Genomic DNA, 72,089 nt, shown 5'->3' with positions numbered 1-72,089 from the left:
AACAGTCTACTAGCTAAATTTAAAGATCTGTTTGTCCATTTCCTGACCTTGTCTTGCATTTTAGTTATTAATGGATCCCATATACTCTTCTGTCGGGGTTAGCTGTAAGTGGAACTCCAAAATACTTGGAGGGAAGAGATTCTCTTTGAAAGCCTAAAATTCTGGAGACATTTCTCTGGATGGCAATATGAGTGTTAAAGAAAAAGACTTTTGATTTGGTAAGGTTAACTTCCATAACCTGTGGCTTCCGCGAAGTCGTCCAAATCTGTTTTTAAGCAAGTGCTTCTTTGACTGTAGGAATTCCCTATAACATGGTATCATCTACAAACTGTTGATGAGTTAGAACTTGCCCATTCTATGTAAGTTGGAGACCTCGAATTCTTCCCGTTACTCTTGCATGCTTGATGGACCGCCCCAACCTTCCATCATGAGGATGAAGAGAGGAGAGAGCGGATCTCCCTGTGTTAGACCCCTGGAAGGAAGAAAAAGCTCAAAGGAAAGCCATTCACCAAAATTGAAAAGCTAGACGAAGTTACAAGGGCCATGACCCATCTGACCCAATTATGATCAAAACCAAATGTTGTGAGCACTTTTTTGATGTATATCCAATTCACTTTGTCATATGCTTTGGCTATATCCAGTTGCATGATCATTCCCTCTCTCTTGTTGCCAGTTAATGAGTGAACCACCTCGTGAGCTTGAATTATGTTGTCCAGAATTTGTCTTCCTTCAACATACCCTGTTTGTTCCCCGAAGATAAGCGTGGGCAGCAGGGGTTTGAGTCTATTGGCCACCACCTTGGAGATTATTTTGTAGACAACATTGCATAAGGCGATGGGTCCTAAATTTCTCTGGTGTTTGAGCATTATCCTGTTTTGGAATAAGGGCAATAAAGGAAGTATTGAGAGCTTTCAAAATGGTCTTGTTCTGCCTGGAGTCTTCTACTATCTCTACAATATCCTTTTTAACAATATTCCAGCAGGCTTTGAAGAAATCCACATTAAATCCATCCGGGCCTAGTGCCTTGCCATTTTGCATTTCCTTGAGGACCTCCTTGATCTCCATTTCAGTTACAGGTCTGTTGAGGTTACCATTATCCTCTCTGGTTACCAATTTAGGTATGTGTTTAGTTAAATTCTTAATGAAAGGTTCTCTTCCTGAAAGGTTTTCCTTGGCAATGTCCCGAAAATGCTTTACTAACACTGCTTCTATCTCCTCAAAATGCCAAAATGCTTTACTAAAAATGCCAAAAAATTTCTTCTTGTTTGCACAGCCTTTCCCATTCTTGGTGGTATTTCTCTGCTTGATCATTTTTGTCTTTGTCAAAGTTATTTTTTATCAAAGCTTGATTGAGCTCTAGGATTTTGATTTCCATGATTTTTTTACTTGTGAAAATATTTCCAAATTCCTTCTGGTTCCATTCCTTTAGCTTCTGCTTGATGTGTTTTAATATTTTATGTAGCAAGAACATAGATGATCCCTGAATCTGCAGGTATTCAGCCCACCATTTTCCAATGTTGCCGATGAAATCCGGGTGTGAAAGCCACATTTATTCAAACCTAAAAGGTTTGTTTCTTGGGGTGCCAATTTCCTTGATCTCCATTTGAATAGGCCAGTGATCTGAGCCTCCAAAAGGAAGAAATCAGCTACTATTTTCTTGTCTAGAAGTAGGAGCTCTTCAGAGATCATGAATTTGTCTAGCTTGGAAGCTACCTGGGAATCCCCTCCTCTTTTGTTGTTCCATGTGCACAAACCATTTTTTGTCTCAATGTCCACTAGCTTCATGTTTTTTGAAAAACAATGGAAAGCTGAGGAATCTTTGTTTAGTGCTCTTGTCCCTCCTTTTTTCTCCGAGAGAGATCTGATCATGTTGAAATCTCCTCTTATAACCCACAGTAACCCTGCGAATCTGCTCTGAAGGTCCACTAAGGAATCAATAAACTTGATTTTGTCATCTAACCTTTGAGGGCCATAAACATTTGTTACAAGATATGTGTCATTGTCTCCTACAAGTTGTATAACAACTGATAAATAATTTCTTGATTCCTCCACATCAATAATACCTATTTTTTGGGGGTTCCAAAGGATGAGGATACCCCCTGCTGTATTTTCTGCTTTGACTTCTATAAACTCATATCTGCTGAGCCACCTACTATGGATTTGTCTTATCTTTTGAATAGAGCATTTTGTTTCTTGGACAAAAATTATATCCGGAGCTACCTGTTTCATTCTATTATTCAACATTCTCTGTTTTCTTTTGCTTCCTAGACCTCTTACGTTCCAAGTTGTAAACTTCATAATTACATATTGGTAAAGGAGTAATTGGTTAGATCTTTCATCTTACCTGAGTCTATCATGAGCTTTCCACATTCCATTAAAAGCTTGTTCTGCTTTTTTCTGCCCCTTTTTCTCCTCGGGTTTCTTGGAGTTAATTGTAGGGTTGATTTTACTGCTTTCCTTCCATGATTACCTAGTCTTTCAACGTTTTTATTTTCTACCAAGCTCTTTGCCTGTGTTTTCCATAAGAATAACTGCTTTATTCGATTGCATTCTTCTTGTGGTAGATATTTTACCCCACCCGTTGTTCCCTTACTCAAGAAACCTTCTAGATATAGGTTTTCTCTGTCCAGAATCTCTTTTAACTCATTGTCTTCCAGTTCCATCTCGCTCTGAGTCATTTCCTGATCCATGTCCATCTCTGATTCATTCATCATTATCCCTTTCTGTTTTTCCTTTACCTGTCCTAATCATGTTCTTCTTCCTTTTCCTGCTTATGATATCCCTCCTTCATTACTTGATTTTCACCTACTGTATCTTCCTCCTCTTCAAGAACATGGAACTGATTCAGCCTTCCTTTTGGTCATCTCTTGGGTGATGATTGGCCTTTTTTTTCCATTTTTTCCTTTGTGAGCTACCTTGTGAAATCCATCTATTTCTTTCATTATGTTAGGTTTGCTTTTGTTCCCTACCTTACTGAGAGGGAAGTCTTTAAGAAGGTGTCCGTGTTTGTGACATTTTCGGCATCTAAATGGAATATGCTCTTAGTTGACAATCTGTGCCCATTCCTCATCATGAACCTCCAGTATGACCTCGTTCGGAAGTGCTCCAAATAGGTCCATCTCTACCAATCCTAGCAAAGGAGGTGTATTTACCCCTTCTTGTAGCTTCAGAAGTTTTGCCATACCTCCCTAGTTTATTGCCTATGGATGTTAGTGATTCTATTTGCCAGTAATCCAGGGTTAGCGAATAGAGTCTTACCCAAACCGGGACTGGAGTAAAGGTTTCCCACTCCGGCACGAAGTTCATCATCCATGGCCGCATGTAGAGCCCCACTGCTGCATAGAAGTAGGGCCCACCTTCAAACACTCTGTCTTTGTCCTCAATGTTTGCAAACACCACAGTGAAAAAACCCTTGGATCCTAGATGAAGATCGATGCTTCCTTTAGGCTTCCAGTGGCATCTGATCCATGTTTGTAAGCCTTTTTGGTGGGCCATAGTCCTATGAATTTTCATATGATTACATAAGTCTGGATGTGATCCCTGTGGGCCTGCAGCTGTGGATTATTTGTGCCTTCATTCTCCTTCTTCTTGTTACATTCTATATCCTCTTCCCTATTTTTTCCTCCTTCCATCTTGCTACCTCTGCCTGATTCTGGGGGAGTCTTGCCCTTGTTAACCACTACCTCTTTGAAGGAGGGAGTGGAGTCCCTCCTCGATCACCGTCCATGGAGAAAAATGCGCGCAGAAACCCTCAACCATGTTTTTCCGATCTTCCGCTCTTCCTCCTCCCCAGTCTCTCCATTCGAAAACAATAACATGTAAATTCATCTAATATTAATATAATCATTATAATATGCTAAACATGTCTTAGGTTAATCTAGTCCTTCCTCTCTCTTTCTCTCTCTTCACCCTCCAACTCTATTACTATATCCCTCCCTCTCTCCTCTCTCCTTCTCTTGCCCATTCTCTCTATCTCTCCTTCTTTGTCTATTTATCTCACCCAAAACATACACACTCTCTCTATTTCTCCCTTATCACTCCCTCTCTCCCCACTTCTCACTCTCTATGTATTTCTTCTGTCCTCCCCCTCTCCCCCTCTAACTCGATCTCCCTATCCCTCCCTCCCTCCTCTCTCGCTCCTTCACTCCTCATCTCTCTCAAGTCTACTCTCTCGTACTTACTCTCTCTCCCTTTGCTCCTATCTCCCTCTCTCTTCCCCATCACTCTCTCTCTCTCTCTCTCTCTCTTCCCCCATCAATCGACTCCTCTCTCTAAAGTCCTGCATCTCGTTCTTCTTCTCTCTCCCTTTCTCTCCTACCTCCCTCTCTCTTCCCCGATCACTATCTCTCTCTCTTTCTCTCTCTATTGCCCCATCACTCTCTCTCTCTCTCTATCCAATCCTCTCTTGCTTGCCCATCACCCTCTTTCTCTCTCTCTAACTATGTTACTATAACCCTTCCTCTATCCCTCTCTCTATCTCTCTTTTTTTGTCTCTTTATCTCATCCCTAAAAATACACTCTCTCTCTCCATCTCTCCCTTGTCACTCCCTCTCTGTCTCTCCTCTCACTCTCTCACTCTCTATGTCGTTCTTCTTCCCTTCCTCTCTCCCCCTCCAACTCCATCTCTCTATCCCTTCATCTCTCCTCCTCTCTCTCCCTTTGTCTCCTACCCTCCTCTCTCTTCCCCCTCTCTCTCTGCCCTCCAATCGTCTCACTATTTCCCTCCCTTTCTCCTTTTCTCTCTCCCCCCTCCATCTTTGTGTCTTCTTCTCCCTCTCTTACTCTTCTCTACCTATCTCACTCCTCTCCCTCTCTCTCGCTCTTCATTCCTCCTCCCCCTCTCCTTTAGTTATCTCCATCTCTCTCTTGTCACTCCCCCTATCTCTCCATCTCTATCACTCTATGTCTTTGTTCTTCCCTCCCATATATAGCTAGAGTTAATATATATCATGATATATTAATATATATTATAATATAATAAATTTAATATTGTATTAAACCAAAGTTATTAAATATAATAATATTAATATTATAATATATTAATATGAATGTTAGATTTAATCACAATAATATTATTATTAATCCTCTAATATTAATATCGGGTTAATAATAGTTTTTTGCATGGTATTAATAATAATTTGGCCCATGGTATTTGACCCATAGCTTTTACCAAAATAAAACCTCATTTTTGAGTGTGAGTAAGTATAAAGAGGTTTATGGAGTAAATATAAAAAGGTTTTATTTATTTACCATACCTCTGGTTTATTTATATTTATATTTAATTATCATTTCTCTTTTATTTACCATGGTATTTGGCCCATAGACTTGGTATATAATTATATTAATCTTATTTGATATATTTTTATTTATTTACCATGCCACTTTTATAAATATGGTATTTGGACCATGGTATTAATAATTATTTGTCCCATGGTATTTGGCCCATAGGTTTTACCTAAATGAAACCTCTTTTTTGAGTTTTGGTAAATATAAGAGGTTTATGGAGTAAAAATAAAAAGAGGTTTTTATTTATTTACCATACCTCTAGTTTATTTATATTTATATTTATTTACCATACATTTTTTTGAATGTTTGTAAACCCTTTATATTTAAATTTATATTGTGTTTATACATAATAATAATTAAATTGATTTTTAAATAGGGCCGACATTATGTTAAAAATGTTAAATATTAAATCTTAAACATTATGTTTACATTTAAGTTTACATGTTTACTTTTTATGTGAGATCTACCCCTATACCAACGCCTCTCAGGAAATCAAATTATTCTACCATTCTCACGTACTTCCCTTCCTACTTCCTACGACTACAGATGAATTTTTATGCTCTTCCTGACTATATTTCTTGTCTATTCGTATTCTTCTAATTGTAGGTTGTTCTCCCACATTTCATGCTAGTTACTCCAATGTAGGGCCAGTATGGTCACCTCTCATTAGTGTTCTACAAGACTCTTCTTATACTATCACTTGCATGTGCTATGTAGTCTCTACCGACTTGTACATAACACAGTATTGATTTCCACATCTAGATACAGGTTCCCCTTCATATTCTTGATCAAATTCAATTCACTTTCATGGTCAATATGCCCTAAATGGAGTGTATATAGTTTGAGTAGCGTGTCGATCTTTTAATGCATTAAATCTATTTACACATTCAAAATTTCACTTTAAACAACAAGAAATTGCAATTTCACCCAAATTATTATTACTAAGATAGGTGCCTCCCCCATTTTATATTTATCAAATTTTCCTTCATGTGTGCTCCTAGATTGGTCAAATAATGGACCACCAACTTATGTGTCCTTCAAACATGAAAAAAGAGTGGTGCATACAAATTGTGTTGCCAAATCCATGAATACATGAATTAGTATTTTTGAATGCCATTTTAGGAGTATATCGTGAAAAGAGATATCAAATAATGATGGACACTCCTTAACAACTACTATGTGATGTTGTATTAAAAAAATTTACAACTTTGACATTTTTGGGATATTCAAAGTAATCCAAAGCGACACAAAAATTTTGCTTCAAATGTAGGAAGAATCATTTGAGATTCATGGAGTTGCATACATCGAATGTTGCAATAGGACAATTTGGTTTTGAAAGCTAGATTTACAATTACTATTGAAAGAACAACTTCATCAAGTCAAATTTACATTCTTGGTCAAAATTGTTTGACAAATGGAAAACTAAAAATCTTGAATTTATTAGAATGTTTATCCATGGTTTTATATGATTTATCATTATTTTTGTTGCACTTTCAATACCATGATACACCACCACTGAGATTTCAAAATTATTAATGATAATGGTTCCCAACCATTGCATAACATTTATGGAAGACTTCATTGGAGTTAAATTAGATGCTTCATACATTTGCTAACTTTTATTTATTTTTTCTTAATTGTAAGTATCAAAATAAATTTAAAACTTCCAATTATATGATATTTAATTATGAATATATTTTAAATAGTATCTAATATATTTTCATATTTCATTCATAAAATTTATTAATTCCAAATTTAATAAACACCTTTAATTATTTGGAAAATGAACATTAACAATAAAAATCACATTTACTATAAGAATGAGAAATCCAAATAAAAAAGTCTTTGAAACCACAAAGAAATTTGGTAAATAAATGCCTTTATACCAAGCTAATTAGTAATATTTATGGAAGTTTTCTTTGGAATTAAACTATCTCTAGACATTTGCTACCTTTTACTCCTTTAAAAAAAAATTACGAGTATGAAAATATATTTAATATTTCCATTTATATTATATTGAATTATAAATATATTTTGAATAATATTTGATATATTTTTATAGTTCATTCATAAAATTTATTAATTCAGTATTTAATAATTTTTTTTAATTATTTAGACAACAAGTAAAAAATTTAAAAATAAATTGTGATTATATTTTCTAAAATGATTTAGAAAATAAAAAAATTATATATGTGTTTGAAAATAATAAATTATATATATATAATTAATTAATTAAAAACATTTATTGTTAATTCTTTAAATATTATTCATAAATTTTCAAGTGAAATTAAACCATCAAAATTTCCCTCACATAATTAAAACTGAATTCTATATAAAATATGAATCCTAGAAATAATATAATTAAATATTATAATAATATAAAATATTTTAAATATAATTAAAATAACAAAATAAATAAATATTGGCATTGATAGGAATAGAAAATAAAATAAATAAATATTACCATAAAATTATCTCTTTCAAGAAAAGCATTGCTTTAAAACTGGGAATCCAATACGCTTTTCCTACATCTTTCTAATAAGCAAAAGCATGACCGTTGAATCCAATTGTGAGATATTCACAATTTGTGTGCAGCAGAAGTAAATTTCTTTGTGTGTTTCTATTTTTCTGGTTAGATATTCACATTAATCCCTCATTCCTGGTATGAGAATTAATTTCATTCGGGATCAGTATGAGGATCGTTCGGCTCTTTTCAAACTGTTAACAACGTGGTGGTCCAAAAGCTATGGCAATGGAACACAGAGACTACCGATTAAATATGTGGTGGTCCAAAAGCTATGGCAATGGAACACAGAGACTATCCTTGCATCCCAGCTATTGCAAACTTCAAAAACTCTGATTATTGCAAACTTCAAAAACTCTGATTAGGCATTTAAGGTGTGTTATTCAATCCGGTCAAATTTTGTATAATTTCTGTCTTTCTCTCTATATTCTTTTGTTGTTATTCATTAGTTGAATTTTGTTAAATTCATACAAGTATCCATTAGATCCGTTTACAATGATTCAATAAAATAAGCTTTCATCCCTCATTACTCGCTTTCTCCATTCTCACTTAGCGCCTTCCTCAAGGACGCGACCTTGTCCTTGATAACCTTTTCCGTAGCCATAGAGAATCAATTACAGAAACCCTTATTCTGACTCACAAAGAATACGATCTTCTAACGTCAAGCTCTCCATCTAGAAGCGCAATCTGAGAGGCTGAATTTCCTTAAAAAAATTCAAGACTTATGCTGGGAACTCACGCCAATCCACACTATATTCAAGATCGTGTACACTGGTTTCAAGATATTCAAGATGTTCTGAAGTGGAGGTTCTCTATCACTGGCTTCCGTAAAATCTTTAGGGTTCGTGGATTCACATATGCAGTACTCTGCTCCATTCTGGAGCTCAATTAGCTCATGACCATCCATTTGTGATCTCACTCTTATAACATTTCTTTCACTAAGTTTTTTGAGATCCCAATCAGAAACTAGTGCCCAGAAAAATGCCATAAATCCATCGCTAGACCTGCAGAGCAAAGATTTCACCAGAAGTTTTGAATTCTCCCAATCGACTTGGGCACCACTTTTGACTTCAAACGTAACACCCTAATCAACACCATTGCGACCTGCTCACATGCTGACATAGTTGAATGACACAAGTTTCTTTGTTTTTGCCACCTGGAATTATTTCTCATTTTCTGCAGGGCTTCTCAGTAAGGTTTCTTTGTTTTTGCAACCTGGAATTAAGTCTCATTTTCTGCAGGGCTTCTCATTAAGGTGCCGCTTCTCTAAAAGGTGCCAACAGGTCCTTTCTGCAGAGCCTGAATTGGGTATTAAGGTAATTATATGGATTTCAATAAGGCTCATCCACCTTGTTGATAAGAATGCAATTTTATATGGATTTCAATAAGGCTCATCCACCTTGTTGATAAGAATGCAATTATCTGGGACCTGAATTGGGTATACATATCTAACGGATGTGTATAGTTGAATAACACAAGTTTCTTTGTTTTTGCAACTTGGAATTACTTCTGATTTTTTGCAGGGCTTCTCCGTAAGGTGCCAACAGGTCCTCTCTACAGAGCCTGAATTTGCTATTAAGGTAATTGTATGGATTTGACTGAGCCTCATCCACCTTGTTAATTGTTAAGAATAAGGGTTAATTTCTTGAGTTCATAATTACCATGGCGCCTCATCCACCTTGTTAATTGTTAAGAATAAGGGTTAATTTCTTGAGTTCATAATTACCATGGCCCTGCAACTTCCACACTAGGCAAAAAAAAAATTACTAGGCAAAAAAAAAATAGAGAACAAACGTTAAAACGTATAAGGACTGATATTTACTAATTACACTTGTTGATAGAACGTCTTATTGTAAGCGGTGTAATCTTTTGTATTTAAGTTTTAAATATGGAGCCAGAGTATCTAAATTTGTGTTGGCTAGGATTGTGGAAAAGAAAAAAGAAATTGCAAATTTCTACTCTTATAATTTAACACAGGACCAATATCAATATGGTTTAGTTTTGACTATGTAATAATTTTACTGAATATCAAAAATATCAAAAAAAAAAAATAGTGAGGGAAGAATGGTGATTTTTTGTTGATTTCTTTTGCTGGGAGTAATTCATTATTTTTATATTTCGTTGTGTTCATTCCATTTATGTATTTAGTGTATTTGTGGTCGTAGTTTATTTGCCTATAAGTTTATATTGCATGTGTAGTTTTGTTTTTAACGGAGTTGCCTGCCAATTTTTCTTGGCAATTTTTTACCTGTGTAGTTGGGTGCCCAATTTTCTTACAATTTTTTTACCTGTGTAGTTGAGTGTCAATTTTCTGACACTGCCTTTATAGTTTAGTTTTTTTACCTCTCTGTAGTTGGGTGGAATTTATTTACCTCTGTAATTGGGTGTCAATTTTATGAGATTGCCTTTGTAGTTTATTTTTTTACCTTTATTGTTGGGTGTCAATTTTCTCTAGCAATTATGAATATTACTTAGGTAAGCTGTGGCTTTGAAAATCAATTTTCCATGACTGTCTCACTAATAAAAAAATATTTTTTCTAACAACTTAATAAAAAATATTTTTTCTAGTTCATATTAAGTGGCTCTCTCCAAATAATTTTGAACTATGCTTTTATCTTGATTGGAAAAAGCAACATTAGGCTAAATGATCTGTCCTTACTATCACCTCCATCGATATATTCATTGAGAAGAATATTTCGAGAATTTACTTTTAGTGAAGGGAATTTCATTTTTTCTTTTAGTTTTATGAGAGTATTTTTTGTTGATTTCTTCAGCCATTACTGTAGTTTCTCTCTATCCAATCACCCATTTCATTTCGATTATTCCATTTATACATTTAGTCCATTTGTTGTAGTAGGCTAGGTTAGACTAGGCAAGGTTAAGCTGGGCTAGGTTAGGCTAGGTTAAGTCGGGCTAGGTTAGGTTACGCTAGGCTAGGAAAGGATAAGTTAGGTAAGGTTAGGTTAGGTTACACTTGCTTAGGCTAGGCTAGGTTAGATTAGGCTAGGCTAGGTTAGGCTAGGTTAGACAAGGTTAGGCTAGATTAGGTTAGGCTAGATTATGCTAGGCTAGGCTAGGCTACATTAGCTTAGGTTAGGTTAGGCTTTGTTAGATTAGACTATGTTAGGCTAGGCTAGGCTAGGTTATGCTATGCTAGGCTAGGCTAGGTTAGGTTAGGTTAGGCTAGGCTAGGTTGACTTAGGTTAGCTTAGTTTAGGCTAGGTTAGGTTAGGGTATGTTAGGTTAGGCTAGGCTAGGGTAGAGTAGGTTAGGCTAGGGTGGGCTAGAGTAGGCTAGTCTAGAGTAGGGAAGGTTAGGCTAAGCCACGTTAGGCTAGAGTAGGTTAGGCTAGGATAGGCTAGGATAGAGTAGGCTAGGCTAGAGTAGGCTATGCTAGGTTAGGCTAGAGTATGATCGCCTAGAGTAGGCTAGGCTAAACTAGATTAGGCTAGGCTAGAGTAGACTAGGCTAGGCCAGACTAGGCTAGGCTAGGGCAGGGTAAGGTAAAGTAGGCTATAGTAAACTAGGATAGGCTAGGCTAGGCTAGGCGAGAGTAGGGTAGGCTAGGGTAGGGTAGGCTAGGGTAGGCTAGGCTAGAGAACGCTGGGCTAGGCGAGTGTAATATCCCTAAATAAACTCGGTGTAAAACTACACAGTTGAGTAAATAGTAATTATTTTAAAGATTACGAATTAGTTTAAAAAACTAATTCTTGTTGTTGATAAAAGTAATTGAGGAGAATATGTTGGCTAAATGTGCGTGGAGCCCATTGGTCCTCTACGCGGTAATAACTAATTCTTGATATTGGAAACCAGATGAGAACGTATGGTTCCAGGTTCTTCTCCTCACGGTTATTAGCCATGACGACTGTTACACCTTCATTCTTTCAACGGAAGATAAGTGTGTTCTTATGGTAACCACTGTCACACTCCAAACAGTACATAAAAAAAATAAATTTAAACGACTATAATTACCCTACTCCTTTTACATTTACGCATACACTACCTTACTATGTTCATTAATAAATAATGCAAACAACAATGTTTATTTACACAATGGGTACGCATAACATTCGACCCACACTTTTCATAACGTTTATGGTGCCTACCTTTGGTCAATCAATACATTGGTTACGTGTACAAGGTTGGTGATACGTTACATAGGTGTCACTGTACAAATTTAATGAAATATTTATGGTAACTTCTCCCGAGACATCTCGAGTCTGCGATGTAATGTCCGGCTCTGTCGTTGTTCCAAATGTTGATGCATCGCCGTCCATCTGGAGGGTTTAATGGTTGGATGGCACCATGCCATGTGACATCCGGTGCTTTGTACACTTACAGCCTGGCCGCTTGGCTTGTCAAACTTCGCGCCATTGCAACCTGGAGGTCCACCGGCTATCAGACGGTAAACATCTTCCTGCTGCAGATCAAAGGTTCCTGTGATGCCACGAAACGGTAACATGTTTCAAGTTATATAAATGGTGAATCTGTCTTCGGCTTTTGTTTATGTTTCATTTCCTTAATCTTCTGAGCGGTAGCAAGGCTATAACCCTTAGCGCTCCTCCGCAACTACGCAGGTTTCTCCATGGTTTAAGGCATGCTACCACAGTATTTGACTCGGCCTTTCTCTGCCATGAAGGTATTTGCTCTGCGACATATACCGTGTCAAATCGTTACTGGTATCGTCGATTTCCTATTGTGCTTAAGTTGCAGACTCTGTGATTTTCCTTAGGGACTTTCCATTATTGTATTAACGTTTTTCTACGGATTCTGTTTGCAACAGGTTATCTAACATTGGGGTTATTATTCTCTCGCAGGTGGTTGTCTGTCATCTGCTCCAAGGATGCGGAATCGCCCTTACAACTGGTTAAACTATCATCGGTAAGGGTTCGAGCACATAGGTACTTATAAACGTTTTAGTCTCAGGCCTGTACTGAATGTTACTCCCTTGGCAGGGATGGCGGATTTGCTCAGTTCCCTTTTGTTCAAGCTAGGAACTCCTCTGCCAAGAGGCTTAATAGACTCAGTTTGATATTTCCATAACTTATAGACTGTTATTCTATTACATAGATGAATGCTGGTTCTCTTGAACGCAGCCAATACTTTATTAATAAGTTTGTAATCCCGACCCGTAAGGGTTTGACTTAGATGTTTGACAAGGGTATTCATCATACAGTTGCACAGATATTTATATGGATTCAGTTTTATTACACAATGCATCTCTGTGGTTGTTCACCCGTTTCATTTGTGGACTATTGATGTTTTCCAATATTGAAATACATATGTATATTTATGCTCAAGGTTTCCTGTTCTAGTTTCTCCTTACGTTAAGAAATGGTGTTGTTTATCGTATTATTTTGGCTTGGTGCCTCGGCCAGCCAAGCGTAAGCCACGGCTCGGCTCGAGGGGTTCACCATAGCGGAGACTTGCTTGTTAAGTCCGGCCGGAGGGTCGCATGTCATTACAGTTACCATGCTCTGGCTTCGACATTCATTCTTTTCTTTTAAGATCTCATTTATTAACAGGAAATGAGTAATGCTATCTTCTATCATACAATGCCATTTATATATGCGTATTTTCTACAGGTTATTTCGTAAACATAATTCTTATAACTGTCTCTGAGAATTTTCATGGTTCGGCTGTTCGGAAATGAGATATTGCAATTCTGTAATTTATTTATTTGCTCCTTTAGTTGTAATGATAGCACTATTAACATTTCATTTCGCTTAGCCGTGAGTCTCTCGGGTCTTATTTCTGGAGAATGTATGTTAGAGTATCGGGGTTTACTATTCCCGCTACCACGGAGAGCGGCTGTACATTTCTTACTCTTCTAAGTGTTTATTTATATACATATAGGTTCTTGCCTGTTGCTAATGCTTGTATACATGCCTTTTTCACATACAAGAGGGTTTCTTTCTATCCATTTCTGAATATGCTATCGAACCTGCTACAGGGGTTATTATAAACCCTGTTATCGTGTTTTCTACGTTTTGTTGTTGTTCTCATACGAACTTAGAGTTCTTTCCGCAGATTAAATATTCAGTCCAACTATTACATTCGAGTCTGCTTCTATAGTTCACACAGAATGCTATATCTGCTTTCATAATACCATTAAAGGGAGAATAGGCTGGTAACTGTTAACTTAGTTCACTTTTCTTAGTACAGTACAGTAAACATTTTAACAGATGAGTAAGTGATAAACCATACCTGTTTATCTGCCAAACCTATTTGTGATGCTTGTCAATCCACCCGTCCGTAGGAAGTTCTTCACTGAGCTTCCACCCCCAAGCACTTGCAGGTCCTACTCGACCGCAATTACACTGGTCTTGCCAGTAAACGCTATCTGATCCTAACCAGACATAGCGTACACAGGAAATTCTTTCCTCTTATGCCATCTGATCCTAACCAGACATAGCATGAATGTTTTTCTCTATTTTCTACCATCTGATCCTAGCCAGACTTGGCATTTTCCCCTTTTTCCTCTGGGATCTCAACTACCTCAAGGTAGTTAGGGTTCCAATGTAACTGATTCCTCAGTTACTAACCATTATTAATCATAAAATTAATAGCAAGATTATACATATTTTAAATAAAGTCTTTGTTCCATAATTACTTTCACTATTTACTAGCATTAACTTTTCACAAGGGGTGTTACATCTCCCCTTCCTGAAAGTCTACATCGTCCCGATGTTGTTGTTCATCCAAAAAACAGTATGGGATAAGTATCCCTCATCATTTGTTCATCTTCCCAGGTGGCCTCTTCAGGCCCAAAGTGCTGCCACTGCACTTTAACCTGGCCGATGACCTTTTTCCGCAGCTCGACTCTTCTCCGATCTAATATGTTCACTGGTTCGATCAGGAACTCTCCTTCCGGTTCCACCTGAAACATATAACAATTAAATCAGTGATTTACTAGTATTCTATTTCAGTTTTACATTATACATCAGTCTTCCTTACCTGAATGTCCTGCCAACATATTATATGTCTAGGGTCATACACATATTTCTTTAGAACTGATACATGGAAGACATTGTGAACCCGAATATGGCTGGGTAGGGCGAGCTGATAAGCTACCGGCCCTACTCGTGCCAGGATTTGGAATGGTCCACAAAAACGCGGTGCCAATTTGGCACAGGTATTCCATTGAAGGGTGCTTTTCCTAGCTCGAATTCTGATGTACACATGTTCTCCCACTTGGTACTCTTTAAATGTCCTCTTCCGATCTGCAAAATTCTTCTGTCTGTCTTGTGCCATCTTTAGATTAGCTCGAACTTTTTTCACCATAGCTTCCATTTCTTCCAACATTTCAGGACCTAACAAGAATTTATCCTCTGGTCCACCCCAACTGGAGGGTGTGCGGCACTTCCGGCCGTAGAGTACTTCGAATGGACTCATCTTCAAGGATGAGTGATAACCATTGTTATAGGTGAATTCCACTAGGTGTAGATACTCCTCCCAACGCGTAGGTTGCTGCATCACATAAGATCTCATCATGTCCTCCAGTACTTGATTCACGCGCTCAGTCTGTCCGTCAGTTTGCGGATGATATGCGGTGCTGAAGTTTAATTGAGTTCCTAGACCTTCAAATAAGGTCCTCCAAAAGGCTGAGGTAAACTTAACATCACGATCAGATATTATTATTTTCGGCAGCCCATGAAGTTTAAATATATTTTGCATAAAAATGTTTGCGATTTGAGCTGCACGATAAGTGGATTGAACCGGTATAAAGTGAGCTGACTTGCTGAGTTTATCCACTACCACCATTATAGAATCATTATTCTTTTTGGATTTCGGTAAACCGGTAATAAAGTCCATGGTTATGGTCTCCCATTTCCATTCTGGTATGGGTATTGGCTGTAGCAGTCCTGCAGGATGCTGATGTTCAGCTTTCACCTGTTGACACTCCAAACAACGCGCCAAGTATTCTACAACATCGCTCTTCATGCCTGGCCAGTAATACTCCTTCCTTAGTGAGGTGATTAATTTCTGGTAACCAGGATGCCCTGCATAAGGACTTCTATGATTTTCATCCAGAATCTTTTCTTTAATACTGCTCTGATTGGGTATGTAAATCTTCTTCTGAAAGCACAACATGTCGGCTGTATTCAAGGTATAACCTTGTTGTATAGAACGGGTGTCTGAATTTTGCACCAAATGCTTCTTTTGCAAATAAATCTGATCTTGCGCCGCAACCTCCTCAATCTCTTGGTCAAGAGTGGATCATCCTTGACTGATACCAATCTCATAAATGCAATGCACTTTTCGGCTTAGTGCATCAGCTACTCTGTTCTCCTTTCCCTTTAGGTGTTTAATTTCGAAATCGAAATTTCCCAAAAAGTCCACCCATCTTGCTTGTCTTGCGTTTAAAGTGGGTTGACTAAAGTAACTAGTCAAGCTGTGGTGATCCGTCATTAGCAGAAATTTCCTCCCTACTAAATAATGGCGCCACATTTTCAGAGCATGGATCACAGCGGTTAATTCCAGATCATAGGCAGAATATTTCTGCTCATGCTCTTTCAACTTCCTGGATTCATAGGCAATCACTTTGCCTTTCTGCATTAGCACTCCACCCACGCCCTCCTTACTAGCATCTGTACAGACTACATACTCCTTTTCGGGATCTGCCACACACAACACAGGTGCTGTGGTAAGTAAATGCTTGAGCTGTTCGAAGCTCCGCTGACAATCTGCTGTCCATTTAAACACTTTTCCCTTCTTTTGCAAGGAGGTAATGGGGAAGGCAACTCTAGAAAAACCTTCTACAAACCGCCGGTAATATCCAGCCAGCCCCATGAAAGATCGAATATCTGCTACATCCTTGGGTGTAGGCCATTCTATTATAGTTTTGATCTTTTCAAGGTCTACAGCTATACCTTCCTTTGTGATAATGTGACCCAAATACTGGATCTGTTCTTTATAAAAATCACATTTGCTGAATTTTTGATGCTCTCGTAAAGTCTGTAACACTATCCTCAAATGTTCCTCATGCTCTTTCTTATTCCGGGAGTAGATAAGTATATCATCAATGAAGATCAATACAAATTTGTCTAAGTATTTATGAAATACACTATTCATCAAACACATGAATGTTGCAGGCGCATTAGTTAATCCAAAAGGCAGTACCACAAACTCGTAATGTCCGTAACGAGTACGAAAAGCTGTCTTGGCTATGTCCTCATCTTTGATTCGGATTTGATGGTAACCCGATCTTAAATCGATCTTTGAGAAGATGGTCGCACCCTTCACCTGATCAAACAGCTCGTCAATGCGGGGTAGTGGATATTTGTTTTTAACTGTCAGTTTATTCAGCTGTCTATAATCTATGCACATTCGCAGAGTCCCATCCTTTTTCCTCACAAATAGCACAGGAGCTCCCCAAGGAGAGACACTGGGGCGGATGTACTTCTTTTCCAGCAGCTCTTGCAGTTGCATTTTTAACTCAGTTAACTCCGGCACACTCATCCGATAGGGTGCTCGGGACACTGGGGCTGCTCCGGGTATCAGCTCAATGGTGAAGTCCAAATCCCTTTTGGGTGGCAGCCCTGGAATTTCTTCAGGGAATACATCTGCAAATTCTTGCACTACTGGTATATCTTTAACAGTTGCAACCTTATCCACAGAATCTGCAAACCCCACTTGTACTGCATAAATCTGGCACTTATTCCGGATACACTTAACCAGCTGAGAGGCTGTGATCGGCCGAATCTGCACTGGTTTCTGGATGCCTTGAATCTCTTTTCCCACACCCAGCTCATCTCTGTAAGAGACTGTTTTTGTTTTACAATTAATTACAGACCACCGTCGTTCCAACCAGTCCATTCCTATCAGCACGTCATAGGAACCAAGAGGGAGTACATTTAACTCAGTTGTTATTGTTTGGCCAGCTAACCTTAATGGACAATTGCTGACTTTGGTTAGTACTCGTCTTTTGGTCCCAGTGGCCAGCTGTACTAACCATGGGCTTTTAAATTTAGTGGTTTGCAAACCATAGCTTTCTACCACTTTAGGACTTATATAGCTTAAAGTAGCTCCTGGGTCTACTAAAACAGAAACAGCTCGATCAAAGATCTTACCTTCGAACTCTATCATTGTTGGCTGGTAATCAGCTTGCCGATCCTCCAGTGCTGCATTTATTCTGGGCATGGATCGAGCCACATCTCCTACTGTTGAAGCCTCGTAGATCTGGGACAATTGATCGCTGTCCTTCCGATGAGGGCAGTTTCTGATATAATGGGGTCCGCCACAACCCCAACACTGAATAGGTGGCCGAGCTGAGCCTTCATTGTTCAATCTAACTTACTGTTCACTGTATTTGGATTCTGCAGGAGGCTTGAATCTGCTCTGAGATTTTGTTGGATTTTTAGTGCTAGCTCCTTTCGAAAAGCCTTTCTGAAAACTGCTGCGTGCTCCTTTACTACCCATAGGCATTTTACTGCCCCGCTTATCTGTCCAACGCTTTCCAGAATTTTCTCCTTTTGATTTGTTTAGCTAATAACACAGTCTTGCTTTTCAAATTGCTTCATCCATAGTTTTCGGATTATCGAACTCTATCCTTTCTCGCATTGTCAGAGGTAAGCTGCTCACAAATCTTTGCACCTTAGCCTTCTCCTCACGAATATAGGGCACGTAGCGAAGCAGGGATGTGAATTTAGTTACAAATTCATCAATGGTCTGCTGTCCAAGCCGCAGATCATGGAATTCTCGCGCTTTTTCATCATAAAAGCGTTCTATCAGGTACTTCTCTTTAAAATATCCTTGAAACTTTTCCCATGTCACATCCTGTTCACTTATTCCCCGCACCATCTTGACCTCTTCCCACCATAGCGTGGCTTTGGCCTGTAGCTGGAATATAGCCAGCCTTGCCTTAAGATGATGATCATATTCATACACTTGAAAATACTTATTCATATTAATTAGCCATGCCTCTGCAGCTTCTTCTGATTCCCCGTCAAAATGAGGTGGTTTGATTTTCCGAAACTCCCCTTGTAGTTCCATCCGGGGTCTTTTTTGGGTTTGAACCTCAGAAGCATTGACAGACTTCTCTCCCCGCGTCTCTGTCCTGTCCTCTGATTCTTCTGGTTCAGTATGATAGCTCTGTTCATCTGTTATCCTTGGCTGTTCAGGTCTCGGATGTGACTGCTGTTGATGTTGCTTATCAGATAAGCTTTTCAGGATCCTCTCCTGTTCAACATTCAATCTTGCGTTATCCGCACGCAGCCGAGCCATTTCATCTTTTAGCTCTTGCAATGTCCTCAATAGCGTTGAGTCAGTAGTGCGGCCTGCTGCTCCCAGTTGTACCCAAAACTCAGAATTCCCCTGAGGTTGTTCCATGTTATCTGGTGGTTCCGGATTCCCATAAGGAGCACTGTTTGCTCTTCTCATTCTGCTACTACCTGTTCAGAATAACTTATTAAACAGATTTAATTTATCTTTGGCGTTTTTCTGAACTCTGGTCATGATATTATGTATATTCATGTTACTGTAATTTTAAATTTTTCCCAAAGGTCACAGAGTTGTAAACCTTGGGCTCTGATACCAATTTGTCACACTCCAAACAGTACATAAAAAAAAAAAATTTAAACGACTATAATTACACTACTCCTTTTACATTTACGCATACACTACCTTACTATGTTCATTAATAAATAATACAAACAACAATGTTTATTTACACAATGGGTACGCATAACATTCGACCCACACTTTACATAACGTTTATGGTGCCTACCTTTGGTCAATCAATACATTGGTTACGTGTACAGGGTTGGTGATACGTTACATAGGTGTCACTGTGCAAATTTAATGAAATATTTATGGTAACTTCTCCCGAGACATCTCGAGTCTGCGATGTAATGTCCGGCTCTGTCGTTGTTCCAAATGTTGATGCATCGCCGTCCATCTGGAGGGTTTAACGGTTGGATGGCACCATGCCATGTGACACCCGGTGCTTTATACGCTTACAGCCTGGCCGCTTGGCTTGTCAAACTTCGCGCCATTGCAACCTGGAGGTTCACCGGCTATCGGACGGTAAACATCTTCCTGCTGCAGATCAAAGGTTCCTGTGATGCCACGAAACGGTAACATGTTTCAAGTTATATAAATGGTGAATCTGTCTTCGGCTCTTGTTTCTGTTTCATTTCCTTAATCTTCTGAGCGGTAGCAGGGCTATAACCCTTAGCGCTCCTCCGCAACTACGCAGGTTTCTCCATGGTTTAAGGCATGCTACCACAGTATTTGACTCGGCCTTTCTCTGCCATGAAGGTATTTGCTCTGCGACATATACCGTGTCAAATCGTTACTGGTATCGTCGATTTCCTATTGTGCTTAAGTTGCAGACTCTGTGATTTTCCTTAGGGACTTTCCATTATTGTATTAACGTTTTTCCACGGATTCTGTTTGCAACAGGTTATCTAACATTGGGGTTATTATTCTCTCACAGGTGGTTGTCTGTCATCTGCTCCAAGGATGCGGAATCACTCTTACAACTGGTTAAACTATCATCGGTAAGGGTTTGGGCACATAGGTACTTATAAACATTTTAATCTCAGGCCTGTACTGAATGTTACTCCCTTGGCAGGGGTGGTGGATTTGCTCAGTTCCCTTTTTCTCAAGCTAGGAACTCCTCTGCCAAGAGGCTTAATAGACTCAGTTTGATATTTCCATAACTTATAGACTGTTATTCTATTACATAGATGAATGCTGGTTCTCTTGAACGCAGCCAATACTTTATTAATAAGTTTGTAATCCCGACCCGTAAGGGTTTGACTTAGATGTTTGACAAGGGTATTCATCATACAGTTGCACAGATATTTATATGGATTCAGTTTTATTACACAATGCATCTCTGTGGTTGCTCACCCCTTTCGTTTGTGGACTATTGATGTTTTCCAATATTGAGATACATATGTATATTTATGCTCAAGGTTTACTGTTCTAGTTTCTCCTTACGTTAAGAAATGGTGTTGTTTATCGTATTATTCCGGCTTGGTGCCTCGGCCAGCCAAGCGTAAGCCACGGCTCGGCTCGAGGGGTTTCACCATAGCGGAGACTTGCTTGTTAAGTCCGGCCGGAGGGTCGCATGTCATTACAGTTACCATGCTCCGGCTTCGACATTCATTCTTTTCTTTTAAGATCTCATTTATTAACAGGAAATGAGTAATGCTATCTTCTATCATACAATGCCATTTATATATGCGTATTTTCTACAGGTTATTTCGTAAACATAATTCTTATAACTGTCTCTGAGAATTTTCATGGTTCGGCTGTTCGGAAATGAGATATTGCAATTCTGTAATTTATTTATTTGCTCCTTTAGTTGTAATGATAGCACTATTAACATTTCATTTCGCTTAGCCGTGAGTCTCTCGGGTCTTATTTCTGGAGAATGTATGTTAGAGTATCGAGGTTTACTATTCCCGCTACGACGGAGAGCGGCTGTACATTTCTTACTCTTCTAAGTGTTTATTTATATACATATAGGTTCTTGCATGTTGCTAATGCTTGTATACATGCCTTTTTCACATACAAGAGGGTTTCTTTCTATCCATTTCTGAATATGCTATCGAACCTGCTACAGGGGTTATTATAAACCCTGTTATCGTGTTTTCTACGTTTTGTTGCTGTTCTCATACGAACTTAGAGTTCTTTCCGCAGATTAAATATTCAATCCAACTATTACATTCGAGTCTGCTTCTATAGTTCACACAGAATGCTATATCTGCTTTCATAATACCATTAAAGGGAGAATAGGCTGGTAACTGTTAACTTAGTTCACTTTTCTTAGTACAGTACAGTAAACATTTTAACAGATGAGTAAGTGATAAACCATACCTGTTTATCTGCCAAACCTATTTGTGATGCTTGTCAATCCACCCGTCCGTAGGAAGTTCTTCACTGAGCTTCCACCCCCAAGCACTTGCAGGTCCTACTCGACCGCAATTACACTGGTCTTGCCAGTAAACGCTATCTGATCCTAACCAGACATAGCGTACACAGGAAATTCTTTCCTCTTATGCCATCTGATCCTAACCAGACATAGCATGAATGTTTTCTCTCTTTTCTGCCATCTGATCCTAACCAGACTTGGCATTTTCCCCTTTTTCCTCTGGGATCTCAACTACCTCAAGGTAGTTAGGGTTCCAATGTAACTGATTCCTCAGTTACTAACCATGATTAATCATAAAATTAACAGCAGGATTATACATATTTTAAATAAAGTCTTTGTTCCATAATTACTTTCACTATTTACTAGCATTAACTTTTCACAAGGGGTGTTACAACCACCGATGATTAGTTAGGAAGATTCGTTGTCCTCACTTCGGATCTTTTGCGATCATTCTCATACTTCCGGATCGCTCTGAAATAAAGGGGATCAATATACAGTCACGGGATATCATTTTTGAGCCTTTGATTGGTGGTGAGGTCAAAACCATATTTATTGCTGATAAAAGAGGCGCGACTTAATAGCAGTTTAATAGCAGAGGGTAGTTATATGATATTAGATTTTAATGGCATTTTCAAGATGAGATTGGCAACTGAGGTTGTAACCTTATCGGTCCGAGACCGGAATAGCGTGGGGAGACCTTCTGAATTGGTAGCAGAGTTCTAGAATACAAATCAGAACGTGTATGTATCGCAGAATCCTTAGCAGAGGTGGATTGTTGCACATGGTGTAAGTGAATATTTATTTCTCTGCGTATTATGTGTTTAAATCCATTTGAATATTCGTTGGTTGCGGTGGAAGTTTGAATGGCATAACAAGGGCCATAAAGAAAAACTGTTATGTTTGTGCAACTTATTAACCATAACGAATATAGCTATATAACGTCGGTGCAGAAGGTTGAGCCATTAAGGCTATATATATATACACCGATAGAAACATACAGGCAGCGGCGTTATTAGATCAGGCCTATATTGGTCGCTGCGTCCTATGGGAAACTGTGGCCAGATGTTGACAGGCTTCAATGATTTTCTGCGATCCTGTCTTGCCCTGTAGCATACCTGCTGCATTGAAACAGTGAAGGTTGCCTGTGATTTTTGAGCCATCCATTTCCACCGCCGCCTTTATTGATGTTCTGTAAGGCAACTCAGATGCCAGTTTCACACACAGAGTAGAGTTGTAGGGAGAGCGAGTTAAGGTGTATGGATCATATTTATTTCCACATTCTGCCAAACATATAGCGTTTGGGCCATGAAGGCGATGGCGCATATGGGTCAGTCAGAGAATTTGCTTTAATGGAAGATAACGTCGGCGGACGGGTTCTGTGTCTGTGTCAGGCGTAGGTAATATTTTGATGCCCAAGTTCTCTCCCGGTCGAGTGCAACGAACATTTGCGTATGAATGGATTAGTTCAGGACCTCAGCATGCGCTATGGCGACGAAGATGTCGAAGGAAAGAGAGATAAGTTGACCTCGTGTAATACTCTTTGTTTATGTGCAGTAAAAGAATGTTTAAGTTATATGTTTTCTTAGTAGAAAATTTGTTAATGCATGCAAATAGAAATGATCATTTGATGTACTTGCTTGGTGAAGAAAACATATGACATTGCATGCGGTGAAAGATTATCTTTATGGCTGTTATTTACGAAGATGTATCTTGGAAAATAGGAACTTGGTTTTGGTTCTTTCCTCGGTTATACATGAGCTAACGAGTTAGAACTCTTAAAGAGAGTTATGCATTAGTAAAAATTGTGGAGGTCAAATAGTATTATTTGGGTTTATATATATACTAGTTAGCTAGTATGTTATGCGTGCTCATGCATATGAGAAGATGTTAAAAGATCGCTTTAGATGTTGATTATTGTTTGAATAATACTGTACTAATCTTGTTGCCAAGATTGTTGATGACTGCATTGACAGGAAACGATGGCAGATGGTGCCAAGGAAAGTGATGTTTAACATTATGGCAGGAAAAAGGATTTTTCGTCCATGCAGATGAAGTCAAGCTGCAGTCTTGTCCATTGCTAGAACAATTATGCCACAAGGAATGTTGCATGTGGCGGTATGCAAATAAAAGATTACATGTAAATTGTATTAGCTTATAGCTAGTCATGTGACAGCTTAATGAAAATTCATTGTAAAGCTTTTAAGACAATGGTTAAGGGATGGAATCCCTTATAAACCATTGAGTGAGGGGTGAAAACCCTCACGAGCGTTTAATAATAAGATTAAACGTTTGCTGGTTTTCACCCTACGGGGTTTCCAGGGTATATCAGTGTTCCATGGTGTGATTGATGTGATTGCCTTTTGTGTCAGTTGGATGACGTTGAGTCCTTGATGTTGATGGCTCTTTATTTGATGGCATGATTATAATGTTCAAGCATGAGATTAATTAATATGGATGTGGAAATCATGAAATAGATTAATTAATTTGGTTATGGAAATCATGAAATAGATGCAAGGATTCATGAGATAGATTATATTATTACACTACAACAGTGGTGGTTAATGGATATGTAACTTACTGTTTGTTATTGCAATTTACTTGATGCATTAATGAACTCTATGTCTAATGGTTAATGATGATTGTGGAGTTATGAATTTGATAATTACTAGTGGGTAATTTGTATAAAAATTCTAATTTCCTACTTTTACCTGCGAGGTTACCGGGGTATGTGACAAGTGGTATCAGAGCTAAAGGTTGCAGTACTGGCGCCTTTGGGAATTGGTAAGCGGAAAGGATATTGATGTACGCCACCAGTGAGCATTAACTCAGGTATGAGTTTAATCATTCACATATTGATTTACATAGTACCCTATTTTGGCATGATATGTGTGATTCATATTTATAACTGCTTTGAGTAGTAACACCTTCGTAACATTGGATTCCTGATGAGGGAAAAAGACAATGAAACTTTTGTCGCACTTACGAACAATATTAAACACTCATTACACGTTAGAACAATATTGAATAGTCATTGAGGAAAGTGACAACGAACTACCAGCTTTTGATTTACAAATATGGTAATAACAATGATATATTCATTAAACAAAATTGAAGTTACAATGAACAAAACTTAATGAGCCAATGCATGAATATAAATTAGGGGAACATCCTTGAATAGGATGAAAAATTGTTTTAAAAAGAACATTAGAAGAACCCCTTTAGATATTAAAAACATGCAATGAGTCAAGCAGCGAGACTTGATTGTCATAACTAACTTTTGATTCAGTCTTGTCATGGATGCATGAAGACGATTGGTAGTGGAGATTGGTTAGTGTTGTATGACTAACCCATAGAACTTATATGCATTAACTCAATTGGACTTAAGATTATTACAACTCGAAAATAAGTGAAGGTTGATTGATGTCACATGCATGGAATGTGGGTATGAAGATTTTTACTCTCTCTGTGCCATAGTCCAGTTGTTCATGAGAAGAGTTCTTAATTTTATTCACCATGAGAATGCATGATGAATAGTATATGCTTATGTCTTAATAGAATTAATGATGATTACCCTCTAATTAATCGAAATCCATTAGCATGGTATGTGCTTATTGGGAGATAAAAACCATTGGAGCCTCAATTTAATGATGGTTGAATTTATCTCTACTATGGGAATGATGGATTTCTTATGCATGTTGCATTCCAGGGTAAAGTTAATTGTAGAAGCATGTTCAGTGGGTAACATTTCTAGGACCCACTCATGGTATAATTACGTGTGATAATTATACATAAATAGATTACCTGTGTTAATACAGTTGTCAGTAAACTCTAACTACCTTCCCCAACTATAGATGCTTCCAAAGGAAAAGGAAGCAAGGAGAAGGAAGAAGACCGTGCTGTAGGGACAGACGGAGAAAGGAAAAAGAAACCGCTAAGTCTGGTGATGACCAGATAAAGCAAGTTTGGAGTGTTAGAATCTTGCAGAAGACTCTAAGTCTGGGGACGACTAGATAAGCGCTCGATGTGCATGTGAGTATTCCCTAGACCATGCTTAAGGAGTTGGAAAATGATAACTATAGTGTGTTGATGATAATGATTTTCGTAATGTCTCCTTGAACTCGTTATTCTGAAATGGTCACATAGTAGAGTTATGATAATTGTTGCATCTAGCATCAAGTGGTAACTCTGGTGCATGTGTGTCACTTAGGAGATTATGCTTCTAATTGCATAAGTAGAGCAATTGCTTCCGGTAAGGGTGGTTTAATTTTTTAGTTATGCATGTTGAACCAAGGATAAGATAAGTATGTTGCTCACTTTCTTGGAGAACACGTATGAATGTGTTATATGATTTCTTAGTAGAGAAAGTATTTGAATGCATGCAATACAAGAATAGTTCTTTTATAGATTTTCTTGGTAAATAAAATGTGTTAAGGCATGCAGTCAAAGATTGATTATTTTAAATACTTTCTTAATAAAGCAAATAGGTAGTTCCTATTAGGAAGACTCCACGTGAGTCTTGTGTGTGAAATGCTTGTCTTTTGTCTATAAAATCCTTGCTAAATATAGCCAAAGTATCTTCTTGAGAAAAGAGGATGAGGTATATAAATGTCCTGAGGACATAGCATGGCAGGTGGCCAAGTTTTCTTGAATTAAAATATGTATCTTTATTGATAAAAGCTTCTTGGAAAATATAAGTATATATATATATATATATATATATATATATATATATATATATATATATACTAATTGCATTATGATTCTAGTTAGTTTCTAAGTTCTAGTGAAATGATTATGCATTACATGCATGATAAAAGATAGCTAAGGATGTGCTTCTAGGCACATAGATATTCATTTCTAACTTCTTGAGGAAAGAGTATATTACATATATACATAAATATAGTCTCATCCTAAGAGTATGCATACTTCATGTATGAAGATGAAGGATTTTGTGAGATTTTTCTTGAAAATAAAAATAGAGGTTCTTTCCCTTAAAGACACATTAGAATAGTGTTCATGCAAGAACCAAAATCCTTACTTGTTTCATGAAAAGAACTATGTGCATTGAAGTAAAGTAATTGTGTTAGGAGAACACATGTTTCATATTGGTAGCTATTGTGACTTTGGAATTATGAGTCTGTGTGTACTTAAAGAAAGTGGTCATGTTAGCTTCCTTGAAAATAATAATCTCTTGGAGAGATTGTCTTGTTGGATGGGCTGCGTCGATTGTTTGATTTTGATGCATGAAGGATAAGTAAACCTTGTTTTTGCATCTTGATTTTTATGCCTAGAGATAGATATCTTTAATAATTTCTCGAAAGGGAATCTTAAGAAACCCTCACATCGGAAGATAGAAGAATGAGGTTAAAATGACTTCCTTTAAGAAAGAGGTATGTGGTTTGTTGTATGAGATGATGGTAGCCTTCTAGTGAAGGGAATAAGTGTTGCATACATTAAAGAAGGGCTTATATGATAAGCAATGGTATGCACAAAGATTAGTCATTATGATATAGAGTTATGATCTTTGTATGTTAGAGAGATTATGTTTAATTACATTAACAATGCATGACCCAAGCTAGCCATAGTAAACGTAAGATAATACTCCATTAATGATGATTTGAATTGGAACAACAGACTATGGCAAAATTGGGAATGCTGAGAGTATTAACTCAACTGTTGTTGACATTTATACATTAATGAGTATTTGCATATGCTTTTATACCTGACAATATTGTATGCATGAACATTCTTGGAAATGGAATATGTGTTAACTGATGCATATTTATAACTAACGTTGCTGATGGGATTAAGTAGTGGTAGCTTAATGGCAACAAGAAAACTCATCACATAAATTGCTGCAATGTGAAATGCAATTATAAATGAGAAAGAATGATGTTATATGATATGCATGAATTATGTTATTTGGAAAATTTGCATGCATACAATGTGTATGATGGATATGTTTCCCATCAATCTAGATGTTGTGGACCCATGTTGAGGGTTAAGTGTAAATGCATGGTGTACATGCATGTTTGTTGTGCTCATGATAATGTTCATATGGTTCATTGTGTAAATTAATTTGAGAAAGAGTAATAAAAGATAAATTTAACATGCCAGACAGTTGCGGATAATTGGGTTGATGACAGTTACCTGCCTGGAGGGGTTGATGGTACCTGTCTGCCTGGATTGTGAAAGGCTAGAATGCCTTGGGTTGATGGCAATTACCTGCCTGGAGGGGCTGATGGTACTTGTCTGCCCGGAGTTGGGTTGATGGCAATTACCTGCCCGGAGGGGTTGATGGTACTTGTCTGCCCGGAGTTGGGTTGATGGCAGCTACCTGCCCGGAGGGGTTGATGGTACTTGTCTGCCCAGATTTCCTCTCCCTGGAATTCTTGAGCTGGTTGGCCAGTGGAATTCCATGTTAGACCTGGTAAGGTCTCTATCAAAGAAAACTGTCTGGATGTGAAAATGACTCGATTTGGTTGTGGAAACCAGTTCCCATGGGGTGGGAATTCTTTGGTCTATTGTGATTTTCATGGCTAAAGAAATTAACGAATCATTTGTATGTGATGTTAAAAATAAATTCTATATATAGTTGTGTGAAATGTGTTATGCACATTTAACATGAAATGAGTTTAATGTTCAATAAGGAGTTATTGGAAATTTTAATTCCTGTATCATTTCATTAATCTTGTGAAAGTCTTAGTAGGGGCTAAGACCACTTCCAAATGATGCAATGATTGACAGCTTTGATGATTAGAGAGCTTGGTGCTCTTTTGGTACTTTTAGAAGTACTTTGCGGATGTCTTTAGTAAGAATTCATGCAATGTGCACGTGAGCAGTGATTTATCATTTGTTGATTAGTGTTAGTGCTCTTTAAGTAATTGTAAAAGTACTGTGATTTAGAAATCATCTAGCATTGCACAATTGAATTGATAGTCAAAAGTATTTAATTTGACTCAAAATATAGTGACTAATGCGATTGAATCTGTTAGTCATATGTTTCAGGAATTACTTACCATGGAGGGTTGAAGAATTGTCCAACCACTATTAAAAGGCTTACATGAAAGTATTCATGATTTTCAGGAGTAATTGGTAAGTAATGGTAAGTTCATATAGAAGATTTGTCTTTATATATTGTGACATTGAATACGAGTCAAGTAATGGAAAATTAGAACTTGCATAATTTTGCAGTTATTGATGCTTATAACTAATGATCTCTTTTTATGATTATATCAATACTATTTTGTTTGTCGTCCTTCCTTGGAATGAAATCGTTGATTTTAAAAGGAAAGGATCACATTTTGTGTGGTTTAAAGGGTAATACCATGGGTATAATCTCAAGTTCTCAATGGAAGACGAACACCAAGGACGGTGTTCCTGTTAAGGGGGGGAGTATGTAATATCCCTAAATAAACTCGGTGTAAAACTACACAGTTGAGTAAATAGTAATTATTTTAAAGATTACAAATTAGTTTAAAAAACTAATTCTTGTTGTTGATAAAAGTAATTCAGGAGAATATGTTGGCTAAATGTGCGTGGAGCCCATTGGTCCTCTACGCGGTAATAACTAATTCTTGATATTGGAAACCAGATGAGAACGTATGGTTCCAGGTTCTTCTCCTCACGGTTATTTGTCATGATGACTGTTACACCTTCATTCTTTCAACGGAAGACAAGTGTGTTCTTATGGTAACCACCGATGATTAGTTAGGAAGATTCGTTGTCCTCACTTCGGATCTTTTGCGATCATTCTCATACTTCCGGATCGCTCTGAAATAAAGGGGATCAATATACAGTCACGGGATATCATATTTGAGCCTTTGATTGGTGGCGAGGTCGAAACCATATTTATCGCTGATAAAAGAGGCGCGACTTAATAGCAGTTTAATAGCAGAGGGTAGTTATATGATATTAGATTTTAATGGCAGTTTCAAGATGAGATTGGGCAACTGAGGTTGTAACCTTATCGGTCCGAGACCGGAATAGCGTGGGGAGACCTTCTGAATTGGTAGCAGAGTTCTAGAATACAAATCAGAACGTGTATGTATCGCAGAATCCTTAGCAGAGGTGGATCGCTGCACATGGTGTAAGTGAATATTTATTTCTCTGCGTATTATGTGTTTAAATCCATTTGAATATTCGTTGGTTGCGGTGGAAGTTTGAATGGCATAACAAGGGCCATAAAGAAAAACTGTTATGTTTGTGCAACTTATTAACCATAACGAATATAGCTATATAACGTCGGTGCAGAAGGTTGAGCCATTACGGCTATATATATATACACCGACAGAAACATACAGGCAACGACGTTATTAGATCATGCCTGTATTGGTCGCTGCGTCCTATGGGAAACTGTGGCCAGATGTTGACAGGCTTCAGTGATTTTCTGCGATCCTGTCTTGTCCTGTAGCATACCTGCTGCATTGAAACAGTGAAGGTTGCCTGTGATTTTTGAGCCATTCATTTCCACCGCCGCCTTTATTGATGCTCTGTAAGGCAGCTCAGATGCCAGTTTCACACACAGAGTAGAGTTGTAGGGAGAGTGAGTTGAGGTGTATGGATCATATTTATTTCCACATTCTGCCAAACATATAGCGTTCGGGCCATGAAGGCGATGGCGCATATGGGTCAGTCAGAGAATTTGCTTTAATGGAAGATAACGTCGGCGGACGGGTTCTGTGTCTGTGTCAGGCGTAGGTAATATTTTGATGCCCAAGTTCTCTCGCGGTCGAGTGCAACGAACATTTGCGTATGAATGGATTAGTTCAGGACCTCAGCATGCGCTATGGCGATGAAGATGTCGAAGGAAAGAGAGATAAGTTGACCTCGTGTAATACTCTTTGTTTATTTGTAGTAAAAGAATGTTTAAGTTATATGTTTTCTTAGTAGAAAATTTGTTAATGCATGCAGATAGAAATGATCATTTGATGTACTTTCTTGGTGAAGAAAACATATGACATTGCATGCGGTGAAAGATTATCTTATGCTGTTATTTACGAAGATGTATCTTGGAAAATAGGAACTTGGTTTTGGTTCTTTCCTCGGTTATACATGAGCTAACGAGTTAGAACTCTTAAAGAGAGTTATGCATTAGTAAAAATTGTGGAGGTCAAATAGTATTATCTGGGTTTATATATATACTAGTTAGCTAGTATGTTATGCATGCTCATGCATATGAGAAGATGTTAAAAGATCGCTTTAGATGTTGATTATTGTTTGAATAATATTGTACTAATCTTGTTGCCAAGATTGTTGATGACTGCATTGACAGGAAAGGATGGCAGATGGTGCCAAGGAAAGTGATGTTTAACATTATGGCAGGAAAAAGGATTTTTCGTCCATGCAGATGAAGTCAAGCTGCAGTATTGTCCATTGCTAGAACAATTATGCCACAAGGAATGTTGCATGTGGCAGTATGTAAATAAAAGATTACATGTAAATTGTATTAGCTTATAGCTAGTCATGTGACAGCTTAATGAAAATTCATTGTAAAGCTTTTAAGACAATGGTTAAGGGATGGAATCCCTTATAAACCATTGAGTGAGGGGTGAAAACCCTCACGAGCATTTAATAATAAGATTAAACGTTTGCTGGTTTTCACCCTACGGGGTTTCCAGGGTATATCAGTGTTCCATGGTGTGATTGATGTGATTGCCTTTTGTGTCAGTTGGATGACGTTGAGTCCTTGATGTTGATGGCTCTTTATTTGATGGCATGATTATAATGTTCAAGCATGAGATTAATTAATATGGATGTGGAAATCATGAAATAGATTAATTAATTTGGTTATGGAAATCATGAAATAGATGCAAGGATTCATGAGATAGATTATATTATTACACTACAACAGTGGTGGTTAATGGATATGTAACTTACTGTTTGTTATTGCAATTTACTTGATGCATTAATGAACTCTATGTCTAATGGTTAATGATGATTGTGGAGTTATGAATTTGATAATTATTAGTGGGTAATTTGTATAAAAATTCTAATTTCCTACTTTTACCTGCGAGGTTACTGGGGTATGTGACAACGAGGCTGAGCCATGCTAGAGTATGCTAGGGAAGGCTAGAGTAGGCTAGGCTAGAGTTGGGTATCCTAGGCTAGGCTAGAGTAGGCTATGCTAGGCTAGGCTAGAGTAGGCTAGGCTAGAGTAGGCTATGCTAGGCTAGGCTAGAGTAGGCTAGGCTAGAGTAGGTTATGTTATGCTAGCCCAAGCTTGGATAAATTAGAGTACTCTAGAGTAGGTTAGGCTATGCAAGGTTAAGCTAGGATAGAGTAGGCTAGGCTAGGCTAGGCTATAGTAGGCTAGAGGAGAGTAGGGTAGGCTGAAGTAGGCTAGGCTAGAGTAGGTTACACTATGCTAGGCTAGGCTTGGATAAATTAGAGTAGTCTAGAGTAGGTTAGGCTAGAGTAGGCTATGCAAGGTTAAGGTAGGATAGAGTAGGCTAGGCTAGGCTAGGCTAGAGTAGGCTAGAGGAGAGTAGGGTAGGCTAGCCTAGAGTAAGCTAGTCTGGGATAGGTTAGGCTAGAGTAGGCTAGAGTAGGCTAGGGTAGGCTAGAGTAGGCTAAGCTAGGCTAAGATGGAGTAGGCTAGGCTAGGCTAGAGTAGAGTAGCCTAGAGTAAGCTAGGCTAGAGTAGGCTAGAGTAGGCAAGAGTAGGTTAAGCTAGAGTAGGCTAGAGTAAGCTAGGCAAGGCTAGAGTATTCTGGGCTAGACTAGAGTAGGCTATGCTAGAGTAGGCTAGGCTAGGATAGGCTAGGCTAGAGTAGGCTAGGCTAGGCTAGTTTAGGCCAGAGTAGCCTAGAGTAAGCTAGGGTAGCCTAGAGTAGGCTATAGTAGACTAGGCTAGGGTAGGCTAGAGTAGGGTAGGGTAAAGTAGGCTAGGTTTGGCTAGGCTAGAGTAGGGTATGGTAAAGTAGGTTAGGCTAGGCTAGGCTAGAGTAGGCTAGAGAAGGCTGGAGTAGGCTAGGCTAGAGTAGGTTATGCTAGGCTAGGTTAGGATAAATTAGAGTAGTCTAGAGTAGGTTAGGCTAGAGTAGGCTATGCATGGTTAGGCTAGGATAGAGTAGGCTAGGCTAGAGTAGGCTAGAGTAGAGTAGGGTAGGCTAGAGTAGGCTAGCCTGGAGTAAGCTAGTCTGGGCTAGGTTAGGCTAGAGTATGCTAGAGTAGGCTAGGCTAGGCTAGGCTAGAGTAGTCTAGGCTAGGATAGAGTAGGCTAGGCTAGGCTAGAGTAGAGTAGGCTAGAGTAGGCTAGGCTAGGCTAGAGTAGGCTAGGATAGGCTAGGGTAGACTAGAGTAGGGTAGGGTAAAGCAGGCTAGGCTAGGCTAAAGTAGTTTACAGAAGGCTGGGCTAGGCAAGGCTAAGCTAGGCTAGAGTAGGCTACACTTGGCTAGAGTATGCTAGGGTAGGCTAGAGTAGGGTATCCTAGGCTAGGCTAGAGTAGGCTATGATAGGCTAGGCTAGAGTAGACTAGGCTAGAGTAGGCTAGGCTAGTGTAGGTTACGCTAGGCTAGGCTAGGCTAGGATAAATTAGAGTAGTCTAGAGTAGGTTAAGCTAGAGTAGGCTATGCAAGGCTAGGCTAGGATAGAGTAGGCTAGGCTAGGCTAGGCTAGAGTAGGATAGAGTAGAGTAGGCTAGGCTAGAGTAGGCTAGCCTAAAGTAAGCTAGGCTAGGCTAGGTTAGGCTAGAGTAGGCTAGAGTAGAGTAGTCTAGAGTAGGCTAGGCTAGGCTAGGCTAGAGTAGGCTAGAGTAGGCTAGGCTAGGATAGAGTAGGCTAGGCTAGGCTAGAGTAGAGTAGGCTAGAGTAAGTTAGCCTAGAGTAGAGCAGGCTAGAGTAGGCTAGTGTAGGCTAGGCTGGGCTAGGCTAGCCTAGAGTAGGCTAGGCTATGCTAGGCTAGAGTAGGCTAGAGTAAGCTAGGCAAGGCTAGAGTAGACTAGGCTAAGCTAGGATAGGCTAGGCTAGGCTAGGCTAGTTTAGGCTAGGGTAGCCTAGAGTAGGCTAGGCTAGGCTAGAGTAGGATAAAGTAGGCTAGGCTAGGCTAGTTTAGCCTAGGATAGGCTAGAGTAGGCTACAAAAGGCTAGAATAGGCTAGAGTAGGCTAGGATAGACTAGGTTAGGCTAGAGTAGGCTATAGTGGAGTAGGATAAAGTAAGCTAGAGTAAGCTAGGCTAGACTAGGCTAGACTAAGTTAAGCTAGAGTAGACTAGGCTAAAGTAGAGTAGGCTAAAGTAGCCTAGGCCAGAGTTGGATAGGCTAGAGTAGGGTAGGCAAGAGTAGGTTAGAGTACGTTAGGCTAGGTTATGCTAGGTTAGAATAGGTTAGGCTAGGTTAGGCTAAGCTAGAGTTGTTTAAGCTAGGATAGGTTAGGCTAGAGTAGGCTAAAGTAGGCTAGGCTATAGTACGTTAGGCTAGGCTAGATTAGGTTAGGCTAGAGTATGTTAGGCTAGATTAGGCTAGAGTAAGTTAGGCTAGAGTAGAGTAGGGTGGGTTAGGCTAGGTTAGGTTAGGCTAGATTAGGTTGGAGTAGGCTAAAGTAGGCTAGAATAGAGTAGGCTAGGTTAGGCTAGTCTATAGTAGTTTAGGTTAGAGTAGGATAGAATAGGTTAGGCTAGAATAGGCTAGGCTGGATTAGGCTAGGCTAGGCTAGCATAGAGTAGGCTAGGCTAGAGTACGCAACGCTAGGCTTGGGTAGGCTAGGGTAGGTTAGGCTAGGTAAGGTTAGGTTAGACTAGGCTAGAGTAGGTTAGGCGAGGCCAGGTTAGGTTAGGTTAGGCCAGGTTATGCTAGGCTAGAATAGGTTAGGCAAGAGTAGGTTAGGCTAGGCTAGCTTAGGCTAGAGTATGCTAGGTAGTGTACCAAAGCATAAGAATTTTGGCCTATTTCACCAAAATTTGGTAATAAAAATTTGGGTGAAATTACAATTTCTTGTTGTTTGAAATGAAATTTTGAATGTGTAAATAGATTTAATGCATTGAAATATCGACACACTACTCAAACTATATACACTCCATTCAGGGCATATTGACCATGAAAGTGAATTGAATTCGATCAAGAATATGAAGGGGAACCTGCATCTAGATGTGGAAATCAATAATGTGTTATGTACATGTTATGAAACCAGCTCAAGAAAAGATAGAAAAGATAGATCAACGCCTTAGAATTCAGCCTCTTCGAGGGGGAAACCTCCTTGACATTAAATAAATGAACAATTTTTGGATGATACAAATGAAAATACCTCCTTTCTATATATAGGAGTCTAAGGGTTCATAACATAATAGGAGCCGACATAACAATAATAATGTAAGGGCACAATAATAACAATAGTGGGCTTTTATGGGGCACAAGAGTAACAATATGGGCACTACATGGGTAAATCAATATAATAAGTGGGTTGTACTAATAATAATAAGGGGTTACACTAGTAGTATAGGGGCCTAACATGCTCGTCTCCTTCAAAAAGCGTTGTCCTCGACGCTTGAGTAGTTCTTGATGCTTCCGTATAAAATTCTTGTCCTCCCATGTGGAATCTTCAACAGGTAAGTTCTTCCACTTGACGAGATACTCTGAAATTGATCGATTTCGTAGTTGTCAGGTTCTTGTTTTTGTGACTACTCCAAGTTCCAATATGATTTTTCCTTCCTCTTCAATTTTTGGCAATATTGTTTGCATTGGAATCTTTTGCAACTTTTGAATAAGTGGCCATACTTCTTTTTCCTTCTTCCATTCATCCATTGCTTCATTTATCCAATCTAGTTGGATAATAGAAATAGCACAAAACAATTCTCCCACATCCTCATCCTTGAAGAATCTTCCCATTTGGTAAGGTCGCCATTTGTTAAGTGCATTTAGTATTGCCAACATTTCCTTCTCATAAATAGCTTGCTTTAGATGTAGCAGTAAAAATACCCAATCACCTACATCAAAACATTTTTCACTACGATGTTGATCTACCTGTTGTTTCGTTTAATTTTGCACCGAAATGGCGTTATCCTTTAAAAGTTGGAGAACTTGTTGTTGATGCTCGATGTGATCTTTCACTGCTTGAACCTTTTTCTCCTTGATATGTCCTTCTATCGTTAGAGCTTGAGGAGTGATAATTTCTTCCAATCCTTTACAAGATATGGTCAGATTCATTTCGTGATGCTCGATGTGATCTTTCACTTCTTGAACATTTTTCTTCTTGATATGTCCTTTTATCTTGATAGTTTGAGGGGTGGTAATTCCAAACAATGAATTACAAGATATGGTTGGATTCATTTCTTCTTTCTCGATGTGATCTTTCACTTCTTGCACCTTTTTATTCTTGATATGTCCTTCTATCTTGAGAGTTTGAGGAGTGGTAATTTCTTCCAATCCTTTACAAGATATGGTTTGATTCATTTCTTCTTTCTCTGGGGTTGGGTCTTGGCGTATATCCTCTTCTTTTGATGTTTCTTGATCCTTTTCTTCCTCCTCTTCATACTCTATGTAAAATAATTTCTTCTCAACACACTGATGACCTTTTGTGTATTTGCTATCACAACTGTAACAAAGCCCTTTTGCTCTTTTTTCTTCCAATTATTGTGGTGTAACCCTTGTAGGTTTTGGAAGGCTAGGAGAAACAACACTCCCATCTTTATAGTTGTGAGGGGTAGACTTCCCTGTTGCAAATATGTCACAAAGCCTTTTTACTCTCTCCAATTTTTGTGGTGTTGCTCTAAAGAAGGTGTTGCTCTTTGTATCCTCATAATCTGCTATCATTTCCTCCGTGAAAATTGACCACGTAACAAGTTTTTTACGAGAACAAAGCCCTTTATACCATAAAAATTGATCCGGTTCTAAATATGAAGATGCAATACATACCTTTTGTAATAGTGGTACACCATGTAGATCGAAATAGTGCTCCATCTGAAGTATCCAATTTACCGGATCCTTGCCATCAAACTTCCTCATCTTGCTTTTTCTTGATTTTAGGACCTCGATCTTGAAACGACTGTAACGATGTACCTTCGGATATTTAAGTTCTAAAATTGCAACCTATAATAGCCCTCTGTGTCCTCTTTCTAATGCCACTAGTCTGATCCAAATTGGATTCCCCAAGAAAGAGTTATGCACAATCTCCCAAGATGACCTAATTATAGACCTTTCCAGAAGAGCGAACTTGTATGAAGTGTCATGTGTCAATTTTTTTTACTTTTGGCTTTGAAAACGCTATACACGAAACTACAGCCCGTCCTATTTCTGTACCTTCTTATGAAATTTCAATCTGATGCTCAGAGAGAAATTTATGATGATTTCCCCAGGTCACCTGTTTGGAATCCAATTCAGGAGTCTGCAAAAAGACCAACTTCCTCAGATCATATCTCCACAAATATCGCACGAAAAGCTCTGAAATTCAGACCCACGGTTCAACGCGATTTCTTCTCAAATGGGTTTTTTTTGCGACTTCTGAAATGTCACAGAAAAAAAGTTATAGCGAAAATGTCACGATTACCTGTTTGGAGCAGTGAAACCTTAGAATCCAAAGCTCTGATACCAAATGTTATGGAACCAGCTTAAGAAAAGATAGAAAAGATAGATCAACGCCTTAGAATTCAACCTCTTCGAGGGGGAAACCTCCTTTACATTACATAAATGAACAATTCTTGGATGATACAAATGAAAATACCTCCTTTCTATATATAGGAGTCTAAGGGGTCATAACATAATCAGAGCTGATATAACAATAATAATGTAAGGGCACAATAATAACAATAGTGGGCTTTTATGGGGCACAAGAGTAACAATATGGACACTACATGGGTACATCAATATAATAAGTGGGTTGTACTAATAATAATAAGGGGTTACACTAGTAGTATAGGGGCCTAACAGTACAAGTCGGTAGAGACTACATAGCACATGCAAGTGATATTCTAAGAAGAGTCTTGTAGAACACTAATGAGAGGTGACCATACTGGCCCTACATTGGAGGAACTAGCATGAAATGTGGGAGAGCAACCTACAATTAGAACAAGAATAGACAAGAAACATAGTTGAGATGATGGTCCAAATTTGATATTTGACCAAAGTCGGGAAGAGCATAAAAATTCATATTTGGTCGTAGGAAGTGAAGTACGTGAGAATGGTAGAATAATTTAATTGTCCCAGAGGCAAATGGGGGTAGAGGTAGAATAATTTAATTGCCCGAGAGGCGCTCGTATGGGAGTACATCTCCCATAAAATGTAAACATGTAAACTTAAATGTAAACATAAACATAATGTTTAACATTTAACATTTAACATTTTTAACATAATATTGTCCCTATTTAAAAATAAATCTAATTATTATTATGTATAAACACAATATAAATTTAAAATATAAAGAGGTTTACAAACACTAAAAAAAAATGTATGGTAAATAAATAAAAATATAAATAAACTAGAGGTATGGTAAATAAATAAAACCACTTTTTATAGTTACTCCGTAAACATCTTTATATTTACCAAAACTCAAAAAAGAGGTTTTATTTAGGTGAAGCGTGTGGGCCAAATACCATGGGACAAATAATTATTAATACCATGAAAAAAAATATTATTAACCCTAATATTAATATTATTAAATCTAATATTCATATTAATATATTATAATATTAATATTATTAAATTTAATAACTTTGGATTAATACAATATTAAATTTATTATATTATAATATATATCAATATAACATGATATATATCAACTCTAGATAGATATGGGAGGGAAGAACAAAGACATAGAGTGATAGAGATGGAGAGATAGGGGGAGTGACAAGGGGGAGATGGAGATAAACTAAAGGAGAGGGGAGAGGAGGAATGAAGAGAGAGAGAGAGGGAGAGGAGTGAGAGAGGAAGATAAGGGTAAGAGAGGGAAAGGAAGAGACAAAGATGGAGGGGGGAGAGAGAAAAAGAGAGAGGGAGGGACATAGTGAGAGGATTGGAGGGCATAGAGAGAGAGCGAGAGATGGGGGATGAGAGAGGAGGGTAGGAGGGAAAGGGATAGAGAGGAGGAGATAGAGAGATGGAGTTGGAGGGGGGAGAGGGACAGAAGAAGAAAGACATAGAGAGTGAGAAGTGGAGAGAGAGGGAGTGACAAGGGAGAGATGGAGAGAGAGAGTGTGTGTATTTTTAGGGATGAGATAAAGAGACAAAAAAGGAGAGATAGAGAGAGGGATAGAGGAAGGGATATAGTAACATAGTTGGAGAGAGAAAGAGAGTGATGGGGGAAGAGAGAGGATTGGATAGAGAGACAGAGAGAGAGTGATGTGGGGAAAGAGAGAGAGAGAGAGTGATGGGGGAAGAGAGAGGGAGGTAGGAGAGAAAGGGAGAGAAAGGAAGAACGAGATGCAAGACTTTAGAGAGAGGAGGTGATTGATGGGGGAAGAGAGAGAGAGAGAGATGGGGGAAGAGAGAGGGAGATAGGAGAGAAAGGGAGAGAGTAAGTATGAGAGAGTAGACTTGAGAGAGATGAGGAGTGAGGTAGCGAGAGAGGAGGAGAGAGGGAGGGATAGGGAGATGGAGTTAGAGGGGGGGAGAGGGAGGAAAGAAGAAATACATAGAGACTGAGAAGTGTAGAGAGAGGGAGTGATAAGGGAGATATAGAGAGAGAGTGTGTATGTTTGGGGTGAGATAAAGAGACAAAGAAGGAGAGATAGAGAGAATGGGCAGAAGAAGAAGAGAGGAGAAAGGGAGGGATATAGTAATAGAGTTGGAGAGTGAACAGAGAGAGAGAGAGAGAGAGAGAGAGAGAGAGAGAGAGAGAGGACTAAATTAACCTAAGACATATTTAGCATATTTTAAATGATTATATTAATATTAGATGAATTTACATATTATTAACAAAATTAATCATATATTCATTAGACTTTCTTTGGTCGCACATGACTGAAAATAGCCTAGATCCATGTTAACTCTGGATCTATCAAGTGCCAAGAGGGATAAAATCTCTCGAGGTGCAAACTTTTCCTCAAGTTTTGCACTCAAAATTCTAGTTTGCACCTCGAGATATTTGATTCCTCTCGGCGCTTGATATATCAAGAGTTAAGATGGATCTAGACTCCTTTAATGGAAGCCAAGGTTGACAATATATAGAATTTTTTGAGCACATACATGGAGGGAAATGGACACTTGGTCTTTCCTCAACAAAATTGACCAAATCTATGGAGTGAAGCCAAAGGGGGAACTATTATTTTCGCAATAGTAGCAAGTCTTCATCTAGGAATATTAATTGAATGGATAGAAAACTTTGAGGTTCAATAAAGGGTCTTATATGGGATAACATTATAAAAAATTAGTATATATTTTCAACTTCTAGTTAATTTCAGGATAGTAAGTATATAAAATTATATACCATATTAGAATGTATAATAGTTAGTGGGATAATTCAATCTATTTAGGTTGTTTCTACTCAATTTGTCATACCCTTCACTTGGTCCATTATTATTCTCTTCTTGACACCAAATTTTCTAAATCCCTATGATAATTCACTCACCCTCACATGTGCATAGCCTCAACAACCAATTCAATGATTTAACTATGTATTCATAGATTAATGTTACTTTTACGATGGGTATTGATCCATAGTATTAGCTCATAATACTATAAGTGTTTAGAGATATATATAAGGTATAGAAACTTTAATTAGCCAATATGAGTAAAAGATGTTTTAGTGTGGTTTTAAAAAGTTTTTTAATTTGATTTTTCCATTTTTATAGCAAATATGATTTTTATAATTAATATCTATTGTCTAAACAGTTGAATATGTTTATTAGATTGGAAATTAATAAATTTTAAGAGTGAAATGTGGAAACATATCAAATAGTATTTATAATATATTTATAATTAAGCATGATATAAATGGAAGCGTGAAATTTATTGTGATATTTATAATTAAAAAAGGAAGAAGTAGAAGGTAGTAAATGTACAGAGAATCTAATTTAGTTCCAGAGAAGACTTCCATAAATATTATGCATTGGTTAGGAATCATTACCAATAATAATTTTGAAATGTTAGAGGTGAATTATGGTATTGAAAGTGCAATAGAAATACAAATCAATCATATAAAACATGGTTAAAAATTCTAAGAATTTGAAGATCTTTAGTTTTCCATTAATCGGACAATTTGCACAAACAATATAAATTTGACTTGATGCACTTTTTTTTTTAATTGTAAAAATAAATCTAGCTTCCAAGAATTCCCCTACTACAACCAAATTGTATTATTGAAACATTTGATGTATGCGACAAAATCTTTTCTTCTCACAAACTTTTGCAAATATCTTTGAGAGTTCACTCACCCTAACATAACCACTTGAATCATTTAACTTTGTATTTATAGATTAATGCCTCTTTTAACATGGGTATTGATCCATGGTATAGTGGGTTGACTCGATAACTCATTTCAACATGCTTGTGTATTATCAATAGTTCCTTGAGTCCTCTAGATCTTACACACAACTCTTGACCTTCTAAAATGCAATTCATATTCCTAAAGGTGTGAATTTGTTACCTCACGTACATCCAACCCTACTTCTTTACATATGTCCCATATGCCCATGTCTATAACCATGAGCCCATCATAACATGAGCATTCTATACAATAACCTTTTTACCTTGCATTGCATGGTACATTCATGATTGAACCTTAGAGGCTATTCTTTGACTCCTCATGACCAAGGTTTGTGGCCATCTCCCTCAAATAATCAGTATTAGAGATCGTTCGAAGCCCCCAACTCCAAGTGTTATACGAATCAACATCCATGACAGAGTGACATGACCTTTTCCAAATATCAATACCATATACCATTCAAATATCTTACCTCCATGTGCTAGATGATTAAGCACACATGATCGTGGGTACTCACAACGTCCTATTCTCTATACCATATATTGATTTAATTATTTTTTTCCAAGTTCCAGCACCCAATATTGTAGGCTATAAACTCGATCTTATATCCATATTAGTTAGATGTTCTTCGTTCACAAATATTTGGTATACATAATGATAAATGAAAAAAAATATCCAACTTTCCTGCAATGGTTTAAAAATTTCTCATCACATTAGACTCCTTATACAAGATTATTCTCAAGTAGCCCAACATAGGGCCCACACTAGGCTAGCCATTAGATATACTAAATATGGTGCAAATAATTGGTTTTTTAGAATTTTGGCTAAATAAAAATACACAGGAAAACCTTGCCAAACAGGGTCTTGACACAACTCCCTAGACCTCATGGGTTTCCATGTCAATCCATGGTTGAACCTATCACAACCTACTATGTGGTTCCTTTTCTGAGTAATCATTGCCCCATCATACCTGCCAATAAATATTAGATATTGGACATGAATTTTAATATAAGAATTGCACTACAATGTCTTATAAAATGTAACTATGTTCGAACTTCAATAATGTACTTGATTCATTATGTAATGTACTTGTCAAAAGAATAACGAAAATAATTTTTATTATTGTAACAATGAATTATTAAAGCATGGGTTTCATGCTTGGTTCATCATTATATTAGTTAAAGTCCCCATTGAGGACTCTTAGGATTAATATTGAGTTTATAGATTCACTGTAGATTTGAAGAGACCCTTCTTAGGCTTTCAAACCATTTAAAAAGGTTTTGTATCAAGTCAAATATGAATTATGTACCCTCCATATCATGTTAGCCTAAGGGAGATCAAGTCGGCCTATGCACCCCCCATTTGACCCACAAGAATCCTATATATTGAAGTAGGTCAAAGTCATTTGTGCCAACTCACTCTCAAGTAAGTTCGCTATCTCAAGAGGAGCTGGAGAAGTGAGAAGTTTGTTTTTAGGAGAAGGAAATAATTGTGTGTTTGGGGAAGTCTTTAGAGAAGAAGAAAATTGAACTTTTGGTGCCTCTCTCTCTCTTTTTTGTGGTTTGGGCTGGGAGATCGAAGTCTCCTAAGATTTTGTTCTTGTCGGAAGCTGCATGTTACCGGAAGCCACTGTCTAGTCGAAGTTGTTGGAAGGCGTCAATGATCTGGGAGGCTGACATGGTGTGGAGGGAAAGTTTGGTCTTGGTCTAGGGTAAAGGGTATCAAATAATGCTGTTGAAAGGAAGAATTATCTTGACTGGGTTTTCCCCTCGAGGGAGGTTTTTCCTTTGCATGTGCCTATATATTGTGTCTCTTGTTTTGTGACCTTCATACATCTATAATTTCTTGATGAAAGAGTAGATAATAAAGAAGTAAAGGAAGCCAGCACACTCACAAGTAATTATCAAGAAAGGAGAATCAAACCCTAATATAATATCTTTAATTTTCCAACATGGTATCAAATCTAGGGTCAAGAGAAGTCGAAGATCACTTTGCTTGCATAGGTTCTCCCTCTATGGTGAACTACATAAGATTAGGTTACAACACTGCTGCAAGATGGATTAGGAACACCATCTATTACTTATTCAACAAAGTCAAGGGTCAAGGATTCTTGGTTGCCCTTACAGGATTTCTTATTGATGACAATGCATGGATCATTGATAGTGGAGCATCGAGACACATGACAGGTGAAAGGAAGCAAATTCATGTGCTATCAAAGGAGTCATCCTCTCATGTAGTCGAATTGGGTGAAAAGAAAAGCTATGTTGTTAGAGGCCTGGGATCTACATCATTGAAGCTAGATAATGGATCGACGTTGCATCTCAACAACGTTCTCTATGTTCTAGGTTTGAAAAATACTTTACTTTATATTTCCTTTTTAGAAGATAAATGGGAAAGGATTTCTTTTTTGATGTAAAAGTATTGGTTTGGCGGGGGAAAGAACTCTAGTATTGACAAAGCTAGTGTTATTGGCATTCGTGAAGGAAGTCTTTATCAGGTTATCACTCCATCTCCTCAATCTTTGGTTCATATGGAAATAAGTCCCATTGAACTATGGCATCGAAGGTATGGTCATCTTCATTACAGGGTCATCGCTACTCTTAGTCAATTGGTTCATGGTATTCCTGATATGAAGTTAGATCATGAAGGTCTATGCAAGGGATGCTCTTTGGGGAAGCATAGTAGAAAGCCATTTCATAATAGTGAAATTAGGTCCAAACAAATATTAGACCTCATCCATTTTGATGTATGCGGGCCCATGTCTGACAAATCACTTTGAGGTCATCTCTACTATGTAACATTCATTGATGACCACTCAAGGAAGACATGTCTCTACCTACTCAAAACTAAAGACGAAGTATTTGATAATTTCAAGGAGTTCAGGGCTGAAGTGGAAATCCTAACTAAAAGAAATATAAATACTCTAACGTATGAGAATGTGGGGAAAACACTTCTAAAGAGTTAATTTCATATTGTAATGATGGAGGTATTAAGAGGGAGCTCATTGTTCCCTACTATCATAAATAAAATGGATTGGGTGAAAGGAATAATAGGAAAATTGAATAAGGCATTTGAACAATGCTCCTTAATCAATATCTACCAAATTTCTTATGGGGCGAAGCAGTGATGACTTCCATGTACATTCAAAATAAAAGTCCTCGTAAGAGGCTTGATAATACTATACCTTATGAAGTATTCATAGGAAAGAAGACAAGTGTTGATCATCTTCATATATTTTGAAGCATAACATTTATCCATGTTCCGATGGACAAGCGAAAGAGGTTGGAATTGACAAGCATCAAGGGAATGTTAATTAGTTATAGTATTTCCTCAAAAGCATATAGAATTTACATAAAGGAAGGAAGACACATTGAAATAAGAAGGGATGTAATATTCGATGAGAATCAAGCTTACAAGAAATAAAAGGATATTCCTATTGATTTTGATGATGAAGAAGTTGCAATTTTTGAAGAAGAAGAAGTTCATCATGAGAACTCTACTACAAATGATGAAGAATAAGGACAAAGTGAGACTATTCAATCGGTGGTTATCCCAACCACAAGGAAGAGGCCAAATAGTTTGAAATATACATTAGAAGATGTTGAAGGACATGAAGCTCTGAAAGGGTTCTCCAAGGAAAGTAAGAAACCGAAAATGTATTCTAGATATGCTGCATATATAACAAAGTTTATTGAATTCGAACCATTTACATTCCAAGAAGTTGAGCATGAAGAGGTTTGGGAGAAAGATCTATGCAGGGAGAATATCAATCCGTCAAGAAGAATGGGGTTTGGGAAATCATTCCTAGACCTAGTGACAAATTGGTTGTCACATCAAAGTGGATCTATAAGATCAAACATGTTATTGATGGAAGTATAGACAAGTACAAAGAAAGGTTCATCGCAAGGGGTTTCTCTCAAACGGAAGGCAATGAATATGAAGAAACCTTTACACCTACAACAAGATACACTACCATTACATCGTTTGTTTCATTGGTTGCTATAATGGAGTGGAATATCCATCAAATGGATGTTAAGACCATATTTATAAATGGAACCATTGATGAGGAAGTGTACATCGAACAACGTGAAGGATTTGAAGTGAATAAAAGGTACTCTCGTTTTTGCAGACTCAATAAGTCCCTATATGTCTTGAAACAATAATCAAGTGCATGGTATCAAAGAATGGATGAATATCAACTCTAAATTGGGTTCATGAAGAGTATTGCTGACCTGAATCTATATATCAAAGTCATGAATAATGAGCCCATCATTATTCTACTATATGAGGATGATCTATTCATCACTAGTGTAGAATGAAGAATTCAAGAACACAAGAAGATGAATTTGAGATGAAGGATCTAGTACTGATGCATTACTACCTATGTCTAGAAGTTTGGCAGAAACTTGGGGTGATAAATTTGGGGTAAGGAAAGTACATCATCAATTTGTTGCAGAAATTTGGGATGATGGACTCTAAGTTGATGATTACTCTTATGATCACCAACCTCAAAAAAATGAAGAGCTCCAAATCTAGTCTCGTGGATTCTACCTCATATCGATAGTTGGTGGGTTCCCTCATGTATCTAGTAAATACTAGGCTAGATATACGTTTTTCAATGAAAATTCTTAGTCAGTTTCAGTTGGAGCCTCGTCATGATCACTGGATAGCTTCCATACATATATTGAGGTATCTTCATGGAAGTATACATCACTTCCTAACGTTTGATAGTAAGCAAGTCAAGCTAATTGACTTCACAGACTCTGATTCAGGTGGAAGTGAGGCCGATGGAAGGAGATCTACTAGAGGATTCTTTAGCCTGGGAGCTGCTATGATCTCATATATCAGTAAGATTAAACATGTCATTGCATTAAGTGTCAAGGCAGAATATGTGGCTGCATGTGAAGTATGAAAAGGGGTTCGAGAAGTCTTTGGGTCCTACTGTGATTAATTGTGACAATCAAAGTTGTGTCAATATGTTTGGAGATCTTGTGTTTCATTCAAGGATGAAACATATCAATAATAATTTCCACTTTATTAGGAACTTGGTGCAAGATGGTATTGTAAAGTTTATGTTTCAATAGATGAACATGTAGCAAACATTCTGACAAAGGCTCTTTATAATAAGAAGTTCCAATATCTAAGGAATCGGTTAGGTTTGGTAGATATTTGTGATTTCATTGATGATAAGGACATGGAAGAGATTTTTTGAGGATATATGAGTGAAGCATTACATGGGAGTCATTTGGCCGAAACTCTGTGTTGATGTATGGAATCTCGGGGTTGAAAAGGTGGTGTTGTTTATTGAGTTCTTTTTTGGATACACACCTATATGTTTGGGTTGGTGGTTAGCAAGGAAGCATAATGGTACCTAGAGGGGTTGAAAGCTTGAGCCCACCTTAATCCCACTTGAATAGATTTCCTTGGTGAGGAATCTAGTCTATGGCATTGTGGTGCCTAAATTGCTGAGTGACTGGTTCGATAGATTTCCCTGGTTAAGAATCTAGTCCATGTCATTATGGTGCCTAAAAGTTCTTCATGTTTTCATATAGTTTGAGATATCCATTCTATATGTACATTATGAAAACCTCCCTAGTTAAGAGGGAGTGTTAGAAAATGTAACTATGTTCAGTCTTTAATAATTTAATTGAGTCATTATGTAATGTACTTGTCAAAATAATAAAGAAAATAGTTTTTATTATTGTAAAAATGACTTATTAAAGAATCAATTTGGGTCTTAATTATATTAGTCAAAGTTCCCATTGAGGATTCCTAGGATTAATATTGAGTTTACAGAGTGATTGTATATTCAAAGAGACCCTTCTGGGGCTTTCCTACCATGTAAAAAGATTTTCTATCAAGTCAAATATGAACTATGTACACTCCACATCATGTCAGCCTAAGGGAGATCAATTCGGCCTAAGGAACCCCCATTCGACCCACACGAAGCCTGTATATTGAAGGAGGTTGAAGTCATTTGAAACACTCACTATCAACTAAGTTCGATATCTCAAGAGGAGATGGAGAAGTGTGAAGTCTATTTCCAGGAGAAGGAAATAAGTGTGAGTTTGGGAAAGTCTTTAGAGAAGAAGAAAAATAAACTTTTGGTTTCTATCTCTCTCGCTCTCTCTCAGTTTTGTGGTTTGGGTTGGGAGATCGAAGTCTCCTAATATTTTGTTGTTGTCGGAAGTTACTGCCTAGTTGAATTTGCTTGAAGGGATCGAAGATCTGGAAGGCTGACATGGTATGGAGGGAAAGTCTGCTCTTGGTCTAGGGTAAAGAGCCTGAGAGAATATTATTGAAAGGAAGAATTATGTTGACTCGGTTTTCCCCTCAAGGGGGGTATTTCCCTAGCATGTGCCTATATCTTGTGTGTCTTGTTTTGTGATATTCATACATGTATAATTTCTTGATGAAAGATAAGATAATAAAGAAGTAAAAGAAGCCAACACACTCACAAGTAATTATCAAGAAACGAGAATCAAACCCTGATATAATATCTTTGATTTCCAATACAACGCCCCGTGCCTTGTTACCCTAATGCAAGGCCCACTAATGCTACTTCACTTGCCAAGTCAGATGCTTCAAAAAATTACATTACGCCTTATGTTTGAGTGTTGACATGTACCTACCATATGCCACTTTCCAATCATCAAATTAGTTGGCCAAATCAGCCAAAAATTAATCCCATGTGTCACTCCCCTATGCTACCACATCCTCGAATCTACCACTTGTTTTTTCATATGGGGCGATGTCATAAAACTTCCATATCACACTAGATACCAGAATAGGTGCATTCCCTACTTCAACTTCCATGCATGTGTGAGGCCAATATGGATCTAGATCATTAGATTAATGTGTTCTTACTGAATGGATCTATCACATACACATATGCGTTAGAACCACCACACACGTTGTGAGCATGATAATGATTTGGGACATTGATATATGGCAAGGGTTATTTTCATGGAAACATTGTGTTTTGGGCTATGAAACTTTGATTCACATAGAATTCCCACATGAACATTGCATGAAAACACTTCCAACACCCTGCTTTGGCTTTTGCTCCACAATCTTAGTTGGCTCCCTACTCAAATTACCCTTCTTTCCCATCTATTGCACGACCTTGGCTTGCCTCCCCATAAGCTTGAAATCAATAATATTTCCTAACTTGACATCAATTAAATATGTGCAATAATATCCTCCTTTAGAATTGATGGAAACACCACTAGACATAATATAGTTATTGATGTATTTTTATTGAACTATTCTTTTGTTTTCTTGTTTCGCCTTAAAAATGACTATTTGATCCTGATGCTCATTAAGGATTCTTGTTTGATCTTAATGCTCACAATGTATTCTTTTTTCTTCTCCTTCGACATAAATGGAAAAGGATGGAATCTAGCTACAAATGGCTACTTCTTCATTTTGGAATTGCTTCCCCTAAGATCACGCTTCTATAACTATTGTTAACATCAACAAGATGTGCCCTCTATGTGTATGATTACTTTGATGAGTTCATGAAATCACTGCCAACATCTTCACCATTTTTTCACTAATGTGTACCTCAATATGATGACAGTGAACCAAGAGAACTGAATTAGTTGCAAGTGTAACACGTTGCTAGAAATTCCTAAGAACCCAATTAAATGCCAAGTTGTAATGCAGAAATATATATTTGTCCTTTGCTAGGTCAAATGACCATCCAAGTAAACAAATTTCCCATAGAACAGTTCCAAAAAGTGACACAAATAGTGTCAATCAACATCCCAATCATCTAACGTGTGTGTGATTCAAAGACATGATATTGATCAATAATTGTACCAAATAGCAAGTGAATAGTAAACTAGTTGCCTCAATGGTGCTACTCAAATCCAAAATCAAATGATGTTGCAAAAATTATGGGCAGTGGAAAAATAACTAAAATTCCCAAGTTGAAACTTATCCCAAGTGATCAGATCTAAGCTTGTAATCTATAGACTATTGGTGTCCATTTGGTATATTGTTTGTTGAATTATTCCATCTACGAATTAGTGTTACCCATTTTAATAAAAAATTTATTGAACTATACAATCTTTTGAATATTATTGTCCATTTGGAAAATTTGTTCACGTTATTCAAACTTTAAATTTGACAATCATCATCAATTCCCCACTTTGTCAACTGAAAAGAGAGAAAACATTGATTTTGATGTGGGTTACCCTTAAGGAAATCATCACTATTTTTGGTGTGTTTTAGTTTACCACTAGCCATATTCATTTGATTTTGTAGTTTTATACTATCACTAACCATATTCACTTTATCTATGCCCTACCCCACGTAAAGTGCAGAAAAGTTTCATCATTGTGCTCCAACATTTGAGTTACAAGAAGTGACATTCTAAATTCATTGTTAGCCACAAGAAATTTTTCCTCTAGATTGAATTTAGAGTAATACTGATATAAATTATTTTGTTAAGGCCCTACAACCCCTTTGTTACATAACTAATAACCATTCCTTATAAGTTTATTAGTTATGGTTAAGTTGGAATAATGGTACTTTACATCATCCCAATTTTTCTCATATTTATGATAAATTAGATTCATCTCTATAAGCATCAAATCTTGTCATGTACATTGGATTCACTATAAATGAGGTTTGACCATCAAAGTGGACTATATTTATTCATTTTTCATCGTTTTTAAGAAATTTAGTTCTTAACGTGTAGTATTAGATCTATGGTTCTAGGGTTTTCCATCTTCAATTAATATATATTGGAATTATTTGGATAACTTTCTATGAGGGAAGTTTCAAACAATGAAATTTTGAGGGATCTAAGGATAAATTTCAAGGAATAGGTGGTCAAAATTAGTGATATTGGATTTTTTGCTATAATTCTTCTTATATAATGTTTTAGATAGTAAAATTTTGTAGATGTTGAGGGAAAATATCATGGTACTAGTCCTAAAAAAATTAGGCTTTGGTTCACTACATTTTCATAGGTATGCTATGGAAGATAGGTTTTTTGATTAATCTTAAGATAAACTTAGAGTCATCTTCGAATTTTTAGTATGAATTATTTTCCGTGAAGTGTCAATTTTTAAAAGTTTGAAAACATCGAGATAACATAGTTAATTACATGTTGAATATTTTCCAAATTTTGACTCACTATATTTTATGATGTATATCATGTGGAAGTTAGTGTTTTGACTAGTTAATTTTTAGTGACTTCAAGAACATTTTCTAGGGTTAGAAAACACTTTTCTTTTAGAGACATGTTCCAGTGTCTTTAGATAAAATAGCAATATGTCATTTAATGAGTAAAATTATGGTAAGGAAAGGATAGACACTGGAACTGCACATGGCTACACATTGTTGGAAACTTCTATAACCCCTTTTGATACCTTTTCGAGTGGTAACACATTTGAAAGTGTTGGAAATAATACTGAGAGGGGGGGTGAATCAGTATTATCAAGTTCTTTTAATAAATCTTCCTTATTTATACTTTGAATTATTTTTGCATGTCAGTACCATAAAATAATGAGCATGAACAAAGAAAACAGATAGTCACACCAAAGAACACCAGATGTAAGGTGGAAACCCAATGTGGGTGAAAACCACCTGCTGCAATATGTCTCTATCTTCTTTCAAATTAGAAACTCCTTTTACAATGGTTTTGTACTGGTGCAGTCCTTTACCAGTACGCGGGCTACAACCTGCAGAGAGCTACAACTCTCTCTCGTTTTCCAGTCTCTCCTGGAAGGGAGCTACAACCCCCTACTTCTTTTCTTTCAAGGATCACTTTTCATAAATTTTCAAACTGGATCCATAAACATCAAGAGATCATCAAGTACAAGTAAATCACCCAGTCAACTGCAGTAACTAGATCAACAATAACAGTAAACTAAACCCGGAACACCTTATCAACAGAGAAAAGTCAGCCAACAAAAGATCTTAAGACAGATAACCAGTTTTTCTTTCTCTGGCCTGCGAGCCTACGCACTTCACCTTCTGCTCCCCTGCGTATACCCGCAGAGACCCTTCTGTCGCACCGCGTACCCACGCACTATTTATTCAATCATGCTGCATACTGTTACTGTAGGCACGCACCCACAGATACTATCGCGCCGCGTACTGCTACTGCAGCCACGCACCCACAGATGCTATCGCGCCGCGTACCCACGCACCTGCGGCTTCTGAAGTGCCGCGTACTTTCCCTGTGCCCACACACCTGAACCTCTGTCGCACTGCATATCCACGCACTGCACCTTCTTCTGCTCTGTGTACCCACGCACTTCTCCTTCTTCTGCTCTGCGTACCCACGCACTTGCACTGTTAATCACCTGCGTACCTCTGGTTAGGGCCGAATTGGCAGTCCACCAGTGTGCTACAGATCGTCAGATGCCCAGATCTGATCATGCACTCGAGAGATCACCCTTCATAGATTCGCTTTCAACTTCGCTTTTATATAGATCAAGATTTTAAAACAATAACCCAATATTTCAGATCTTCAGATATTCAATTTGCAAAAGATGCTTAGCCAAGTGATCTCCTTTGATTTATATAGGCAAGCTCTTCCTAAAATCATGGATCAATACCATAGATAACCAATACAAGGGGCCCAAAAACATGGGTCTCAATAATAATAATAATATAAAACAATACCACGGGCCAAAACCATAGAATCAAGAACGGCAGGCTAAATACCACGGGAAAAACATAGGAAACCCCACGTGAACGCGCTTCTCTGTCTTGAAGTAAGTGAACTGGGGGTACGCACCTTCTGAACGGGTGACCTGCATGTGCGGTCGCAGTCCCTTCACGGCATACCTGTGGGTACGCACCTTTTGAACTATTCTCCCGCGTACTTCTTAATTTCCAACATTTTGAGAGCCTGATCAGAGCATTGCCACTTGAGGGTGTTGCCATCAAGTACAACATCTGTAACATAGAGCCATACCAGAATCATAATGCCAACAGAAAGTACCTATATATGGCATATCAATTTAATGTGAATTTGACTTAATGGGAATTATTGGAAATCGTTTAATATTTACTTCATCCATTATGTCATCAAGCAATTGTACAACTAAAATTCACAAAAGAAGAAGAGAAAACAAAAATTAGGCCAAAGGCTAGGGAAAAACCCACAAAGGGAAAACCCATCAATCATTTCCTTATAGATTATTCATTTATAAGAGAAATCCAAGTCAAGTTAACTAGTGATCCAAATGCCAATTAAACCCTCCAAACTTTTTCATGATCTATCCACAAGGTAGTCAATCAATTTGCTACATCACAGAGATAGGTGCCATAGAAAGCTTTGTTCATGTCACAAGAACTTTCATCAATACAACAAAATATATCCATAGGAACTTATTGCAAATACTGAGAAGGGGTAAGTAAGTATTTCTTATCAATTAGATGAGTGGTGTTGTCAATGATGCCAAAGATAGTTATTGAATTCTCATAATATTCAACATCATTTGGACGCTACAATGGTCAAAGACTTGGAAGCCTCACACTTCCTGAAGCTTTCGGTGATGAAGATAAGGATATTGGGCTCAGGACCTATATCATTGGATTCCCCCATCACGCCAATTCAAATGGTATGTGGGTTGTCACTAGAGGCCTCACCATTGAAGATATGTGTGGTCAAAAACTCCAAGCCCCTTAATTTTGAAAAAATTCCCAAAGGGAGATGAGGTGAAATGACATAATAAGGCGGCCTAAGGATGAAGAATTTTATCCTTTGTAAAAGGTCAAAAGAAAATTAAATTTAATTACTTAAGGGTAAGTTATTAAATTTTAAAGGAATGGCAAGTTGGTTTCATATGGAGATAAACATTCAAATATAAATTATTTTGCTCCATTTTTAAGGAATGTTGGTCAAAGGTTAATAAAGGATTTTTGGCTACAAAATTGTTAAACAATTTTAAATTCAAATTTAACAATGTAAACTTTCAAACGAGCACTGTAAACTTAAAATGAGAACACTAGACAAAACATACCCAAAAAACATGAAAAAGATCCCAAAACCAAAAAGTGTGTATTCCATAATGATGTTTTTTAAGGGTAATTTTTCAACATTTTTTAAAAATGGCAGTAAAAACCATTTTTTTATGCAAAAGGGATGAAAAACACATTGAAAGCGAAAAGTGTTCACGCTAGAATAACAAATTTTTTTGGGGTACAATTTCAACATGTTTTAGCAATTGAGTTAAAGATAAAATAATGGGACCAAATCCAACAATTTGCATCCATGTCATTAAAGATTAAATTCTAATTGTTTTCATGGATATGATTAAATAGAATTCATATATTAAGGAATCTATTTTCTAGGATTCATATATTATATAGAATTCATAGTTTTAATTAATAATGTGATAGAAATTTTGATAGTCAAATTTCACATGAAAAATTATAAATAATATTTAATGAATTAAAAATAGATCATTTTTTAACTAAATATTTATTTACTTATTAATATTTTAACTTTTTTTAATAATTTTATAGATGTCAATAACTTACTATTTTCAAACACATATATAATATTTTTATTTTCTAAATTATTTTAGAAAATATAGCCATAAGAGTGGATATTGATCAATATTTTCTATAATTAATATTTATTGTCCAAATAATTAAAGATGTTTATTAAATACTAAATTAATAAATTTTATGAATGAAGTATAAAAAATATCAAATACTATTGAAAATATATTTATAATTTTATATGATATAAATGGAAATATTAAATTTACTGCGGTAAATATATATATATATATATATATATATATATATATATATATATATATATATATATATATATATATATATATATATATATATATATATATAAGCAAAAGATAGCAAATGTATAGAGATAGTTTAATTCCAAAGAAAACTTCCATAAATATTACTAATTGGTTAGGGTTAAAAGAATTTAATTAGAAAACTTCTTTTTGGTTTCAAAGACTTTTTAATTTGAATCTCTCATTTTTATAGTATATGTGATTTTTCTTGTTAATGTTTATTTTCCAAATAATTAAAGATGTTTATTAAATTAGGAATTAATAAATTTTATGAATGAAATATGCAAATATATTAGTGTTGGGTGTAGGAATTGCGCTTAAACAAACTCCTCAACACTTAATTGGTAACCTGGGGGTTTCGTCAACTTAGAGATGAAGCACAGGTAATGCCAAAAGTGGTATGAACTTTTCATGTTCCTAATCCTACTTCTTAAAGGAAATGCTTGCAGAATCAGACAAAAACAATCGTAAAAGGCAATTGACACTAAAGCAACTCTAGTGTTGGAATGTAAAAGAACAATTTGCAAGTAAATCAAGTAAAGGAGTTTTCACACATCTAAAACAATCTTAAATGCTGGAATGAAATGCTATGTTCATCTTCAGATGGATGGTTAACAGTCTGACAAGTGGGCCTTTGCAAAGATTTGTTTCCCTCTTGATCTTCCTTCTACACAAACAATCTATTCTTACACTGTTACAATCTTCTTGCACTAGTGCAGGTACAATGTCTCTATGTAAAATTATATTTGACCTTCCTTACTAAATATTTATGTCTTAGTGAAGGTTCTCTAAGCTTCAAGGCTCAGAGCACCCTATTTCTGTGACAAGAGACCAGCTCTTGCACCGAGGTAGAGTTTCCTTTACTCAGTTTCCAAATTACTTCCGAAAGGACTGAAAGATATGTTGAAAAAGAATTCCTACTGCAAATGAAATCTTGAAGTAAATTATATGTGGAAAAGAAATTCTTTAATTAATTAAATCTTTCAAAGGATGTAAACTTCATGAAATGAAAACAACTTAAAGGAATCAAGACAATAGTCTAAGTGATCTGCATGTGTCAACTAACTTTGGTGATCTACTCAAAGTGTTTCTGTTCTTTGTTCATAAGATATAAAATTCAAGTATAACATGTTTATGATAAGTTCATGCAACTATTCTTAGATATTCTATAGATATAATTTTAATGCTGGAGATAATTACTGAAGTTAGTAGTTCATTCACTTGCAAAATAATTGGAAATAATATGCAAGAAAGTAATTCAATGTTTGCTGCAAAATGAAGCACTGAACCAAAGTGCAGGAAACCACATGCACTGGTGTAGGAAAGAGCTTCCTGTACAATCCGAGCGAAAGTGAATTGAGACAAGGATTGAAAATAAAGAAAATGCGAGAAGGAATTTCGTAAACGAAATAAACTCAGCTAACTCCCAAAGCCACAGTTCTGTTTCACACTTTAACTACAAAAGAGATTTAAATCAGAATTTAAGAAATAAATATCAGAACTGTCACACCACACAACTGCAAAAGGAAATATTCACACTGTCTTTCTGAACAACGAAAGTACACGGGGTAAACGAGTGGGGTTGGCTAGGCCCTAGCCAACCAACTCGTTTCCCATCTACGAAACGAAAAGACTCAGCACTCAAATATGCATCAAAGATAAATTAAACGTTGTGTATGAAAATCATGGCGGATTTCTTGTATTACTCGATTTAGCAAATGTACATATATTGCAAGTCCAGCCCTAGAGCTGAGGCGATATCCAGATTACATGAAAATGAAATTACAGTCGATGGTTTGCTAGCTAATCCTACCTATGATCTATATATTATACATCCTTTCGGCCTTAACTGTTTTCCCTAATTATAGCCATTTTCTTATTCATGCCTTTGAGCCGAACAGACTAATCAACCGAAATTACAAAATCAGTGAGCAGTTATAATGGAACATGTATCTCGCTTGGTCGTAGATTAACTTTGGAAAACATTCCCTGATTCCACACCACCAGTATCCTTCTTTAGTTCATCCGCAACTAGACTCGGAGTCAAGGATCAAAACCCATCCTCGTGAAGCGATTTGGCTCACAAAAATCTCAGACAGTCCTCGTGGCGGTGTAGGAATCTACCTGCACTAGTCATACTTATTCATAATTAATACTAATTTTATCAATTAATTCTAGAAAAATAACATAAGCTACAAGAGGTACGTAATAGGCATGAAATCCATATAAAAATGATTAATAAAGCACTTTAATAAATCTTAATATAAAATACGAAGCATGTGCAGGAATAGGTAGTTATCTTGGACTAGTGCAGGAAAGAGAGGTTTATGTTGAGATAAAACATAGGTTAAAATGGGGTAGAAAATAGGGAAATTTGGGACACCAAAATCCTCCCATCCCTAAGTTGTTGTGTGTCCTCACACAACGTTTTACCTTCTGCAAAAAATCTCAAAAATGAACGGCCAGCTCCTCAATGTTGAACTTCAATGTTTATTCCTTCTTTCACTATCTTCGACTTTTTATCTTGGGCTCTTCGCAACTGCTTAGTCACCTTCTTGAGGCATTTGTAGCATTTGGAGAACCCATACTTAAATACCTTTACTTGTTGCTTCTTCCTTTTTACCTCTGCATGTAACTCCACCTCTCTCTGCTTCTGCCAACTCTGCTCCTTCAGGACTTGGTTCAAAGCCTCCAGGTCATGAACTTGCTGCTCCAAATCTACTATTCAGATGTTGAGGTAGAGAGTGGAGGGTGTCGTGCTAAGACCTTAAGGTGTGAATGTATTCTCTGCAATGGACTCGAAACAGGTCCCATCGTCGTCAAGGTCAAGGTTGTCAAATGTCTGCATTATGACATCGTCGAGGGTTTCTACTCTCGGAGTTTTCTTGTCATCGAGGGTTTTGATTGCCTCCACATTCTTTGTGCCAAGGGTTTCAGTACCTTGTGCACTCAATTCCTCAATGATTTTAACACCCTGTTCTTCCAGTTTCTCAGGGGATTCAACACCCTGTCTTTAGTACCCTGTCCTTCTAAAACTGCAGGGGCTTCAGTACCCTGTCCTTCTAAAACTACAGGGGCTTCAGTACCCTATCCTTCTAAAACAGTAGGGGCTTCAGTACCCCATTCCTCAAAATCCATGTCTGGTTCACTGAAATTATCAAGGCTCTCTACATGTTGTTCCTCTTCATCCTAATGACCCTCTTCTTGGAATTCACCAGTACTTAGCGTCGTCTTCCTTTTCCTTAATCCGCTGACGAAAGTTGACAACAATACGTCGTCCTCTGCATTCTCTTCATCTTCCACAGTGTGTTCTACTGCATCTGCAAGCACCAAGAGATTATGAATTGTAGGGGAAACTTGGGGTGATTCTTCGATTATGATCGCAGAGCTTGATTAGTTCATCCCTTGGGAGATGGTCTTCCTCCTCACTGAGCTTCTGGTCTTTCTCTTTTTAGCTATGGGTGGAGTATTTTCAACAGTCTTCTTCTCTGCTTGCACTGGTGTACTTTCATCTCGCTTCTTGGTGGGAGACGATGTCTCTGCTTTCGCTTCTTAATTGTACTCGTGCTAGCAGGATTCTCTGCACCCCTCGCTTGAAATTCTTTCAGAAATACTTCCCAAGTTACACCCTTTTCTTCCAGCTTCTTCTTGACCAGAATCGTGATAAGCCCATGATGGTAGAGCTTGGTTGCAACTTGACTTACATTTCCACTCTACACGCCTTTCGCCATCTTCTTAAGACTCCTGAGAAAATAGTAAGGGAAATTAATCAATTTTCTTGACTCAAAGTGCAGCAACAACCGAAGGTGATATACAAATGCCAATGTATAGCGTCCCTTCCCAATTACAAATTTCTGCAGTATAAACAATAGGTATCGCCACTTCCCGACCATGGCACTCTATGGAAGTCCCTTCCTCCAGTCGACCTTAATCTTCTTGTCGACCAGGAACCGATGCCATCATTTCTTCGGGAGCCGCTCCTTTTTAAACCAGTGCTCTCCTGTAAGTGGCAAGCATGTGGCTTGCACAATAGACTCCTCTGTAACTTTGAACTTCAACAATCTAACCCTGACTTAGCCTTCTTTGAATGTCCTTGCGAACTCTAGTACCACAACCATGTCGAACCCATCAAACTTCTTTAGGAATGGCAGGAACCCAGATTCTTGCAATAGTGCAAGAATGTTCCTGTACTCTGCGGTTTGCTTAATCTCTTGCAAAGATAACGGTTCACTCCTTACAGGTGCCATTTCGAACTGCACTTCACCCCTTCTAGTCACACTCTCGAAATAATTGTGAGTGGCTCTAATGTTTGCCGAGAATTTTATGCCGGAGGTTCGTCGCCCTCTGTCTTTTCAGGCCCACTTACCCGCTCATGATGGAACAACCCTTCATATTAGGTGCAGACTCGTGTCAGCTCGCTACGGGTGAATCATAATGATTGGGTGTAATGGAGGTGTAGGTGGCGGTGGCGCAACGGTTATAATGATCGGATTACGGGTAAGGCAATTGTTACACAGTAATTTGTCACCATCCCTGTTACTCCTCTTGTCGTACCTTGGAGGACTCATCCCGGGAGTTATAAGAAGTGACAAAGTCTAAAAACACTTGCATTATGTTCCCCTGAGTATGTACTTCATGTTCCCTGAAGACACCTCCTACAGATTATCCCTAAAAAGTGCTCTTTTTCCATTGGCACAAGTCCACAATATCTTACCCGTGCCAATCATGGAGATCCTCAAAAGAGGGCGCGACCATTGGCGCTCTGTCTTAGAACAGCAGTCGCGCCAACCAAGTTTGGTCATGCTTTTTGCCTTAACGCACGTCCGACTGTTGTTTCCTTCATTACATGGAGCTTTTTTGAGGATAAAAAATCAGTCTTATGTCGAGCTCTATCCTATCTCCATCTTTAATGGCTTTTGGGGATAATGTTAATCCACAATAGGTGTCCCAGTTCATCATATCCTCCTCCCTTCTTCATCTATATAAGCTTGTCCTTATGCATTGGACAAGCTAGTGAAAGTCATTAGTCATGGAGTGCTAGATGTTGAGTTCTTGAGTTCTTGGAGGAATGCTAGTGAATGCTAGAGAGGTTATGCTGCCGGAGAGGAGATGCATTGCAAGACACATATAGTTACTCGCCCAGCCAGGAGAGGTTCGACGTTAGAACCATGGTTGTAACTTTTCCTGTTTATTATTAATTAATGAGCGACTGCTATTATAGTTCCAATCTCATTGTCTATTATGGTGATGTGTTGATTTATTTCCTTTCTGACTGAAATATAGTTGTGCCTTGGTAGATTTTATGTTGGTATCTGTCTCTTCCTTTGCATGTGCAGGTGTTCGTTTATGATCTGCTGGAGTGAAGGAGCAGGAATATCAACTCTGCTTCAATCATAGCGTTGGACTCCAGGTTGGTCTTCTTAATTCACCTTTGATGCATAACTAGGAACTTGCGTAGCAACGTGGTTTGATTGTGGCTAGTTCTGTTTTAGGCTAGTGGGATCGCCTCTGTCCGCAGAGGGGATTTACCTATCCAACAATTTGGCGACTCCGCTGGGGAGAAGCTATTTGATTTTTGTCTTGCATGCTAATTTTCTTCTGCTTGCTTGAGTGAATGAGCTTCCTGAGTTAGTTTTGAGTTTATTCTTTACTGTTTGACCCATCTGAGCACTGTCAACCCGACCTGAGGTCATATCATTTATTTTTCTAGCTGGCAAGCTTAATTGGCACGGTTATTACTCTGACAGTCGCGCCAGTTGGCGCATGTTGCTCAAAGGCAACTCGCGCCAATCCTGTGGTAGCGCAAGTTGCAGGCTGACAGTCGCACCAGCCCTGTAAATTTTTCCTGTGTGTGGGTGGAAAGCTCTTTCAGTCTCTTTTTATATCTCTTACAGCCTCTGGAAGTGTGTTGAACCTCTGCTTGACTGGTCTTAGCCTTTATCCTTCAGCTGTTTGCTGATTTCTATTGATTTTCGTCTCAGCCCTAGGATATCTAGTGACTTTGCATGTCTAACCTTCTGTGGGAAGTTTTGATTTCTTGATTATCCAGTCAACTTGTTGGTTGTGTTCTGCACCTATCCAGTGATTTGTTAAAGCTTGATCTTCTATACTCTGAGTGATTCACTTCTAACCTCTTTGGATTTCACTTGACTTCATTCGAACTTAGATTACATGGTTCAGTGAAAGTCTTTGTGGTTTTCCTTGCTTGCATAGTTCATTTTTGTGTTTCAGAATTGGTTCTATTTCATTGAGTGAACTTGGATTGTGCATATCTCTTAAGATTTGTTTAAATGCATCATGCCATCTTAAAGGAAAGAAAAACAAAAAATCTTTTGCATCATATTAGTTAGCATTTATTGTTATTTGTTGCTATTAAAAAGAAAAAGAAAAAATTTCATTTCTTGTTATTAGCTGCATTAGGATCTTTGTTGTTTGTTGAGTGATCATTTCGTTTGTGAAAAGATCTCAACCCTCCTGTAGATAGAATTCATCGAATCAAATGATATAATTTTGGCATATAGTTTGCATTTAAGAAGTTTTTGAGATATCACATACGGTAGGACCAAAAAACTGAAACATAATCGAAGATAAACTTTAAAATGAACTCAATGAACATAACAATGCATTGGAACATAACGCAAATACTCTAGAGGTCTAGGTTAGAGACGTGTTCCGGCGTCTTTAAACCTGGTAGTTTATCGTCGAGTGGTTGGGTGATTCCTCCACGGTGAAACGATAGGTGCCAATACGGACTGTGCTCCCACGTACCGTCGCGTATATATTGGGAGACCCCTATAGGAATAAAGCCTTTATCCATAGGAATCCGTGTCAGCCGCCCTACGATTCGCAATGCAGTGAACACAGCATTCACGAAGATCGACCACCCGTACCCTAAAAAGTATTCTGTGGTTTTGCGAAAAGTTTGGCACACCCTCTACCTAGAATTCCAGAGCAGTCACTTTTGATCCTTTTCAGACTCCTTAAACGAAAAGGTGCCTGTGAGCGTCTTGTCACTTCATGCTCATTAAATATTTGAAGGAGACTAGAGTCATCTTTTATCCTTTTCTCGACTCTTAAAAAATGAAAAGGTTAAGTTCAGTGTCTTAAAATTTATTGGCCACGATAACATTTACCCAATTAGATTTTGTTTGCGTTAGCTTGAGTAGGATTATTTCTCGTTCAATGGCAGCCTTCCCGGCGCCCACCGGCCAAGGTGTTCCTCCTGATTGGAACCCTCGTCCATTTCCTTCTGTTGGAAAGGTCGGTGTTCAGTATATCGCAACATTGTCTTTGCCTGGGTTGACCATTGGTTTACCCGTATGGTTGTTTTCAAACTCGGTGGTCTCAAGTGTGATGACTCCTATTCCGCCACCACCTCCTCCACCCGAACAACACCATGTTGATTCTAAGGTGGACCCCTTTCCTTCTTCGCCCATTGCTGTGTCCTCATCTTCTACTTCGCCTGGTGAAACCGTGGATTTCAGTAACCAGGTGGCTAAGAAGAAGAAGAAGAAGACCAAAAAGAAGAAGTCTCCTAAGGGAAAGGTCGCATCTACCACGAAAATATCTGAAGTGGAACCACCTTCTGCTCCTCCGCGGAAGGCTAAGTCTCCTTGTCAATTATGCAAGGAGGACCATTTTCTTTAAGGAGGACCATTTTCTTTCTGATTGTCCTGGTATTCCCAGGATCCTAGATATATGGTCCCGTGACCCGACTCGCCCCTTGTCGTCGCAGATCGACGATACCTTACTAGTTGGTAAGAGAAAAGGGAAGGTTAGTTTCCCTTGTCGACTTTGTGAAGGTAATCATCTCCTTCGCCTTTGTCCACTTATGGATGAAGCTTCCCGTCTTTTGGCAAGTCTGTCGGCTCCCTTACCCCAACTACCCACTGGATATCAGCGTCTTTTTGCAATTGCAGATCATCTCTCCACTAACCAAGTGATCAAACATGATTCCTCTTTGGTCCAGATCTCTCTTCCTGAACCTACCTGTGCTCCGCCTGCTCCAGACCAGTCCCCTGTCGGAACGAGTGTTGATTTATATTCATCATCTACGCACCACTCTATCATCAAAGATGAACCACCTGAGTCCAAACCAAACGAAATTCCACAGTTCCAGATTACAGTTGACCCGGTCTTTCAAAAGGTCCAGCTTACAAGTGACCCGGTTTTGCCTACAGAAGTTCCATCCTTCGATGATCTTACACCTGAATCTAAACCAGACAAAAGTCAAAAGGTCCAGCTTACAAGTGACCTGGTTTTGCCTTCAGAAGTTCCAGCCTTAGACGATCTTACATCTGAATCCAAACCAGACAAAAGTCAAAAGGTCCAGCTTACAAGTGACCCGGTTTTGCCTTCAGAAGTTACCTCCTCAGATGATGTTATCACTGCAAAGAATGAAGATCCCACCGTCCAAATTCTATTCATCAACATAGACTCTAATGATCAAGTGAGCATCCCTCTCATTCCTTCGCACCAGGAAGAAAGTCCATCAGAATCATATCCGGCTGTCTATCCAGTCCCACCTCCAAGCAACCTAGTTGTTTCCTTCAATTGGGATCAACTAGTCAATCCTCGGTTACCAGCCTCCATACCATTTCGAATTATAGTCCAAGTCTACCGCATGGTTATGGCCGGTACAATTATTGATGAGGGATCTCCTGTGAGTATCTTTTCTTCAACAGCTTGGGAAGCACTTGGTTCCCCACTGCTTCTGCCTGAGATGAGAAACCTTACAGGTTTCCATCGAGAAACCACTCGACCTTTAGGAATTCTTCCCAATGTACCTATCACGTTAGAAGGTAAGACTATTCAAATGGGTGTCATGGTAGTCCAAGGTCCGTTAGATTACAATTTACTCCTTGGACGAGACTATATTTATCGCATACGTGCTATTATGTCCTCACTCTTCAGAGTGATGTGTTTTCCGCATGAAGGAAGGACGATCAAAGTCGTAGACCAACTTTCATTCCCCAGTTCACACTTCACATATAGTCATCTACCATTCCTAAATGGTCTTATTTCCACAGGAAATGCCCCAGCATCCACTCCGTCATTCTGATGACGGCAGCTGGCCCGGGGGGGCATGCATCCTCCTTCAAAATCGAGTCTTTCCAAATAAACCTTCATTCCATCCTCTCCGTGAATGCCATGAAGCTTGGGGGGCATGTACCTCGATTTGTATGATCATGCTGGGGGCATGCAACAAAAAATTTTTTAACAAGCAAAGTTCTCTATGGTTCAAGCTTGTGTAAAAATGAACCCATTTACATCCCGTGATTGCCTTTTATCCGCTAAATTCTGCTAGATGAGCCTTGGTTGTTTCATTCCATTGCCACCATCTTTTTGGCCGATCATATGCTTTCACTTGGTTGTTTCTCCTTTCCTGAGGAACCGCAGCGAAGAGTGGTTTTATTAGCCAGCCTCTTAACCTTTACATGTTTCGAGTAAGTTCCACCATTACCGGAACCAGTTGCTATCCTTTATACCACTCGTTCCTTTAGGACGAGTCGCCTTTACGCTCTTTTCTGACTCGTAAAATATGAAAAGATTGCCGAGTATTTTTCCTTTTTGACTCGTTAATGAAAATAAAAATGGAGGTCTGCTTTCAGCTCTTTTCTGACCATTTAAAGAGGAAAACATTGCCGAGTCGCTCCTCTTGACTCGTTAAATGTTAATAAGGGGCGGTCGTTTTAAGTTCTTTTTGTCGACCATTAAAACATAAAAAGATTACCGGGTTTTTGTCGTTCCAAACTCGTTAATGGTTACGAAACAACGTGGTTTTGACCGCTTTTTTACTTTTTCAGGTCGAAATCACTAATTATGAAAAGTACTCCTCGATCATAATGATCGGGCGGTTCTTTCGGGTATTATTTTATACTTTTTCGGGCCCGAGAGACACAACTTTACGAAAAAGGACATCCCTGGAGTTTCCTTTTCTGCTGTCTTTTCAAACTCTTTAAACATGAAAAGGCGCCGAGTTCTTCCTTTGTTAGACTCGTTAAAACTTAATGACATCGGATTTTGTCACAATACAAGCATATGCTATCCCCATCAAGCTTGTTAAAAATAACTGGGGTACTCGCCAGAAATGGCGGGGGGAAAAGAAAATTTTTGAACCATAATTATTACCGTGACGGCAGTATGTCGCTCTTGAACATGGCACTTCTCTGCTTTCGTGTCCAGGGTGGGGATATCCCATCTCATATTTCTCACTTGCTTCCATGGACTTGGGTACCCTATTTGACCTCTCATCTACTCATTGCCTCGTCATCATGACCTTTGATCCATTGATGTCAAATACTTCCAATTCCGTTAATGTGCCGCCGATATGTTCAAGAGAAGTTGACCTCTGCAAAGAAACAACCTCCCTCTGATAGTTCGCACAATCTTGATTCACAACATTATCTCTCTGTCTCGTGTCGATGATGTGGGAAACATTATGGCCCACCTTCGATCAAGGTCACTTCCTGTCGACTTCAACTCATTATCCAGGAAGTTGATCTAGAGACTCCTTTCTAGTGCCTTGGAGCCTGCATGCCTCAATGGCAGGTTCTTCGTGTTCGACGTGAGGTTTTCATCATTGGCCTCCGATCGAATTATTCTACGGGTGTTTGACTTCAGTTCATTGATTCACACGCCGTAGATTGTACCTATAGTACCTTGAGGGCCATTGTCATTATTGGTGGTACCTCTCGCGTCTGTTAACAGTTTCCACTATTGACTGGTAATCAGACGATGTTCATGCATGTTCGACTTCAGCTCATATATTCACATGTTTGAACTTGTACTCTTGTTCGGGTCGAGATGGAGCGCAAGACCCTGGATTGTGTCTGTTGTAATCCAGGCATGATTCTTGATACTTGACTCATTCACTGGATGGCTGTGACCATGCCTGAGTCAATTCATTGATCCTAACCAGATGGCTGCGTCCATACTATGGATCTAGATTATTTATGTACTCTCTTACAGATGGCTGCGTCCATACTATGGATCTAGATTATTTATGTACTCTCTTATGGATGGCTACGACCATACCACGTACATCATGTAATTGAACTATCAGTCATGTCTCTTAATACAGATCCTCGACGGCAGTAACTATATGTGTTCTTATGTGTTCTTGTAAAGCATTCCACCCCTCTCCACCTCTCGGACTTCATGCTTTAGGGGGCATCTGTTACACAGTAATTTGTCACCATCCCTGTTACTCCTCTTGTCGTACCTTGGAGGACTCATCCTGGGAGTTATAAGAAGTGACAAAGTCTAAAAACACTTGCATTATGTTCCCCTGAGTATGTACTTCATGTTCCCTGAAGACACCTCCTACAAATTATCCCTAAAAAGTGCTCTTTTTCCATTGGCGCAAGTCCACAGTATCTTACCCACGCCAATCATGGAGATCCTCAAAAGAGGGCGCGACCATTGGCGCTCTGTCTTAGAGCAGCAGTCGCGCCAACCAAGTTTGGTCATGCTTTTTGCCTTAACGCACGTCCGACTGTTGTTTCCTTCATTACATGGAGCTTTTTTGAGGATAAAAAATCAGTCTTATGTCGAGCTCTATCCTATCTCCATCTTTAATGGCTTTTGGGGATAATGTTAATCCACAATAGGTGTCCCGGTTCATCGTATCCTCCTCCCTTCTTCATCTATATAAGCTTGTCCTTATGCATTGGACAAGCTAGTGAAAGTCATTAGTCATGGAGTGCTAGATGTTGAGTTCTTGAGTTCTTGGAGGAATGCTAGTGAATGCTAGAGAGGTTATGCTGCCGGAGAGGAGATGCATTGCAAGACACATATAGTTACTCGCCTAGCCAGGAGAGGTTCGACGTCAGAACCATGGTTGTAACTTTTCCTGTTTATTATTAATTAATGAGCGACTGCTATTATAGTTCCAATCTCATTGTCTATTATGGTGATGTGTTGATTTATTTCCTTTCTGACTGAAATATAGTTGTGCCTTGGTAGATTTTATGTTGGTATCTGTCTCTTCTTTTGCATGTGCAGGTGTTCGTTTATGATCTGCTGGAGCGAGGGAGCGGGAATATCAACTTTGCTTCAATCATAGCGTTGGACTCCAGGTTGGTCTTCTTAATTCACCTTTGATGCATAACTAGGAACTTGCGTAGCAACGTGGTTTGATTGTGGCTAGTTCTGTTTTAGGCTAGTGGGATCGCCTCTGTCCACAGAGGGGATTTACCTATCCAACAACAATAATGGACAAGCAATGTGGAATTATTTCAAGGAGGGTGAATATAGGCGATCGGACAACAATACTATCCCACAGTCAACATCATAATTTAATCAAGACATATTCTATCACTTGTTAAAAAGTATGATTTCAAAACCCTATACATCTTCCACTTTAAAGATTTTTCTTAGGTTAGTAAATAATGAAACAGAGTATCAATTAAAACATGCAATGCTATGATGTATTAGTACACATGTACAGGGAAATACAGGTCCATAAATATCCTTGATAAAACACTCCAGGATTGTGTGATTTTTACTTTCTTTCACAGTCAGTTGTGTTCCTTCACTAAAATTTCTTGCACTGCTGTGCTTGCACCAGAGACTTTTACCAAAATAGAGAATCTGATAGGACATACTTCTGTAGCTGGACTTAATTTTTTTTTGCCTCAATCTACAAGAAAATAATTTATTTGCCATCCTTTGGTGTTTCACAAGCATACCTTCTGGATTGACTGCATCCAATTCTACAATCAATTTATGAGGGAATAAAGAAGTGGGAAGGGGGTAAAAAATTTTAAAATGGGAAGAAATATTACAACAGGGATTCCAGAAACAATATCACCAAGAGGGATAAACGAAACGGGATGTGGAAAAAAATTCAAGGGAAAAGAGGGATTTTACGAAATCAGGCAAGGGTAGTTTCTTAGAAGAAAGAGGAAGGTAATTCATTAGGGATTTTAGAAAAGAAACTAGTGGGAATTTTCGAAATGGGAGATAGAAGAAAGAAAATGTTTTTACCTTGAAATTTGCCTGCACTTGTGCAGGAAAAAAAAAATTGCAGCGGGAAGTAAGTGTTTACTTGAAATAAAAATTTCCATGCTAATTACCCCAAACTTGGGTAAGTGTTTGGTTTCGTGAACCTGCTTCTTCTTGGTGGTAGCCATGATATCTAGAAATCAAGTGACATTCAATTTTTATTAAAATTTCGATCTTCTTGCTAGCATGCTAGTTTTCAGGTTGATCCTTCTACAATCATGTCAGTCAACTGATTTTCATAATTATAGGAATTGTTTTTCTTTCTATACTTTTTATTTTTGTCATTTTTTTTCTTTTATTACTTTTTCAATAAGGATAAGAAGGAATCAAATCTTCAACAGGTTGGTGTTACCACCTACCAAATCATTTTCAAATGGCTTTTGGACTTGCCACATAAAATCCCCTTTAGTAAGGGGCTGAAAATATACCTTCAATCTATGCCCGTTTACCAGAAACACAGAATTCCATCCATCAATAGATTTAATTCTACCGCTCCATTTTCGAATACTTTGCCCACCTCATAGGGTCCCATCCAACGTGTATGGAATTTTCCCTTAAAACATTTGAATCTCGAATTGTAAAGGAGTACCCAATCACCTGGTTGGAACTGCTTCTTCTGAATGGACTTTTCATGCCACTTCTTGCACTGTTGTTGAACCAAGATGTTCTGTTGAACAACATCCCTTCAGAATTCATTTAACTCGTTTAATTATAGAAGATGTTGCTGCTGTGCTTCAGAGAGATCTAGTACCAATTGGACTGCAGTCCTGAAAGTCTTGATTTGGAATTCTATCAGCAAGAGGACTTGTTTTCTGTACACCAGCTTATATGGTGTGTGCTCTGTTTTGTTTCTCCAAGTGGTTTGATAGGCCCATAATGCTTCCAGTAATTTGTCAACCCAATCCTTTCTGTGAATGTTTACCGTCTTTGTGAGGATGGACCCAATCACCTTATTCGTGGACTCCACCTAACCATTTGCTTGTGGGTGATATGGTGTAGATTTCCTATGCCATATTTTGTATTGCTTCATCACACCCTGTACCAGATAAGAAATAAACTGCGGTCCATTGTCAGAAACAATTTCTCTAGGCACACCAAATCTAGTAAAGGTTTCAGTAAAAAGAAAATCAGCAACAACTCTTTCAGTAGCAAAAGAAATAGCTTTAGCTTCTACCCATTTTGTAACAAAATCTGTACAAACCAAAATATGTTTTGTATTTGATGTTGTTGGATTTATTGGTCCTACGAAATCAATGGCCCATTTTTCGAAAGGCTCAATCATAACCTGAGGACATAAAGGCATTTCATTGGTTTGATTAGGCTGGCCAACCCGCTGACAACTGTCACACCACTTAACATATTGTTTGGAATCTTTGAACAAATAGGGCCAAAAATAGCCAGCTCGTAACACTTTGTATGCAGTTTGCTTATTAGAAAAGTGACCCCCATAAGGTTCATCATGGGAATATTTTAAAATATCAAACACTTCTTCCTCCCTTACACATCTATGGATAATGAGATCTGCTCCGGTGTAAAAGAGGTCTCCTTGGATCCAACAATATGCAACACTTTTCTGAATGATATTCCACTTTACACAAGCAGATAAGTGAGGTGGTAATTTTACGGTGACTAAATAGTTATCTATGTCAGCAAACCATGGGGATTTTGTTGACACAACAAAAATATGTTTGTCAGCAAAATCATCATCAACAGGAATTGCTTCACCAGGATTGTTTAATCTTGAAAGATAATTTGCTACTACATTTGATTTTCATGGTCTATCAACAATAGTAATATCAAATTCATGTAAGAATAGCAACCACCTAGTCGCTCTACCGCTAGTTAATGGTTTATTCATCAAATATCTTATTGCGGAATGGCCAGTATGTACAAAGACTCCATATCTTGTAATATAATGTATGAATTTATTAATAGAAAAAATTATAGCTAAAAACTCTTTCTCAACAATCGTATAATTGAGTTCAGCAGGTGACAAGTTTTTACTAACGAAATAAATAACATAAGATTTTTTGTCTTCTTCTTGTCCTAAAGTTGCGCCAATAGCAATATCTGAGGCATCAGAGGAAATATGGAATGGCAGGGACTAGTTTGGTCCTCTCAAACCTGGTGTCTGGACTAATTTTTCCTTCAATGTCTCAAAAGACTGTTGGCATGCTCTGGAGCAAAAATAGCCAAAACTGCCCTTTGAAAGGTAGTCGGGGCCTTACATAGCCCAAAGGAAAGTACTCAGTAAGAAAATGTACTCAATGGACATGTAAAAGTGGTTTTGTCTTGATCCTTGGGTGCTATCTATATCTAGTTATATTCGCTAAATCTGTCTAGAAAAGAAAATTAGTTCTTACCAGCAAGGGTATCGAGTACCTGATCGATGAAAAGAAGGGAGAACTAATCTTTGAGAGTGGCTTTATTCAATTCTCTATAGTCAATACAAATGTGCCATCTCCCATCTTTATTTGGGACTAATACTAATGGAGAGACCCACTGGCCATCAGAAATGGGATAGATAAAATCAACATCTAAGAGTTTTTGTAATTCTTCCTTTACAACATCTCTTAGAGCCGAGTTCATTCGCCTTTGGGGCTATCGGATAGGTCAGGCTCCATCTTGAATATAGATATGGTGTGTACAAGTTTTAGGAGGGATGCATTTCATATCCTCATAACCCCATGCAAAGGCATCGAGATGGTTTCGCAACAAATTCACAAGATGCTCTTGTTGAGAAGGATCCAAGTCTGAACTGATATACAAGGATTTACCTAGACTAATCTCAACAAGAGTAGTATCAGGCTCAAGAGTACAAAAAGGTGTCACTAGCGATGGTGGTGATGGAGGTAGAGAGTCATACCTTCCCTAAAAATCTAGACTAAAAAATTGACTTAATGACTCGAAATTAGGCGTGGTGTCTAGATTTTTCAGGAAGTCTTGGATCTCACCCTCCTGTGAGGACTCAACATTCTAATGTATCAAGGAAATAGGGTGAGTTTCCTCATCACTACTGTAGTCTAACCATAAAGTGTCTCGGAGCTCCTGAATGGATCTAGTGGGTGGATATAAGGTGACCTTCTTTCTGGAATCTCCATGGGAAATATACATATCACCAGAATGACATCCAATATAAGCATCGACCGTAGCAAGCCACAGTCGTCCCAAGATCAAGGGATTCCCTCCCACAAGGTTCTTTGGCTGAAGCACAATGAAATCTATGGGATATTCCTAATAATCTAGGGAAACGACCACATCATCCAACACCCCTTCCGTCTTGATTTTAGACCTATCTGCTAATTCAAGCACAGTGGGAGTAGGACGAATATGGACCAATCCAATTTGATCCATGGTTTGCTTGCTCATAACATTAATGGCTGCCCCTAGGTCTATAAGTACATTGGAGACAAGGACATCACCTATCTGAACAGAAACAACAGGGTTTCTGGGGTCGGTATGCTTTTCCATGTGCATACACCCCATCATCAACTCTGTTGCTCTACCAACAAATTGAATAGTTTGAGGTTCCAATATTCTCCTTCCTGGCTTGTTAGGAGAAACTTCCCTAATAATTTTTGTATAGATGGGGATCTATTTAATAGCTTTGAGCAAAGGTACCTTTATGAAAAGGTTTCTAAGCTCAGAAGCCAAGTTAGACTCAGGAATGTGGTCTTTCTTCTCCACAACTAACCTATCTAGATAGGGAGGTTCATTGGAGGAATATGACAAGGGCTCAGAATGTACATGGATAGGCTGAATGGTGTCATTTTTTTCAGAATGGTCAGGAGTTTCCACCCCTCCATTCTCATCGATAATCACCATGGCCTTCTTTTGATTCTCTAAGGTTACTACCTTCCCTAATCTCAATTGGAGATCATTGACTCCAACTAGCATAGTCTGAAATCTGGATGAAGAAAGTGGGGTCATAGAATGGATCATCTGTACTTCTTTATTATTGGGGTTGGGTAAAGGTTGAGCAGGCAGTTGAGAAGGTCGAAACGGTGAAGGTAATGGTAATGATAACATACGTTGACTTAGATGAGGTAATGATGGTTGAGGCATTGGGTAAGGTGCATATGTAGGAGGGTATGATTGCATAGGTGCAGGATAGGAATGATGTGAATGATGTGAATGGTTTGGCCCTCTCCATCCTTGTTTCCAGTATTGGGAAGGTTGTCCATACTGATATTGATTCCCATGCTGCCAATGTTAAGAGTGACCAATGTTAGGATAGGAATATGAGTGTGCATTATAACCAAAAAAAATTGATGGAGGTTCATGAACCATACCTGCACTTACCTGAGGCCAATTTCTTCGTGCTCCCATAACATGTAGTGGTTCAGCTTTAGGTTTCCCCCTTGAAGTATAGCTTTCAGCCCAGGTATGGAGGGACATTTTTTTGTAGCATGGTTATCTGCACAAATTGCACATTTATTAGTTTCTTTAATATCGAAAGGACATTCTCTTAAAGGGTGCTTTCTTCTACATTTAGGACAGTAAATAGACAATATATCTTGCTCTTCTACAAGTTTTCGTTGAAACTTCAAAGAGTATATTTGTTTAATAACAATATTCATTATTTCAATTTTCATATTATCCATTTTGTTTTCTAGTCCAATAATCATAGAATCAGTAGATTTGGTTTTCCTGTTTCTATTCCGAATTCCTTTACCAAATCTATATTGGTTCCTCGAGAATTTCCTGCACAAGTCACAGATCTGATCAAAAGTCTTTTGAGCAATATCCCCTTGTCCTAACAGATTTAAATTATTTCTAGCATCATCAGTGAGCCCACGTAAGAACAAGGTTCTAATGGTACTTGGATCAAATTTTTGCTTTGACCTTTGAAGGATATACAAGAATCTCTCCAAGTAGTCCTCTAGAGTCTCATCATCATTTTGCACAATAGTAAAGATTTCATCTTGAATATCTTGAGAGTTACAATATTCCTGATATTTTAACAAGAACACTCTCTTCATTTTCTCCCAAGAAGATACAACATTTCCTCCCAGTACCATGAACAAGCGGAGTGTTGCGTCCTTGAGAGTTTCAGGAAACAACTTTAACTTTTGGGCATCAGATGAGTAATCATAACTTCTACTCAAAATATCAAACTCAAAAAAGAAAGAGTTTGGGTCTTCATGTACCTTACCATAAAAATGAGGAAGAGCTGCTGGTGAAATATTTTTCATCTGTACTTGTGTATCAGGATCCATAATCGGGAATCGGAAAGTGGAT

This window comes from Pinus tabuliformis, chromosome 4_2 (genome assembly GCF_031772625.1).
Source record: "Pinus tabuliformis cultivar Carrire ecotype Pingquan chromosome 4_2, CPIR1, whole genome shotgun sequence".
In the NCBI taxonomy this organism is placed as follows: Eukaryota; Viridiplantae; Streptophyta; class Pinopsida; order Pinales; family Pinaceae; genus Pinus; species Pinus tabuliformis.
Note: the sequence above shows the minus strand (reverse complement) of the source record.